Source organism: Gymnoscopelus braueri, assembly GCF_963280865.1.
Source record: "Gymnoscopelus braueri genome assembly, chromosome: 8".
Lineage (NCBI taxonomy): Eukaryota > Metazoa > Chordata > Actinopteri > Myctophiformes > Myctophidae > Gymnoscopelus > Gymnoscopelus braueri.
This window is the reverse complement of record NC_137609.1, coordinates 808,572-870,353: the sequence shown is the minus strand read 5'-3', so window position 1 is coordinate 870,353 and position 61,782 is coordinate 808,572. Positions and strand designations below refer to the sequence as shown.

The 61,782-nt window shown below is 44.7% G+C and overlaps 1 protein-coding gene across 1 annotated transcript; it reads left to right on the top strand.

The window, feature by feature from the left end:
* Nucleotides 1-1,424: 1,424 nt before the first annotated feature.
* On the top strand, nucleotides 1,425-32,808 carry LOC308090017 (serine/threonine-protein kinase PLK1-like; the record flags this gene model as incomplete). The annotated part of the gene is made up of 14 exons (XM_080435044.1): nucleotides 1,425-1,757; nucleotides 2,196-2,364; nucleotides 3,159-3,303; nucleotides 3,501-3,594; nucleotides 3,832-4,051; nucleotides 4,141-4,189; nucleotides 5,827-5,981; nucleotides 21,593-21,658; nucleotides 21,903-22,057; nucleotides 23,023-23,206; nucleotides 24,838-25,068; nucleotides 30,475-30,629; nucleotides 31,663-31,746; nucleotides 32,632-32,808. The coding sequence occupies 14 exons, from the start codon at nucleotides 1,425-1,427 to the stop codon at nucleotides 32,806-32,808; spliced, it is 2,217 nt and encodes a 738-aa protein (XP_080291170.1).
* Between the last annotated feature and the right edge of the window lie 28,974 nt (nucleotides 32,809-61,782).

Sequence of the window (61,782 nt, the reverse complement as noted above, 5' to 3'; positions counted from 1 at the left end):
CAGTTTCAGTCACAAACCAGAGCCCTGTCATGTTCAAGGCCTTAGTTTTCCTGATATTAGGAAAGTCATCTGCGATATACAGTATAGCTGTAAATAATGATCATCTGGCAGTGGTACAACTCTTAATATTTCCATAAAGTCTACCGGGGGGTTCACTGAGGAGGAAACCAGGGAGCAAAGTAAGCTAAAGATGACTGACAGCATCAGTATTTGGTGAGGCAGCCAGAGCAAAAAGACCTGTGTCCTTGATCAAAAGGATTTGCTATCCCTGTGCTTGTCGATTCTCCAACGATGCAACAAGGTTCATAATTTAAAGCATATTTTTGGTAGAGGTTTGGTTGTATTACCCTGTCATGATGTAACCTCTTTCACTGTGTAATGTAATTTTATGGGGAGAATATTTGGGGTTATAATTCTTTTAATGACAGAGCAACTATTCAAGATAGCTCACCAATATTTATATAATTATACTTTTACCCCACTACAATTATTTGATACTAAAATACTTTGTAGATTTTGATTTACAAAACCACTTCAGCCCTATATACATTTCGTCCATTTCAAAATAGCCGATCTACAAGCTCGCATCTCGCCGCATTGTGAGCTTGTAGATTTGCCATTTTCAAAAGATTTTATACATTTGAAAACTTGTGAAATGGGACATACTGCATAATGAGTACTTTTACTTCTGGTACATTTTGATACCATTACTTTTGTACTTTTACTCAAGTACATTTTTAATTCCGGACTTTTACTTGTACAGGAGTATTTCTACATTGCAGTATTGATACTTTTACTTAAGTAAAACATTTGAGTACTTTTTCCACCTCTGACTTTGTCAATGCATCTCCTCAGAAGTTCGTAGAAACAACCATGGGATTGTAGCAGGATGGGCGTTGGTTCCCACACTGAGTGCCCATGGCCCATCAATGGGCTGATTGGCACCAGTATTAAAGCTCCGCCCACTCATCAGTGGCTGATTGGCACCAGTATTAAAGCTCCGCCCACTCATCAGTGGCTGATTGGCACCAGTTTTAAAGCTCCGCCCACTCATTAGTGGGCTGATTGGCACCAGTATTAAAGCAGCGCACCTCCTGCCGGAGTTGCTTTAGCTGTCTGTCATGAGAAGAGAGAGAGGAGCAGCAGCAGTACAGACATTACTGGGCTTTTAATTGTTTGTTGATGTGAATATTTTACTTTTTTTTAAAAACTGTGGACTGCAATACTTTTATACATTTAAATTGTGTTATAATGTGTTATTTTAACCCGAGGATTACACACAGAGAGATAGAGGAGCACGACATAATCGCTTTGAGGCACCAGTTGTGGTTATTTACTGGATTTTTTTTTATTGAAAAACGTCATTAAACTAAGTTATTTTTCGTGGTTCTACTTAAAAACCCAATCCAACTTTTCCAACAACAATGTGTGCGGCCGTTGTGAAGCCCTCGGCCCCCCTGAAGGAGATCCCAGACGTGCTGGTGGACCCCCGCACCAAGAAGCGCTACCAGCGGGGCCGCTTCCTGGGGAAGGGGGGCTTCGCCAAGTGCTTCGAGATCACGGACATGGAGACCAAGCAGGTGTTTGCGGGTAAGATCGTGGCCAAGTCCAGGATCCTGAAGCAGCGCCAGAGGGAGAAGATGACCTCGGAGATCGCCATCCACAAGAGCCTGGACAACCCGCACATCGTGGGCTTCCACGGCTCCTTCGATGATGACGACTTTGTGTTTGTGGTCTTGGAGCTTTGCAGACAGAGGGTATGTATGTTTTGTATAGCCGTTGTGTTATAGCTTTGGATCAAGACTATCAATCATAGCTGTGTTTTTATTGAGTCTGACTTTTATCTAGCCCCATTTGGAACCTCTCCCGCCGCTATATAGCTCCGAGATGAGGTCCCACATAGCTATGGTGCCTGTTAGCGCTCAAGAAAATCTGACCGACGGGTTGAAACAAGCGTTTAAATAGTTTTTTTAGTCAGCCTGAGGCCAATGTTTTCCCAATGCAATCTTACGGGAGCAGTACTGCAGTACTTGACCGCTAAAAGTTAAAACATCTGAGAGCAGGGAAGAATACCTTTACTTTTTGGATACGATGTGCGGAAAGGGTAAGAATCATGCATAGTGGAAAATATTTGCCGAGCTATGTGAAACCTCATGAGGGTTATAAGAATAATGTCAACATTGTCTTGTCTACAGTCTCTGCTGGAACTACACAAGCGCCGAAAGGCAGTGACAGAACCGGAAGCACGTTACTTCATGATGCAGCTGCTGAACGGCTGCCGGTATCTCCACGACAACAGAGTCATCCATAGAGATCTAAAACTGGGAAACATCTTCCTCAGCGACGATATGATGGTCAAAATAGGTAAGTTAATTGCATGCTGTGACACATCCAGGGCCACACATGGATTGTTCACTAATGACACAACACGATATACTGCTCTCCCATATTTTATTTAAAGAACAATGTATCGCCCATGCATGGGCTTCATCGGGTTGGCGATTAAGCCCTTACGTGGACGAAACGTTCTTGTTGGTTAAACAAAATATGGGAAAGCAGTAGGCTATATCGTGTGCAGACATTCCCTTATTTTCACTTGAATATTTGGTCCAGCACACTGTTCAAAGAACTGTGGGGATAGCCTATCTTTTTGAGGTTTGGATATTTGTACAACAAATCCTGCGCTGTGATTGGCCAAAAATGTACCCCGCCTAACCCTGCACCGTGATTGGCCAATCACAGTCTATTCAGGACTGTGATTGGCCAGTGTCACATGACACATGTGCATAGCCCTATATAGGAAACCATAACTTTAAAAAAAACATAAATTTGTTTTTTTAAAGTTATGGTTTCTTCCATCATAAAGAGTGTTTCAATAAATGTATTTATTTTTTGTACATGATTGGTTGACTCCATTCAGTATTGTGATTAGCTAGCAAGACACCGCCCACTTCACACAGGGTGTGATTTTTTTTCTTTTCGTGATGACACAACCACACACTGTAGCAAAATCACAAATAACACATGCATAACAAGCCTGTTTGTCCTCTAACGGACCACGGCACGCCCCAACTCGCAAAAGGAATGGTTTCCAATACTTCTAATAAAGTTACTTATTTGAATGAAAGCTAACATGAATCTTCATCTCTCTCCACAAGGGGACTTTGGCCTGGCAACTAAGATCACGTACGATGGTGAGAGGAAGATGACGCTGTGTGGAACATCCAACTACATCGCCCCTGAAGTGCTTTTGAAGAAGGGCCACAGCTTCGAGGTGGACGTCTGGGCACTCGGATGCATCCTGTACGTTGTCAACGTGTAGTTTTTTTTTCTTTGTAGAACATTGTAGATCACAAGCACATAATATGGAACCTCTCAGGGAACGGTAATGAAAGAAGACTAGAGAAGATGGATAAATATATAAGAAATCATAGAAAAAAGGTTGAATTAAAACAAATTGTACAATTATTGACCCCTCGTTCCTCCTGTCTTCTTACCAGATACACTCTGTTGGTGGGTAAGGCTCCATTTCAGACGTCCTCTAAGGAGGCGACCTACAACCGGATCAAGAAGAGCATCTATACCATCCCCTGGGTAAGTTGGCACACCACAGTAGAGAGAGACGGGGAGTGACGCGAAGCCAAGGTCATGGGGCTCGGGAATCGAACCAGCGTATTAAAGCACAATTAAACTTTCCAAACACCAACTTTGCCAATGTCGTTTTAACATCTACATCCCATTTAACATACTGCCTTTCCTCCCTTTTCCCCAGAATTGTGTGTGTGTGATCACCTTTGCTCTGTCCTCACCTGTAAACCCTCTCGTCTGCAGAACGTCAACCCATTAGCAGGCTCGCTCATCAAGCGGATGCTGCGCGCTGATCCCTCCCAGAGGCCCACCGTTGCACAGCTGCAGACAGACGAGTACTTCACGCAGGGCTATGTCCCCACGCACCTGCCCACCACGTGCCTCACTTTGCCCCCGCGTTTCTACATCGCCCATTCCACAGCGGCGGAGATGAGACGGCCGCTCACCGCGCTCAACAACAAAGGTTTTTTTCTTATTTTTACTCAATGATAGAAACTGTATTCAAGTGCTAGAGAAAGGTTGGTCCTGACCACTGTTTTCTTATTTTTCCAGGAGGTTCAGAAAAGGTGGAGGTGAAAGATGACCCTGCACCAGAGAGACAGCGAGATCCCAAAACGGCGTTGGCGGCCGCCGCGCCTCCGCCGCGCATCTGGCACGACCGCCGCGCATCTGGCACGAGCGCCGAGCCTCAGCCACGAGCGCCGAGCCTCTGCCTCTCCGCCACAGACCGTCAGTTCTCCGCCGCACCCGCCGCGGCGGAGACGCCACCGTCACGGCGGAACGACTGCCACTGACAGCCACTGACCGCCACGGACCCGCCACAACCCGTCACTGAGCGCCACTGACAGCTATGACTGCCACTGACCGCCGCCCGCCACAAGCTCCGCCTCCCCCCACGAGCGCCGCCTCCCGCCACGAGCGCCGCCTCCCGCCACGAACGCCAAGCCTGCCGCCACGAACCGTCACTGACCGCCACTGACAGCCACTTTCCGCCCCGACCCGCCACTCTCAGTGGCGGTCCGCCACTGACAGCCACTCCTCCGCCATGACCGTGGCATATTTTGCGCATTGAGACAGAGGAGCAGTTGAGATTTCATTCGGCCAGATCTTTCTCAATTTTACTTCAATTCTTATAATTTTAATGTTTATATGATCTGTCAAGTTTATATTTTCCGGTCTATCAGTCATGAAATGATTATATATTTTTTAAAATGTATTATAATGTAAAACGATATCAAGCCGGAGTTTTCCACGTGGTCTGCTCTCCCCCCCCCCCCCCCCCACCCCCCTCTACACCGATAACTCTTTTCCAAAAATAGCCGATCTCTAAGCTCACACTCCGCGCATATAGTGAATAAGATGGTTATTATTATTCATATTATTATTATAATGACAAACAGTGAATGTCTGACGGACAGAAAGCCTTCTCGAATGATGCCTCGTTGAAATTATATCAAAACGAAATCAAAGTGAGTGTGCTCCAACGGCCTGGGTCTGTCTGTCTATATCTGTCAAGCTCCTTGCCAAAAATAGCCTACAAGCTCACAACGCCTCGCTGCGAGTGAGCTTGTAGATCGGCTATTTTTGGTGTGAGTGAGTGTGCTCTAACGGCCTGGGTCTGTCTGTCTGTCTGCCCCCCGCAGCTTGACAGGTCAGTGACACACACGCACGCGCACGCACGCACGCACGCACGCACGCACGCACGCACGCACGCACGCACGCACGCACGCACGCACGCACGCACGCACGCACACACACACACACACACACACACACACACACACACACACACACACACACACACACACACACACACACACACACACACACACACACACACACACACACACACACACACACACACACACACACACACACATCATCATCGGCGGTCACTCGTAGTCGAGTATGACTGTCCTCCCTCTTGGTCCTTGTGGGTCTTCAGGTGGGCATAGAGGCCGATTCTGGACCCGATTATTCTTGTGCAGTGTGGACAGGGGAATGTAGTGGTGGTGGGTTTGGGTTGGAGCTGTTTGGTGGTTGCTCTCTCCTTCCTGAGTCTGCGCTTGTCTTGTGCAGCATGGCGGAGGTCATTATTATATAGTGCAGCACCCTCACGGACAAGGTTTCTCCAGGACGCCCTGTCTGTTGCCATGTCTTCCCAAGCTTTTAGGTCTATGTGGCACTTCTTTAGATTTGTTTTTAAGTTATCTTTTTACCTCTTCTTTTGGCCTCCAGGGGCCCGTTTCCCTTTAACAAGCTGGGAATAGAGGACTTGTTTTGGGAGGCGAGAGTCAGGCATGCGGATAACATGGCCAGTCCATCTGAGCTGGTTTTGGGCAATGGTGGCAGTGATGGTGGGAATGTCAGCCTCCTCCAGGACGCTGGTGTTGGTGCGCCGATCCTCCCAGCTAATCCTGAGGATTTTTCGGAGGCATCTCTGATGGTATGCCTCAAGTGCCTTTAGGTGCCTGCTGTATGTGGTCCAGGCTTCTGATCCATACAGGAGAGTGGGGAGCACCACAGCTTTATAGACCAAGATTTTGGTCTTTGCTTGGAGGTCGCGGTTCTCAAAGACTCTCTTCCTTAGCCTTGAGAAAGCCCCACTGGCACAGCTGAGGCGGTGGTGTATTTCATCGTCAATGACAGCTTTTGATGAGAGGAGGCTGCCAAGGTATGGGAAGTGGTCCACATTTTCCAGTCTGATGTTGTCAATGGAGATGTTTTGGGGTAGAACAGGCGTACTGCTGTTTGGTGGTGGTTGGTGGAGGATTTGGGTCTTTTTTTATGTTGATGGCTAGACCAAGCTGTTTGTATGCTTTCGCAAAGGCTGATAGGATACCCTGTAGGTCCTCTTCCGAGAGGGCTACAAGGGCGTTGTCGTCCGCATACTGTAGCTCCATGATCGATATGGTGGTGGTTAGACCTTTAGCCCTGAAACGGTTGATGTTGAGGACACACACACACACACACACACAAATTAAATATGACCGCGTTAATGTAGGAGCAAAGAAAGTCTGACTATATTGTGGTTAATTTAATATACATGTTGATTAATAATCATCTTATTCATCTAAACACTGACAAGATGCAGCAAGGTGGATCGGCGAAAATAACATGGGAGACAGTTATTCGACCTGAAATCCCAACAAATGATGACACTGATGAAGAGGGCACAGAAGAATGAAGATCTCCATTTATGTTAAAATGTCCATTAAAGCCGGACTTTGATACAATTTCGGTAATTTTTTTTTGAGCAAAAACACATCTCAGACATTTGTCTTTTTTTTTTTAAATGGAAATAAATATCATTTAATAACTTCAAAATTAACTTTATTACAGCTTAATTTTTGCATTCGAAAAACATGGCTCTGAAGTCAACAAAATAAAAGAATAAAAATTCGAAGAAAAAAAAGGTTCTGCTAATAACTTTCATTGGCATCAATCCAATCTACAATGTCACAATGCGTCGCTTGTGTTAGCTTGTAGATCTGGTTATTTCAAAAGATTTGTATGAAATTTGGACATTTTAAAACATTTTTATTACATAGGTCTACAGCTGCTTTACTGGACCGGCCATAATACACGGACTGTGGGGCTCCTTTCTTTAATATCTAATTTCATTGATTGATATGATCATAACGCATAACGTTACAGCTTTGATTATGTGGATTGACTGCCCTTATCAAAGCATCAAGTAATAAAATGTGCATACCCAAGTGCCGCAGTATTTTATTTATTTTGGCTAATCTATTTGAGAACGGGGTAGCCTAATCATGAACGAGTTTAGCCCTGAAACATCAATGTCATATCATGACAGTCATGGATGAACTTCAACCTGTTGTTTGCAATGTCTCCCTTTTTAGACCGTAAATCACATAAACGTTCATATTTCAAATAAATAAAGTGCTGACCTCATGGCCACGGATGTTACATTTATGGACGTTTACTCATTAATGCCAGTATCTTCTGTATTGTTCAATAAAAAACATTTGAATCGGATTGGTGGACATTTCTTCCGTATTTTCTCTATGTGCTTTCAAATACGTGACCCCATTGGTTGAGAGGTGTATTGCACTCATATACATTATGAGACAATGGCCACCGATCGGATTAAAGTATTTTTATTGAACAATACGGACGAGACAAGTACTTTGGAGGGCCCGAACATAATTTTAACATCCCTGGCCATGGGGTAAGCAATTCATATTTGGAATTTGAACGTGTAGGCAGATGAGTCGAACCTATAAAGTCTGTTCACACCAAAGTACGATAAATATAACTGCATAACAATAATCGTCCACACTGATGAACATCCCCCCCACCCCCCCAGAACAGTCATTTTATCTGACGGTCTGAGGTTGGCAGGTATAGCTTATAGAGAGACAGCAGTATCCGAAATCGACCTGATAGCCTATGCCAACAGCAGCTGTCTTTTTTTTAAGTTTCCTTTATTCCTTTTTTATTTTCTGAAACCGCTGTCTTTGTTATAAGTTTCCTTTTTTCTTTTCTGAAACCGCTCCATAGGTGGCGCTAAGGAGGAGCTTGGGGGTCCCTAAGAAGACCCCCAAGAATGTTAGCCTACAGTGAGCTATATAGGTACAGTACACGTTGTGTATTATTATGTTACAACATGCACGTATACGTGCGTAATTACCCCAGGAGGCATGTATAAGAGAGAGGCCTATATTTCTATTTTTCAAACAGATCAGAATGAATAAATCAACATTTTGTGTCAGTTGGAACCTAGTCAAATGTACTGGGTTCATTTATTGAAATCAACTGTGTGAAATAAACAGTGCATTTACAGGTGGTCGCGGCTTGTTTTCATAGACCTCGTTGCCACTAGCAGTGTTGCTTAATCTCTCTTGCAACGCTGCTCGCCCAGAACGGACGCTGAGCAGCTCGTCTGCAGGTGTGTAAAGTAACTAAGTACATTTACTCAAGTACTTTACTGAAATGTTGTCTTATACATTACGCTGTGTCACGGTGATTTGAACCGACGGCAGGCGTATATAGTAGCCGAGGCGAGAGTCTTCAGACTTTAAAAAAAAGAGGGGAAAAAAGAGGATTGTAATAGAAGGGTCGGCTTTTAATTGCTTATTTCAAGGCGCTCCCAGTCATTAATAGAGGGCCGGTTTTTAATTGAATAGAGGTCACTATTAGAGGATTTACTCACAACGCCTCGCAGCATGAGTTGTGAGGTTGTAGATCGGCTATTTTTGGCAAAGAGCTATCAGTGTAGAGGGAAAAAAGACCAGGAGACCTGGTTCTGCCAGACCCAGACTTCACATGACGTGTCAGCCTGTGTCTATGCCCATGAATGGCCGGGCTTCGCACGACGTGTGTCCCTTCTATGCCCATGTATGGACAGACTTTTTTGGGGGACAGAATTTATTTGGGCTGGGGCCGGAGGACAAAGTGACCATGCCCATGTATGGACGAAACAGGTACAAAGCCTCATGCAAGCCCGACCCCTTCGGTCTGGCAAAAAGAGCAGACCACGTAAACGAGAGAGAGAGAGAGAGAGAGAGAGAGAGAGAGAGAGAGAGAGAGAGAGAGAGAGGAGAGAGAGGGAGAGAGAGAGAGAGAGAGAGAGAGAGAGAGAGAGAGAGAGAGAGAGAGAGAGAGAGAGAGAGAGAGAGAGAGAGAGAGAGAGAGAGAGAGAGAGAGGGATGGATAATATAATTTATTATTCTTTAATTATTATTTATTCACCTTGGAGGGGACAAATTGAGAAAGATCTGGCCGAATGAAATCTCAACTGCTCCTCTGTCTCAATGCGCAAAATATGCCACGGTCATGGCGGAGGAGTGGCTGTCAGTGGCGGACCGCCACTGAGAGTGGCGGGTCGGGGCGGAAAGTGGCGGTCAGTGGCGGAAAGTGGCTGTTAGTGGCGGTCAGTGACGGTTCGTGGCGGCAGGCTTGGCGTTCGTGGCGGGAGGCGGCGCTCGTGGCGGGAGGCGGCGCTCGTGGCGGGCGGCGGAAAGTGGCGGGCCGTGGCGGAAAGTGGCTGTCAGTGGCGGTCAGTGACGGTTCGTGGCGGCAGGCTTGGCGTTCGTGGCGGGAGGCGGCGTTCGTGGCGGGAGGCGGCGCTCGTGGCGGGAGGCGGCGGTCGTGGCGGGAGGCGCGGCGGCAGCCACCGCCGTTTTGGGATTTCGCCCCTCCTGCTGCACCAAGGTGAAACATCACTGTTCTTTAATACAGCATACATTTATGCTTCACTAGCCAAGAGAAGAAAGATAACAAAAAGAAAGACCGAAACAAAAATGACTTGACTAGTAAGATAATTCACGTTTCCGCATCTGCCAACATACTTAACAGACTTACCCCCAGAAAGTAATGATCTAAATGGGATATATTTCCTACATGAGGGCGTTAATGGGTTTAAGTACAATTTTATTGACTATAACTCCCACAGCAATTGCTTTCAAGCATAATGTGCTAAATCAGATTGGGATGGTGCTGCAGTAGAGTGTGGTCTCTCAGTATATGCCAATGTGGTGTTTGTTCTTTATAAGTTATGAATATTGAGTGGTAAACATGACTTTTCAGCATAGATGGGAGGGTTTCGCTTTTAATCTAGTTTGTCCTGTGGAAACAAAAATGGCAATTGCAGATCTGCAAGCTCAAAACGCGGTGCTTTGCGCTGCGTTTCGAGCTTGTGGATCTGCAACTCTTGATGCTTTTATGTATCGCTGTAGTATGATGAAGTAGGGCATTAATTTATGACCCACAAATTAAAATCTGGAGATGCGATTTCCACCTGACGGCAACGATATGTTGAGGGGTTTCTCCACTGGTTCTTTGACAGTGTCCAGTACAGATTGATTAAGTCAGTTCTGTATTCTCAGGAACATTGCGGGCAGGGATGTACCAGAGGGACCAGACTGCAACCTGACTGACATGTTGCAGCAAATCACAGCTTTTCTGGCAACAAAGCCGTCCGAGAGGCCCCCTTTACTCTTCTTGAGTATATATATATATATTTTTTTTTTTACAATACTTGCCATTTCTACTCCACTAGAATGGCAGAGGAAAATATTGGAACTTTTTATTCCACTACAATTATTTAAAAACTTGACTTAGGGCACGGTCACGCCGCACTTTTATTTTACCTATGGGCCGGAATCTGCCAATGCTTTGTCAATGCATTGAGTATGGGGTGGAATCTGCCAATGCTTTGTCAATGCAAATGCATTGACAAAGCATTGGCAGATTCCGCCCCATAGGTAAAATAAAAGTGCTGCGTGACCGTGCCCTTAGGGTGCAGACACACCGAACTTTCATTCTGCCTATGTGGCAGACTCTAACGATGCTTTTCAGCTGGAACGGAGTTTTGCATTAGATGCAGAAGACTGATGGTCCATTGTGGAACCTTGGGCCGTCAACCTTTACTTTATAGAGTGCAGTCAGAAGACAGGCCTTGATAGCCACAGTGTTGATATACTGAATGTAATAGATAAGAACTTGAGAATTCTCCAGGCGCTCAACCGAACGCTTGTTTGCATGCAGACTTAGATGTGGAGCGATTTGCCTTCGTGATATATCAGGTCGTATTGTTTTAATATCATTAATTTGCTGTTCTTTTATTCACATAGTATAGAGGGAATCTCCCTTGTTTGTCAATAAAGATGCCTTGCGCATGTAAAAAGTAATTTCTGTGTATGTCGTCTATAAACTGGACTTTAGGGTTTATTGAACCAAGAGTGACAGGTCTGCCACGGCACATCAGCTGGTGACCCCGACCGTGACCCTGTCCAGTCCAGACGACCGTTGGATCCATAGGATTCAAACAACAATTCGCCCATACACTATGTGCTACAATTCCTAGGGGCCCCAGGAAGGGTACACACGGTGCTATATGTGAATTGTATTATACCAAATTTAGGTCAATTATTAAAGACAATGTGTAAATATGATTGCATACATGTGAAGTCACCACTGAACAGCAGATTGAATGACCTTTGTGTTTAATACTTAGGCTCTGTACTTCCTATACCCCATGATGTCCTGTTAGCGTGGCTGGGTGGACCGAGTTGATCCTCCCAGCAACTGTCTCTGTATATGTTTATGAGACCACCGGAGACACCCCGACGTTTTTTTACACGGATGTTTAACTATCAGTCTTTATTTATATATATATTCATGTCAAGGCCTCTAGAATAACCCACGATTCAACTTGGGTGTTCGAGCAATGCATGGCTATATATATAAATATATGGATTTATTTTTGTTGTACCTCGAAATACCACTTTTTCACGCTTTGGTTTTCGGTGCGGGTGAATTTATCTAATATTAGTTTTACACTAGATGTAGGGGGTTTGTCTGTGTGCCTGCATGAATATATCCGTACAATTGTCATAATGTACTAATAGTTTACTGGGACACAACACTGTTTCTCTGTATTCTGTGGTCCAATAGTTTACTGAGACACTACACTGTTTCTCTGTATTCTGTGGTCCAATAGTTTACTGAGACACTACATTGTTTCTCTGTATTCTGTGGTCCAATAGTTTACTGAGACACTACACTGTTTCTCTGTATTCTGTGGTCCAATAGTTTACTGAGACACTACACTGTCTCTCTGTATCCTATGTTCCTCTGTGATCTTATAGTGTACTGAGACACTACACTAAGTGGGCTTTACACGGCTCTCTAAACCGCAAATCACAACGGGTTCATGGGAGAAGATAGCGTGTAGCCTAAGTTGTGTTCGTTATATGTCGTTATATGTCGTTACATGTAAGCTGAGACTGCGGCTTAGGGAAGACCCCAAAAATTACTACAGGTTATATGTTGTAAGCTGAGACTGCGGCTTAGGGAAGACCCCAAAAATTACTACAGGTTATATGTTGTAAGCTGAGACTGCGGCTTAGGGAAGACCCCAAAAATTACTACAGGTTATATGTTGTAAGCTGAGACTGCGGCTTAGGGAAGACCCCAAAAATTACTACAGGTTATATGTTGTAAGCTGAGACTGCGGCTTAGGGAAGACCCCAAAAATACTACAGGTTATATGTTGTAAGCTGAGACTGTGGCTTAGGGAAGACCCTAAAAAAAAATAAACTACAGGTTATATGTAAGTTTAGGACGTGAAGGACCCTAAATGGGGGTCAAAAATTAATATAAAAAATAATACAATTTTAGCTCCAGCATCCGAGCGAGGTGACGTGATCCCCAACTGGTTTTTACACTGAACGCCTGACAAGTGGTGACTGACCGTGTGACTGCTGCAGCTGTATGTGTGTCCCACTTTGGGGTAAGTGTTAGAGGTGAATGCATTAGGAATTGTGAGCGTATGAATGACAGGCGCACCCATTTTATACATTAGGGTCGTGGTTCAACATATTTCATATGTGCCCCTCGATCGTTGCCGTTCCTGGGTCCATATATGTAATTGGGTTGAACACAAATCATATCGTTCTGCTTGGGGTGGCCGTGTAGAGTACTACTGATTCTGGTTACTGTGGTGCATTCACAAGTGCATGGCTGCGTACCATTTTGAGTCTGACTCAGTGGGGCACAGTGATTTACTTCTGAGTGAACGGCGTGTAGGCCAAGGACTGAGACACTAGGGGAATATTTTCCAGGGGGAGGAGAAAGAGAAAGAAACTCAGATATACCCCACATTCACGTAAGGTGCATCCAAGACACCTACTACTGTTCTTTTTTGCTGAATTAAAATATTTGAGTTATATTGAAGCCTATACCCCTGAGCAGTTATCCAACGTCAGGTTGACTAGTACTTTAGTACTAGAGAATTACAAAAGGCTGTTGAGCCATGCATTGAGGGAGAGAAATTGCTTATTCTTTAATTCTGTTAAAATAGACAGTTGAAAGAATGGGGGGGAAGGAAGGCGCTGTGACCTTCACCCATTACCAGATGCCTGTAGCAGTGGCACACACACACTGATAAGATTCCCACAACACTGTCAGTGGAAAAGGAAAACAATTTTTTTTTCATGAGAATGCTCCCAGCTAAAATGTAGTCATGGACAGTGGAAGTAAATCTGGTTGAAATTAGTGACCCAACATAAGTGTGTAGATCAACTAAATTCTCTGTAGAATAATAAAATAAATGCAGAAATAATGTACTGTGACCAAGCCCGCTTATATCCTTAATACTTCTACAAGCTTGTAGATCTGCTATTGTTGTTGCAGTTATGAACAGTCTGAAATGTGCGATAACTATTTAGTAATCCCAGAAATTAAGGACACTGATAACTAGGGAAGGCCACCCTTAGATTAGATGATTGGAGTCAGTTATAAAAAATAAAATAAAAAAGCGAGGTCAGAAGAGAGTAGAAATATGACGTTCAAATAAATTAGTTTCTTCAGATAATTCTGCAGAAATATAGAGAAAACAGTAGCTTGCATACAATAATATTCAAATTAATCTGTATGTTTAGGTATGGGGCAACTAAATTGTGTAATTATATTTTCACTCAAATCAATTATGGTGTACAAAAGGTCAGTGTATGAGTGAGTGACATAACTAATTATAACTTTAATATTAATAATCATAATAATAATAATAATAACAATAATACGTTTAAGGATGTAAGTGGGCAGAAAGCCCAAACGCTTGTAGTGTGAACTCTTAATTCCTTGTTTCATTAGCACGGCCAAGCTGCATAACATATACTGTAGTGGAGAGTGACATTTTGGAGTGCAGTGATCATAAAACATTAGTTGTTATAGACCAAACATGGCTTGCACGCGCACATGAAGGCCAAGAGCAGAACAGAGGCCTTACTGACATCACATGCACCATAGCGAGATTTGCCACACAGACTGCAGTATCAAAATACATTCAAGTGCCACAGACACAGTGCCTGTAGGTAATCCATACATTAAGTGACATATTCCCAAAATGGACCTTCACAGAAGTTAGAGATGTATTGATTCCACATTCGACGCTAACTTACAGCATGAGTAGCAGAGGTTCACTTCCAGCTGTGACCTGATGGGACATGGAACTGTACTGTGTGCGCTACAAGTGAAACACCACAACATAAACCATCGTTCTGGACATGACGTAGAGGGCCAGCAATAGATACAAGCTGTGACGTGGTTGAGACTCACTTCTGATGACACCTACGGGGTACAAACACCAAGCCTTGGGGAAGCTTGGGTTACTCAGACTTTGAATGTTTCAGAGACTTTACACTAGTTCACTACTATGCTATGGTCACGGACACATGACCTCTCGTCTCTTCAGCCAATGGAATTACGCAGCCGGGGTTGACCTCTTGCCCACTCTCTGTTGTTGTAGCCTCGACATGTGCAAATACATACATTTCTATCGATCTGGAGAGGACACAACACGATTTACGTTTGTAGATACAATAGCGAGGGAGACACACACACCAGAGCTATTAGTGCTTGGTCGTATCGTTATCTAAAACATAATTCGTTCTGTTATGAACTTACACAACAATATGACTAAAACAATTACAGGAGGGCTAACTTTAATAATGTAATAAGTGAGAAAAACAACCCTGTTGAGGGAGGTCCAATGGACTTAATTGACAAGTGACAAACTCTTGGAATTATTGCTAAATAGAATGCCACATTCAAACTATATTTTTTTCAAAGTAATCTAAGTATGCAAGGCCTGTTGTTTTTCAGTTTTTCTAAAGCTGAAACTATGAAGGCACATGTAACGACTAATTAAGTTATAAGTGTGAACATATTATATTTGTTCAAAACCAAAGACAAGACTTAAGTGAAAAATTAAGGGAGGACATTAAGATGATTTTAGTGGCGAGCAGCTCTAATTTTTTCCATATCGACACTGTGCAGTAGATGTCCTTTCTTATCAAGATGTTTACAGTTCAGCTGTTTCACCCAATTCAGTGGCTGTGTCAACAAGACAGGCACAGATGAACGAGACTGAAGTGCACAAGGGAACCTCAGAGTTGTGATAATAATTAAGTATAAGTGATTGAAATGAGAATTATTGCCTGGTTATAGCTAAAATAGGGCTTAAATAGAGTTAAGTGTTTTATGTTTTTATGTTACGTGAATAATAACATTATTTAAGCGAAGAGGTTTGCATTCCAACATTAGAAGTGATAGATTTTTTTGGAGCGATAAATTGATCACACTGTGGCAGGGTGGACAGGGTGAACCATAGCAAGATAAGTTTATAGCAGAAACACTAGATATCATACCTACTGGGGACATTTAGGCCCTTACAAGATACCAAAATATCTTATAAGTGTATCTAAATTTGTTACGTGAATTGAAAGGTAGTTGATTTCTGTTGCAGTTGAGTTAAGTGGTGTTGTCAAGAGACTCACGAGCACGTTGGGTGATGCCTAGCAGAACATTTATGACCACGGGGGTAGCTGCACAGTCCATGGCCTCAGAAGGGTGCACACTTCGGGGCTGTGCGCGTGTTGGCTCCTTTTGTGCTCTGGCTTGATTTGATTCACATACAGCGAAGTGAGGTGTTTGTGTGTGCTGCTGAGGTTAGGGGGTAGGCTCCCCAATCCCTTGGCAGCAACAGGCGGCAGCGGGGTCGCAAGGCTCCCAGAGCACGTTAAAGACCACATATAGTGCTGGGGAGAGACTGAAGGGCCCCCGTGTTCTGTCAAGGATGAATCAACATCCTAGCTGTGTTTTCCGTCTAGTCGGTGTGCCGACTGCCGCTCTCTCCTAGGGTTGGCAGCACATGGTGCGTGGATGACAGTCCACACCTAACCGGACGGGAGTGCGTGACTCACCGGTTACAGGCAAGGCGGGTGAAAACGGTTAATATTCTGGTTCCCGTAGCCAAGCGGGGCCAGGACAAGACCGTCGGTTTCCTGCCTGGGGCGCCAACCACGCCTACGGGTAAGGGATCGCTATCGACTGGGTCACCCGCCGGTCGGATCGCAAAAAGCATTAATTCCATGGCGTGCTCCCCGACAGGAGGCGGGTGTGGTCGCTGCGTTCGGCTCAATGTACAGTCAGGCCATCACAAGCTGAAAGCGACCGCCGGAGTGCTACAGTTACTAAGCGAGTGATGCTCCTGTGATCGGTGGGCTTTGAAAAGAAGACGCCGGGAAGCAGGAGACTTGAACTCTCTATCCAGGGTGACCTGGGTGTAGACCTCAAGTGGAAAGGGGTCTAGCCTGGGACTGCGCCCCGGTGGGGAGGTTCGAAAGACTTAAGTGCAAAATATCTCCCCCTTATGGTAATGGTCAGTGCGTTTGGTGTACATTATGAGAACATGCCGGGTTTTGGGTGCAGAGTGGATGTGAAGTGATTTCATACATTGCTGACATTTGCTTTACAGTTTATTGCCAGTTGCGGTGGACTGACTGAAACCTACACTATCTTCAAAAGAATGCATACTTTACATCATCGATTTTGGTGCTAGATGTATCCAATTACCTTGCTCATCATTGACCTAACGTTTATTTCAATTTCTGTTGCAGTTGAGTTAAGTGGTGTTGTCAAGAGACTCACGAGCACGTTGGGTGATGCCTAGCAGAACATTTATGACCACGGGGGTAGCTGCACAGTCCATGGCCTCAGAAGGGTGCACACTTCGGGGCTGTGCGCGTGTTGGCTCCTTTTGTGCTCTGGCTTGATTTGATTCACATACAGCGAAGTGAGGTGTTTGTGTGTGCTGCTGAGGTTAGGGGGTAGGCTCCCCAATCCCTTGGCAGCAACAGGCGGCAGCGGGGTCGCAAGGCTCCCAGAGCACGTTAAAGACCACATATAGTGCTGGGGAGAGACTGAAGGGCCCCCGTGTTCTGTCAAGGATGAATCAACATCCTAGCTGTGTTTTCCGTCTAGTCGGTGTGCCGACTGCCGCTCTCTCCTAGGGTTGGCAGCACATGGTGCGTGGATGACAGTCCACACCTAACCGGACGGGAGTGCGTGACTCACCGGTTACAGGCAAGGCGGGTGAAAACGGTTAATATTCTGGTTCCCGTAGCCAAGCGGGGCCAGGACAAGACCGTCGGTTTCCTGCCTGGGGCGCCAACCACGCCTACGGGTAAGGGATCGCTATCGACTGGGTCACCCGCCGGTCGGATCGCAAAAAGCATTAATTCCATGGCGTGCTCCCCGACAGGAGGCGGGTGTGGTCGCTGCGTTCGGCTCAATGTACAGTCAGGCCATCACAAGCTGAAAGCGACCGCCGGAGTGCTACAGTTACTAAGCGAGTGATGCTCCTGTGATCGGTGGGCTTTGAAAAGAAGACGCCGGGAAGCAGGAGACTTGAACTCTCTATCCAGGGTGACCTGGGTGTAGACCTCAAGTGGAAAGGGGTCTAGCCTGGGACTGCGCCCCGGTGGGGAGGTTCGAAAGACTTAAGTGCAAAATATCTCCCCCTTATGGTAATGGTCAGTGCGTTTGGTGTACATTATGAGAACATGCCGGGTTTTGGGTGCAGAGTGGATGTGAAGTGATTTCATACATTGCTGACATTTGCTTTACAGTTTATTGCCAGTTGCGGTGGACTGACTGAAACCTACACTATCTTCAAAAGAATGCATACTTTACATCATCGATTTTGGTGCTAGATGTATCCAATTACCTTGCTCATCATTGACCTAACGTTTATTTCAATTACCATGTGACCACTGATTGACCAAGGTGTGATTAAGGTTGTGTATGCTGTCGTTAACCTTCCATTTCTCTAAAACAGGTCGACTGCTTGCAGGAGAGACGTATGCAATTTTGCTGAGGTTAGGGGGTAGGCTCCCCAATCCTTGGCAAAAACAGGCGGCAGCGGGGTCGCAAGGCTCCCAGAGCACGTTAAAGACGTATCTATAGTGCTGGGGAGAGACTGAAGGGCCCCCGTGTTCTGTCAAGGATGAATCAACATCCTAGCTGTGTCTCCGTCTAGTCGGTGTGCCGACTGCCGCTCTCTCCTAGGGTTGGCAGCACATGGTGCGTGGATGACAGTCCACACCTAACCGGACGGGAGCGCGTGACTCACCGGTTACAGGCAAGGCGGGTGAAAACGGTTAATATTCTGGTTCCCGTAGCCAAGCGGGGCCAGGACAAGACCGTCGGTTTCCTGCCTGGGGCGCCAACCACGCCTACGGGTAAGGGATCGCTATCGACTGGGTCACCCGCCGGTCGGATCGCAAAAAGCATTAATTCCATGGCGTGCTCCCTGACAGGAGGCGGGTGTGGTCGCTGCGTTCGGCTCAATGTACAGTCAGGCCATCACAAGCTGAAAGCGACCGCCGGAGTGCTACAGTTACTAAGCGAGTGATGCTCCTGTGATCGGTGGGCTTTGAAAAGAAGACGCCGGGAAGCAGGAGACTTGAACTCTCTATCCAGGGTGACCTGGGTGTAGACCTCAAGTGGAAAGGGGTCTAGCCTGGGACTGCGCCCCGGTGGGGAGGTTCGAAAGACTTAAGTGGTCGTTAACCTTCCATTTCTCTGAAACAGGTCATGGGTTGCAGAAGAGAATTGTACAATTTTGTACAGCCCGAGGATAATGTCAATTGACCTGTGCATAAAGCACAGGAAAGTTGTTTTGTTGTGTTTCCAATTACATTTTGTGTATGGTATGTGTTGTTGTGTATGTCAAAAAGGGTAAAGGAGGGTGGCACCCTGGCCTCTGCACATTCCTATGCTGTGTGCCCTGCCGGGTGTCAGGTCAAGGAGGGAAATAATATGATAGCATATGTATAGTATAATAGTGATTGATATTGAGTTACATAGTATAATGTTAAGTGACTAAAGTTACATGTCGAAGTGTTGTAATGTTGCCGTTCATTTTTGTTAAATGAATGTGCTTAGACTTATGGCAGAGTGACCATTACAGAGACATTTCAGTGATTGCATACAGAGAGCAAAGACTCACCATCAAACCCCCACCCAATATTTTTTTTAATGATAAAGGAGGGACACTACACATTTAATCTGAATAGTACCAATATCACTCTCAGCCAGACAGGAACATACCATGCATCACAGTGGATGAGGTTAGGGGGTAGGCTCCCCAATCCTTGTCCCCAACAGGCGGCAGCGGGGTCGCAAGGCTCCCAGAGCACGTTAAAGACGTAATATAGTGCTGGGGAGAGACTGAAGGGCCCCCGTGTTCTGTCAAGGATGAATCAACATCCTAGCTGTGTTTTCCGTCTAGTCGGTGTGCCGACTGCCGCTCTCTCCTAGGGTTGGCAGCACATGGTGCGTGGATGACAGTCCACACCTAACCGGACGGGAGTGCGTGACTCACCGGTTACAGGCAAGGCGGGTGAAAACGGTTAATATTCTGGTTCCCGTAGCCAAGCGGGGCCAGGACAAGACCGTCGGTTTCCTGCCTGGGGCGCCAACCACGCCTACGGGTAAGGGATCGCTATCGACTGGGTCACCCGCCGGTCGGATCGCAAAAAGCATTAATTCCATGGCGTGCTCCCCGACAGGAGGCGGGTGTGGTCGCTGCGTTCGGCTCAATGTACAGTCAGGCCATCACAAGCTGAAAGCGACCGCCGGAGTGCTACAGTTACTAAGCGAGTGATGCTCCTGTGATCGGTGGGCTTTGAAAAGAAGACGCCGGGAAGCAGGAGACTTGAACTCTCTATCCAGGGTGACCTGGGTGTAGACCTCAAGTGGAAAGGGGTCTAGCCTGGGACTGCGCCCCGGTGGGGAGGTTCGAAAGACTTAAGTGTAATCAGATGGAGTATTCTTTAGTGACAGATGTAGTATTGAGAGACCAAACAGAGAGATGTTTACACAGCCCTACATCTATGCTGCCCAAGGCCACTGAACGACCCCAGAATACATAATAATTTTGATTTTGATTTTGATTTTGATAGTAATGTTGGGGGACGTAATCTGATCGTAGCGATCTCCCTGGCAGCTTTAGGCACATTAAAATAGGCTGTCTTGCCCTTCGCAAATGGCAAGTGATAAGAGAGCAGTGACAGAGTGATCCCAATACACACCACAGAAACATTATATTGCCACCTGGGCCCCCATGCTGAACTTGACGAAGAACACCCCTGCACGATATCTACGCCCCGACTTTCGACCTCAAGGAGGGTACGGATCTGACTGGCGCTTGGGGGTTGGGGCCCCTGTGTATAATACGGGGGGCTCCGGTCTCAGGCCCCAGGAGGGTACGGACCCGGGGGGCTCGGGAGTGGGACCTCCGTCTCTTAGCTCATTCAGTGCCAAGTACATTTGGTAATGGCACTGGATGGGTTGGGGGGGGGGGGCCTAGTCTTGGGCTCTGTCGGAACCTCCTCCTCCGGGCTCGGAAAAGTGACCACCTCAACCAGAGGAATTGGAGAAGAAACCAAAAATGCACACATATTACAAGATTTAATTTTTTTTTATAAAAAAATAATAATAATACACATGTTAGAATAGTTGCTTGTAAAGGAAAACTCAGTGGGTTTGAAATCTAATGACAAATGATGTGATTGTCCCCAATAAGAGCTCATGTCCAGATGGTAGGTTTGGGACTGCCCCAGCCTAGTTCAGAGTTTCCCCTTCAAAGAAAAGGGTTTTCCTCGGCTCACATGACTCAAAAAGAAAAAAATGGGACCTGATTTTTTTTTAAAACATGCAATATGTTATGCTAGTGGATAATTTCTATAAAGTACTGTCTAGATTTTAATCTTGTGTTGTTGTGGGTACTAAATTCGTACCCAAGGAGGGCTTGATGGTCCATTGTGGAACCTTGGGCCGTCAACCTTTACTTTATAGAGTGCAGTCAGAAGACAGGCCTTGATAGCCACAGCGTTGATATACTGAATGTAATAGATAAGAACTTGAGAATTCTCCAGGCGCTCAACCGAACGCTTGTTTGCATGCAGACTTAGATGTGGAGCGATTTGCCTTCGTGATATATCAGGTCGTATTGTTTTAATATCATTAATTTGCTGTTCTTTTATTCACATAGTATAGAGGGAATCTCCCTTGTTTGTCAATAAAGATGCCTTGCGCATGTAAAAAGTAATTTCTGTGTATGTCGTCTATAAACTGGACTTTAGGGTTTATTGAACCAAGAGTGACATGTCTGCCACGGCACATCAAGACCCCGCGTGTATACCCATCTTCTGGATCAGCAATTGGATCGACTACTCTGATAAATACAGGCTAGGTAAGGCACGCTTCTGCATTTTTGGGAAAATATTTTCTAAATGTTTTATATATTCTGCTTTCACATAATGTATATCAGTTAAAACCTTTTGCAACAGAGAATTTGTATGTGTTTTGCAGGGGTAGAATAACTAGTCGCAGTACTGCAATAATGTGCCGTTTCTAATGTAGAATTGCCTTCTGCCATTTCTTCCTTGCTTGGTGTGTTGTAAAGATTGTGTATTTTAAAAGATGTTTTTTTCCAGGCTACATGCTGTGTGACGACAGCGTGGGTGTGTGCTTCAACGACTACACACGGTTGATGATGCACGCCGATGGGGAGCGCCTGCAATATATTGATGAAACCAATGCAGAGAGCTACATCAGTGTACGCTCGTACCCTGCCACGCTCACCAAGAAGGTCAGTAGTGACCCAACACTATTTTTGAAACATTTAAGATGCTACTAACTCTGCTATTGGTGGGCATGGAGCCAAAAACGGGGAGCCAGATGTCATTAAGGCAGTGGTGGAAAGTAACTAAGTACATGTACTTAAGTACTGTACTTGCACAATTTTGAGTAACTTTTTACTTTATTAGAGTATTTCCAATTTGCAATACCTTTTCTTCTACTCCACTGCATCTCAAAGGCAAATATTGTACTTACTCCACTATTATTTGAAAACTATAGTTACTAGTTACTTTGCAGATATAAATTACTATATTATAAAACCTACATTAACCACTTAAGCCCTATTTTATACATGGGCTATTTGAAAATAGCCTATCTACAGGCTCACAACATGTCGTGGCGCAGATACTGGATATTAGCGCCTGTGGCCATATTATGATCTGGCTTGAAAGTACACTAGGCTCAAAACTCGTCTACTGGCAGTTGGAAAGGAGTTCAATTCGTTCACTTACTCGCCCAGTATGGTATAGAGTCATTTCCTCCATGCTTGGAGCAACTTTTATACCTGAGATCTCATGTTAACCCGATGCTGATCTCTTAAAGTAGTCATATTTGGTCAATATAAATGGTGCATTTATATGGCACTTTTATCCAAAGCACTTTACATAGATTGTGCATTACATTCATACACCAATCGCGGAGGAAACCATGCAAGGCACCAATCTGCTCATCGGGAGCAATTAGGGGTTCAGCGTCTTGCTCAAGGACACTTCGACACTAACTCTGGGGGAGCCTGGGATCGAACTGTGAACCTTGCGGTTCCCATCCGGCCACTCTACCCCTGAGCCACTGCCGCCCCTTAGTCGTAGCATTACAGCTTGCTCTGTGGAGGTCTTTACACTTTTCTGTCTCCTATATTATGTTTGTTAATCCTTATCACTTATCACTTTATTTAGTTTATCGCCTCTCTTGCAGGTAACGTTGCTCAAGTACTTCCGTAGCTACATGAGCGAGCACCTTCGCAAGGCCGGTGCCCACATGGCAGGTAGAGACGGTGACGAGCTGGCACGCCTGCCCTACCTCTCCCACTGGTTCAGGACCGAGAGTGCCATCGTGCTGCACCTGTCGAACGGCACAGTGCAGATTAACTTCCAGGTTGGTAAACGTCACAGCATCCAAAGAGTAATGTCAGACCAACAACCTAAACTTCACTTCATCCAAAGAGTAATGTCAGACCAACAACATAAACTTCACTTCATCCAAAGAGTAATGTCAGACCAACAACATATAAACGTCACTGCATCCAAAGAGTAATGTCAGACCAAATGAAGCATAGCGTTAGTTCTCGCAGGACACGGAAGTCTTGCACGCCAAAGCTGTAACTAGCTGTCAGTCAGCTGACGTGAACATCAGCTTTCTATTCCCCATTCACAGCACTGCTGGTCATTACGTCACACACTCATTATCCAATCACAGCTCACGCATTAGCAAAGAGTTTCCTTTAAATATGGTTCGAATTCTCTAGGTCTTTCTTGGTTGCTGAACCAATGCATTCTGCTAGCTCCTCCTCCACCCCAGCCTCCACCTTTTGATTAGAGTCTGGCATAGGCTCAAATACTTGTGATTATCATGTATATCTGCTAATTCAAACTAATATGTCAATGTAGCCTACTGCTTATTGTTGACATTGTATCCCTTTTTTTTTTTGCTTAAGCATTCCCTGAATATATGCTTAGCAGGCTGCTTCGACAAAATTCAGTGAATATTCTGCCAAGAGCGGAGCTTTAACGCCAAGCTTAACTGTATTCCATTTGTGGCAATAAATGGAATACAGTTTGGGGCGGTGGGGCCGCATGTGGCTTAATGCGGCCCGCAGGCTCACTTAATGCGGCCCGCAGGCTAATATCGGAATACTGATATATTATTGATTTCAGCTGTTACAATTCCAAACATGCAAACATGACCCGCTTTAATTACTTCAGTCTATATTAGTAGCTTAATGACTAGTATTAAAATTGTATTTTCTTTGTCCAATGTATTTGTATTTTAGTTCATAAAGTTAACATAAGTATAACTATATGAATTTGAAATTAAATAAAAATGTTACTTTTCAGGATTCCAATTCAGTAATAGCAAAATTGTCAAAAATAGCCGATCTACAAGCTCAAAATGTGTCGAACTGCAACACGTTTTGAGCTTGTAGATCGGCTATTTTTGTGTGACATTGACTGGCCCGGCAGCATAGGCGATTTTTAGGGGGGGCATGGGGGGCACTTGCCCCCCCCCCCCCCCCCCCCTGGTGGCGACGATTTTTTCAATTTTATTTTTATAGATTGTTTTGGCCAATATATGGCAAGTATATGCAGAATATATGCTGCATGTATACCATACAGGTTCATATATGTGGATATATAGGAAATATGTCCACATATATGGATATAATGTACATGTATATTATAGAGAGTAGAGACATGTATGCAGGCGGCCAATTTCGTATATGTCACATATATGATAAACATACATGTTGCATAATATAAAAACATATATGTTCATATATTTCCCCCCCCCCCTGGTGGCAGAGGCAAAGATCTTCTATGCCCGACAGTCTATAATGCAATGTGGCCTTCTGGAGTGAGTGTGGAAATATAGTGGCCTTCGCCATCATCAAAGTTGCCCACCCCTGAGATTGTTTAGGAGACACAGCGCCAGTGTGGGGGTTTCCTTTCCACGCTGTGTCACGCATTGCATTTGGCGTAATACATTAAATGACATTGTTTTCATCTCCTCCAGGACCATGCAAGCTGATCCTCTGCCCCCTGATGGCTGCGGTGACGCATGTCGACGAGTGGCAAGTCTTCCGCACCTACAAGCTGTCCTTACTGGAGGAGTTTGGCTGCAGCAGGGAGCTGGCCACCAGGATGCGCTACGCCAAGCAGATGGTGGTCAAGCTGCTGAGCTCCAAGGGCTCTGCAGCCCTTGGAGATGAGGAGCCAAATGAGGAGCCAAATGAGAAGCCAATTTGTGTTATTTTGTAAAATGTAAAAAGTTCCATGTTTAATTTTAAATGTATTTAAAATGTTGTATTTTTTAATTAAAGAGAATTCTACTCAATATAAATAACTGGTTTGTTTAGGCATGTTTACAATACTCAAGGAAGTTATGTTGGCCGTTCATGTAACTTTTGTAATATATTTTGCTGGCTAGATCTGGTGAAGAAAATGATAGCTGTTTTTAATTTGGACTTAAAAACGGCTATGGTTGGGGATTGTCTAAGTAAGCTGAAATATTGTTCCAGGTTTGTGGTGCATAGTATTGAAATGCTGCTTCACCAGCATTGAACATGGCTACTGCAGGGCACTCGACCCCCTTCTTTTACACTTAGAATGCAAAAGAAATGTAGATGATGTTAATCTAGTAATCATACTAGTTCAAGGTTTCTGTATTGTTACATCTTGTATGGGTGTACTGTATAGGAGTAAAGTTATTTAGCATGTTTTAGAACATGCTACACACCATCACATATCAGTAACAACACCAATAGCAGCAAAATATACTATATTTACCAGTGGTGGAAACAAAGTACATTTACTTAAGTACTGTACTTAAGTAAGATTTTGAGGTATTTGTACTTTACTTGAGTAGCCTATTTCCAATTTCCAATACTTTGACTTCTACTCCACTACATCTCAGAGGCAAATATTGTACTTTTACTCCATTACAATTATTTGAAAACTTTAGTTACTTTGTAGAGTTTCATTATCATTACAAAACATACATGAACCCCTTCAGCCCTATATACATTTCGGCCATTTGAAAATAGCCGATCTACAAGCTCACAATGCGTTTGTGAGCTTGTAGATCTGCTATTTTCAAATGATTTCATGTCACTGTTTGGGACAGTTCTAGACAGCTGGAGAAGACACTCAGTCAAGAGATCGAGAACAAGCTGTGTGATGCTGAGATGAGGAGGATCCAGCAATATGAGGTGGATGTAACTCCGTACAGCACACTGGAGACTCATCCTGTCTGAGGATGGAAAACAAGTGAGTGTTGGAAATGTACGGAAGAATCTACCAGACAACAAAAGAGAGATTCTGTACATGTGCCTGTGTGTCTTTAGGAAAACAAAGCTTCTCAGGAAGGTTTTACGATGAGGTTCAGGTTAAAGGGAAGACTGAGTGGGATCTAGGAGTGGTCAGAGAGTCCATCAACAGGAAGGGAAACATCTGTCTGAGTCCCAACGATGGTTACTGGACTATAGTGTTGAGGAATGGAAATAAGTACAAGGCCTCTGCTGAACCATATGCTGCTGTCCTCCCTGTAAAACTGGAGCTCCAGAAAGTGGGAGTGTTTGTGGATTATGAGGAGGGTCTGGTCTCCTTTTATGATGTGGAGACCAGAGTGCATCTCTACTCTTTCACTGGCTGCACCTTCACTGAGAGACTCTATCCATACTTCAATCCATGTATCAACCGTAATGGTACAAACTCTGCTCCTCTGGACATCTCTCCTGTCAATCACACTGATTGACAGGATTAATCCTTTTATTTCCAAAATGTGTAAATTACACATTATAATGTGTATAATTACACAGTATAATTGTAACTCTTAACAAAACGTCTTTATCTGCAGCAGTTAGGGCTTCAGTGCCTTGCTCAAAGACGCTTCATTCAGTTCAAAACACTGGCGACGACCTGCAAGGCAGTCAAGGTCACGTCACCTCCTTGACCTTTTTGATTGATTGAATATTTTATTAGACAGAAATGTAAAAACAGCACGAGTACAGTCAAACACTTTGTCTAAAAGGATTTAACACCAAAGAAAGTCCTTGCGGTCTTGTTTCCATTGGGGTCCTAGGTATTCAATTTATCAACATATAAAATACTATATTGAATACTTAAGTATATTTAAAAGCAATTACTTTTGTACTCTTACTTGAGTAACATTTTGACTGAGCTACTTTTACTTGTAGTGGAGTAAATTTGACCAGGAGTATCTGTACTTTTTACTCAAGTACTGGGGTCGAGTACTTCGTCCACCACTGCAAGTTGGTGTAGACATTAAATGCCCATATATCGGGATTGTACTGTACAAAAAACAAGTTTTACTCTTTACATGCACAAGATTGTGACAATAAATACAGCCTTTCCTTGAACCTGTAGCCTCCTGGAAAAATAATCTCATTCTGAACCATATTTTAAAATCAAACTGCAGCATCTGGCTCCTCCTACAGGAGCAGGTAGCCATTACAGATCCTGTACTCCACCTGTAAAGTAACTATTAAGTAAATTCATTCAAGTACTGTACTTAAGTACAATTTGAGTTTTTTTTTCTTCTTTACTCCAGTAAAGTAACAAATACTTTACTTTTAATACTTTTATTTCTACTCCACTACATCTCAGAGACAAATATTGTACTTTTACTTCACTACAATTATTTGAAAACTTTAGCTACTAATTACTTTGTAGATTCCAATTATTATTACAAAACATATAACCATTATAACCATTTTCCTCTTTTGTATATATATATATATTTTTTTTCTCTCGTCATACCAGTAACCTGAAAGCTGATTGTATGACATTCTGTATAGTAGTGTGTATATCTGCCTGCCTCTTATATTTCATCATGATTTGTGTGCATGGGGTGCTCATCTTAAAAAAGCTTAGTGCTTAATGAGGGTTTCCAGTTTAGTAGACCTTGTATTGTGAATTTGTACTTCCATGTACTGTTATGTACTGTCATGTACTATTCTCATGTCTTTCTAAATAAACTACATCAATCAATCAATCAATCAATCAATCAAACCACTTCAGCTCTATATATATTTCGGCCATTTGAAAATAGCAGATCTACAAGCTCACAATGCATCACGATGGATGCATTGTGAGCTTGTAGATCTGCTATTTTCAAAAGATTTTTTATACATTGATTTTGAACTTGTGAAATGGGACATTACGTACAATGAGTACTTTTACTTTTGTACTTTAAGTACATTTTGATACCAATACTTTTGTACTTTTACTCAAGTAATTTTTTAATACAGGACTTTTACTCTTAACAGAGTATTGAAACTTTGCAGTATTGAAACTTTTACTTAAGTAAAACATGTGAGTACTTTTCCCACCACTGGACAGTATCAGGGTTAGTTCAGGACTCCAGGTTGACATGTTGACATAAATTCCATCACCAGAACAGAAGCTCTGTGTCCTGTTCACCATCACTATGCATCACAGGTACGTTGTGAATGATAGATCAAATAAATCAGCTCTCATGAAAACTACTTGAAGTACGTGAAGTAGAGGTCGATTTAACACAAAACATGTTAATAGCCTAAATGTCAACATTTAATAGTCCATGATTGATGAGGAAGCAAGTCTCCGTGATTCCAACACGTGTAGCCCTGTCTGTCTGTCTGTCTCCTGTAAAGTCAATAAATTAAGGAATTATAGTGATATTGTCAACAAAATTCGATCTAATGGTGCTTAAATGTGTTCAACTACAGCAATAGGCGACCATAAGTAGGCCTATCAGATAGGCCTACTTATGGTTGCTGAACCAGCCTACCACCATACGGGCAAGGGTGAGACATGAAAAAACATATTTCTACGCATTTGTTTTGAAATTGCAGTAATGATGATGTATATGTTGATGATTGATTAGCCCCCAGGCCCAAGGATGAAATCCCTACACTGTATACGGCGTATAGCGGGACACGGTAGAACACACCACTGACTATAGCCCTGAAACATGTCATATCATGACAGGCATGGATGAACTAAGACCTGGTGTTTTCACTTTACCCATTTACGGCCCGTACATCTACATAAACGTTCATATTTCAAATATAAAGTTCTTATCTCATGACCATGGATGTTACAATACTGTACGGGCCCTCAGACGTACCTGTATCTTCTGTATTGTTCAATAAAGAGCATTTTAATCTGATCGGTGGCCATTTTGAGCGAATTTTCTTATGGTTCCAACTCTGAGACCCTATCGGTTGGGAGGTGTACTGCACTCTGATACATTATAACTCTATGAGAAAATGGCCACCGATCGGATTAAAATGCTTCTTATTGAACAATATGGAAGATACGGGTACTTAGGTGGGCCCGAGTAGAATTGTAACACCCGTGGCCACGAGGTAAGCACTTTATATCTGAAATATGAACGTTTATGTAGATGCACGGGTTCGAAATGGAGGAAGTGCAAACACCAGGTTGAAGTTAATCCATGACGTTCGTGACAGACGACCGTCATGTGAACCATGGCTAGGTACAGTATAATGTGTATTAAGGGATGGTAGGCCTACTGTAGGTACAGTATAATGTGTAATGTATGTAAGAGTTGTACCAGGTGTTCTCTCAGGTTTTTACCGTAACCTACCTTAGGGGGTTCATTGAATCTAACATTAAGTTGGTCAGATTTAAAGCAGCACTAGGCTATGTAACTTTTAATGAATAATTAATTAATTGTGTCCAATCTGTATGGTAGAATATGTTAATTCAATATAACTTATACATTTTGATATATATTAACTCATTTTGCTGGAGACCCCTGGGGGTCTCCGGCCGGACCCCACTTTGAGAACCTCTGCTTTACAGATAATGGTATGAGTGAGTTCTTATTCCTGTATATATTCACAGGGAGGCTGCCAATCTGCATGCCGTGTTGCGACAAATCACTGCTGAGAGAGAGCAAACACTTTGAACATTAGGGTTGTTGGGATCATTTGGAACCGTTTTTTTTTATCGCACTGTCAGAGCTGGTTATGTAGACTTCACGTCTGCTATACAATTACAATACTAGTGGTTCTCAAACGTTTTAATTTCAAGGACAACCATACAGTAACTCACATGAGAGTGTACACAATGGAACCAAAATGGATCCATAAGGGTCCATTTGTACACTCTCAGAGTTACAGACCTGTAAGGGTCCATTTGGAAACCCTTAAGTCGAATCGAACTGTTAAGAGGGAATCATTAAATAACCAGAATCGTTACAATCCTAAAGGATACCAACCCTATTTGCCATGTCCCCTCAGATGTCTGGGTTTCAGAAGAGCATCATGTCTCATCTGATCACTGAACCCATTATTGAATTGTCAGAACATTGTGAATGTTATGACAGTAATTATAATTGTGTGTGTGTGTGTGTGTGTGTGTGTGTGTGTGTGTGTGTGTGTGTGTGTGTGTGTGTGTGTGTGTGCGCGTGTGCGTGTGCGTGTGCGTGTGCGTGCGTGCGCACTTTCAGAAGAGGCAGAGGATCCTGCTTGTATCCCCAAATTCTGGATCTGCAAATGGGTGGGCTACTCTTCTAGATTCGGGCTAGGTAAGACAGGTCCTGTGCCCAGTTTGTTCCCCAATGTTGATTCATTTCACCAGTGGTGGAAAAAGTACTCAGATGTTTTGATGTTTGTTCCAGGCTACCAGCTGTGTGACAACAGCGTGGGTGTGCTCTTCAACGACTACACCCGTTTGATGATGTACGCGGACGGAGACAGCCTGCAGTACATTGACAACAAGGGCGCCAAGTTCTTCGTCACTGTACGCTCATACCCCGACGTGCTCACCAAGAAGGTCAGTGGTTATCTCTGTCCTCCTCAACACTAGCCCATTTAAAATATTACTATAGCATAAATATTACTGGCAGGAAACCAAACGTGTGTAGCCATGACACTTGCTCTTCTTCCTGTCCTGTGTTTCATTCTTACTGGCTGCTGTTAATGCTGTGACACCTGAATCTCTACAATCACAAGTTTCGGACAAGAATTTTCCTTTTGGCTGCTTATCAATTAATCGATAATAAGGTATAATATAGAGTTCTGGTTCACAGGTTATTTGAACATCACCATGGAACATCGGCAAGAATGTTTGACAATTGAGTTCCGTTTAAGCCATTTATTTCCGTTGCACACATGAGCATATTGTTATTGGGCAAGGAGGTGATGAGGCTTCTCGGTTATGATTTTTTTACTATGAAAACAGAAACACATAATTATTATATAAACAATGAACAATTAGGACAATGTTGAGTAGCACTCTAAAGGAGGAGTGGCCTACCACTAATACAGCAGAGCACTAAACACATTGCACAATATTCTCCAAGTTAACTTACTGCATTTCCTTGATTACTGCTAAGCACATTATGTGCACTGCACATTACACACAATCCCCTCTTAAGTTTTCAAGGCAAGCAGGTGAACTAACATTAATTACATTTATCACAAGGCAATATAATGCAACATAAGATTCACAAATTGGCCACAGAACTCACTTCAATGATGCATAACCCAGGCCTGCTGAGACTCCAGACCAGGACAGAGGAGTTGTTGCTGCTGCTGCTGACAAACAATAACTGGAGGGACAGGCACTCAAGCAGTATTTATAGCAGGCCTCTAATGAGGAGTGAGTTAGGACAGGTGTGGTTAGGGTTTGAGAGTGAGTGAGAACAGGTGAGGTGGGTGGAGCCAATCCATGGGAATAGGCCAGGGGAGGGTTGCTGTCTAGTGTGACTCTTTTCTACATAAGGTTATCAAGAATTAATTGATAATTTGCATCCCTATTATGATCATCTTCATCTCTTTATCTCTTCTTGTTTGCTGTCTTTCAGCACTACCTCGCCCACTGGTTCAGGAGCAAGAGAGCCATCGCGCTGTACCTCTCTAACGGTGCGGTCCAGATTAACTTCTTCCGGGTTGGTAAACGTCGCTATATTATCCATAGGGCAAGGTTTCCCAAACGGTTCGGGCCGCGACCCCCCCAAAATAATCATATTTGAACTGGGGACCCGCCACCTTGACAAGCACTTGTAGGCAACAATTGTAGGCATTACATTTAGTTTGACTCGGTTCCACAGATAAATATTGTGAAAATAGCCGAACTATAAGCTCACAATTGTGAGCTTGTAGATCGTCTATTTTCACAATGTTTGCCTCTTTTGTAATATTTGACAATTTGGCCAATTTGGTATTAAATTCATTAAATTGTAACTTTAGAAATGTGCAGATATCCTGTATACACTTATACTGTATACACTGGTAGAAGACAGGGTTAAACAACTAAGAATGGGATTGGCTTTCAAAATAGTCAATGCGACTCTGCCCTCAATACCCGCATATCTGACTAAATACCTCCAAAACATTTGCGACAGCCACAATACTATAGGGAGCGTAAACAACGATCTGGTACCACCCACCCACAAACATGGGTAAATTCTCCTTCTACAGAACTGCCACCCAAGTGTGGAACGCCCTGAGCCCATCCAAAATTTAGATCACTGGCTTCCTTTAAAACAGCCCTGAAAATTCACCTTTCAGGAGGCCAAATGGAAACATCTATCCTTTTAGACAAAGTGTTTGACTGTACTCGTGATGTTTTTACATTTCTGTCTAAATATTCAATCAATCAATACTGTATGTTGGTTTGTTTACTGTTGAGTGAGACATGTTGCGTGAGAAAACAATGTTGCACATTAAGCTAATCCTCTGGGGAGTCCCCAAAATCATTTGGGGACCCCCCTTGGTAACCACTGCCCTAGTGGACACAAACACCGATCCTTTCATTACTACGTCTCTTCCAGGACCACACCAAGCTGATCTTCTGCCCACTGACGGCCTCTGTGACCTACATAGATGACGGGCAGGTCTTCCGCACGTACAGGCTCCCCCAGCTGGAGGAGTGTGGCTGCAGCAGGTGGCTGGTCAGACGAATACGCTATGCCAAGCACCTGGTCAAGAAACTGCTGAGACACCGCTGAGCTGGCTACAAGCTTTCCACTCTACCTATGAAAAAATATATTGTCTTGCTTCCAAGGCCTGTTTTGTAAAGATGTTTTAATCACTTTCAAATAAAAGAGTTTGAACAATGTAAATAACGGGTTGTTTGTTTGGGCACATTTCTCAAGTAAGTAGAATCAGAATCAGTTTTATTGTCACATCACAGGTTTACAAAGTAAAAAAGTGGGTGAAATTCATTTTAGTGCAGCTTAATAAAAAACAACACCACAGCAGCCGTAAACAGTGGACTGGCACGAACGATGACATGATACAAGGCGGCAACTTCGTTGCCTCTCAATGAAACATGAACAACAAACATAACCATATACCACCATGGCGCTAAACGATCCCTCTTAGGAATAGTTTTGGACGGGGAGCGGGGGTGGGATAGAATGGGGTACACAGGCAAAAAAAACACTGCTCGCACGCTCTGTGGAGAAGATGCCCACCCCCCCCTCCCCCCTCCCCAGAACCGTACCCATACCAAGAACCCACCCCCCCTCCACCAGCCCCCCTCATGGACACCTGGTGTTATGACTTTGGTTCGGAAGCCATTCAAGGACGTCTCACGCAGCCCTCAATTCGCTGCTATCGCACAACAACAACATGCGATAAGCTCTGCCATCAGCTAGAGACTGCTCTGAATTGGGTGAAGCCCAAGGACATGTCACAGAGTTCCACATACACACACACACACACACACACACACACACACACACACACACATGTCTGCACTACATGCCTTCGCACCCCCCCCCCCCCCCCCCCCCTGCTCCTATCACCGTCCTGCTCCCCTCCCCACTCCACCCTGGTGTTTTTTGCTCCTCGGACGCTCTGCCCCCTTTTGGGAGCAGAGCCCATGACGTCTGCCTCGCACAGCCTGCACACAGGACAGAAGAAGAGACGGCAGCAGTCGATTCTTGTTCTTATCGTTGAACCATCGTTTCCATAATGGTAAAAAAAGAAGGAGGAGGAAATAAGTTGTGAGGTTATTTAAAAAATAAAAAAATAATCTTTTGTCCTGAAAATACTGGTTTAAATTAACCAAATGCAATTGTCCCTGTAAACTAACGTTACATCAATAATCGTCAACTTTAATAAATGTAATGAATAAGAATAATCTCACATACATTTATTCCATGACAACACGATGGAAAGCAGTAGCAGTTAAAGCTTCATAGAAAAAAGACTGGACACTTACTTATACCAGTGGTTCTCAACCCCCCCCCCCCCCAAAAAAAAAAATCATGTGGGGACCACCCTGGGGGTCCTGACTACACAGGTTGAGAATCACTGACTTATACAATTAGGATTTTACTGTTTGACATTACGGTACTTCATTTTTACGGGTAGCCTACACCAGAACCTGACAATTTGGAATCGGTTCCTCCGTACATGTATGGGTGGACGAAAACACATGTGTGTCTTGTTGTGGCACGCACACGTGTGCACACAGAGTTTAAAGGAATCTAATAAACAGGGTTGATGAGGTCACAGTGACCTTGACCTTTGACCACCTATACTTACTAATCACCTCTTCCTTCAAGTTCAAGTGGGCGTTTGTGACCATGAAATGTCATGAAATTCCGGACAGACAAAACTACAACGCCTTCGTCTCTGTAACTCTGTGTTAAATCAACGCTCATGATTTTTGCAGTGTATGAACTTCATTCCCAGAGAATAAAATACCTCACCTTATTTAAAAAGTAACCACAAAAAAAAAAAAAATGTTACCGTTTGATTGCAATAAAAACATATACTTTACACCCATTTTGTCTGTGCGCACACACACACACACACACACACACACACACACACACACACACACACACACACACACACACACACACACACACACGCACGCACACACACACACACACACACACACACACACACACACACACACACACACACACACACACACACACACACACACAGGCTGTAAAGCCATTAACAGGAGCCGTAGGGAGTGTGTGTGTTGTGTGGGGAGAGAGCAATGGGGTTATAAACACAGAGACGGTTTCAATTAGAGCTCCATATCACCAGAACAGATGTGAGTGTGTGTGTGTGACACATTAATGTAAGTACCGTTTCATTATCCGCTATAGACCCAGACCGGATCAGCAACCTGCAAAGACGGAGCGCAGTGATTGGTCAGAATGCCGCGAAGGGACGGTTTGTTTTGAACGGGGGAGGAAGGGGAGGGGGGAATGGACAGGAGGGTGCCGATTTTATTGGTAGCAAATGGACAGGTGACGGGAGCGTTTTGATTGGAAACAAATCCACCGGGGGAAGAGATTTCAATATTAGTAGCAATTTTTTTGTTTTTGTCTCATTCCTAAGACAATAATTTGATGACCGGCGGACCGGTAAGAAGCGGTTCCGGTAGGAGACACATAGGAGATTCTTTGTGTCTCCTACCGGAACCGCTGCCGCTCATCAAATTATTGTCTTATAGGAATGAGACAAGTGTAGAGGTGTAGAGTTGTCTTATAAGAATGAGACAAGTGCAGAGGTGTAGAGTGGTAAAAAAGAGGGAATGTATTGATCTCATTCGCTGTAGGAAGGGTGGGCGTGTCTACTAGTGACTCCAGCATTTGGTGAGAAAAACGAGGAGAGAAAAACAAAGTCTGGGATACGATCTGTCTAATCTTCATCATTTTTAGATGACAGACATACGGTCTGTCTGATCTTCTTCATTTACATGACAGACATACAGTCTGTCTGATCTTCTTCATTTAGATGACAGACATACGGTCTGTCTGATCTTCTTCATTTAGATGACAGACATACGGTCTGTCTGATCTTCTTCATTTACATGACAGACATACAGTCTGTCTGATCTTCTTCATTTAGATGACAGACATACGGTCTGTCTGATCTTCTTCATTTAGATGACAGACATACAGTCTGTCTGATCTTCTTCATTTAGATGACAGACATACGGTCTGTCTGATCTTCTTCATTTAGATGACAGACATACGGTCTGTCTGATCTTCTTCATTTAGATGACAGACAGGAAAACATGTAATAAATATAACACTCACTTTACATCAGATTATTTAGAGCCTGATCTGTGTCTCATTCAGGTAAAAACATAATGATACATTTACCTGTTGAGTTTTCTATAGCTCAATGTGGTCTAATGACTTGTAAAAGACACGTCCAGGTGAGTAACATGCAAGCTGTGTCAAGATAGCTGCATTATTTAACAATATTATGAAGTTCAGTTTAACCACTTAGCCCTATGTCTGTCTGTCTGTCTGTCTGTCTGTCTGTCTGTCTGTCTGTCTGTCTGTCTGTCTGTCATTAGTCTGACATTAGTTAGCTTTACAAGGAGGTATAACTGCAGATCTACTGCACCGAGAAAGGTGACACCAAATCTTCCATCTTGTCTCTGGTAATGACAAGAATCCTGACTTTGGAAATATTTGAACTTTTCAGTAATATCTAACTATTGTACTCAATCCAGTAAACCTCACCCATGATAAATACATTGTGAAGAAAATAATCAATAGGTTGGCATGATCTATGAACTGGTGTTATTTTATTTTGTAGTGACATTATTGTTTCCTGATTGCTGTGTTTAATTTACAGCTGTGTTCCTATTAGATCCTTTATTATGACACAGGGAGCATTGCTGACTGTAAAGCTTCTGAAAATTGCTCCACAAAGAAACAAAGAAAGATTATTGTTATGTTTCAGTGACACATGGTCAACATTGTGTTGGCATGAAATTGACCTTTTTTTCACTTCTTTTTTTTAGCTGCCGAGCAGCCAACCTGTCAGCCGTGTAAAGAGACTGCTGAGGTGCCAACCTGTCAGCCGTGTAAAGAGACTGCTGAGGTGCCAACCTGTCAGCCGTGTAAAGAGACTGCCAGTTTTTTGCCCAACGGTCCGCTCACAATCGTGTCTCTGGTTCTCAACTTCCTTCTGATCACAGCTCTAACAGGTCTGTACAACTTTCACATGGTCAGTGTTTTAAAGGTCACAGGTCATGAGTAGGGTTCAGATTTCTTACCAACAATAATGATTTGAGTCTGTTTCACTCAAATCAATGTGCTGCAATCCAGGAATTATTCTAATGAAGACAACATTATTTTAACTAATAGTATGTTGATACAATTCATATAAAACAGATGGTTCCACTGCTCGCGTCTGATTGGTTCAATGCCATTGTAAACACTTGCAGTGTTACTGCAACATCGGACGGTTTACAATGTTCACTGTAATGTGCGAACTATTTAAACCCAGGTCTACGGCGGGGGAGAACATTTCTAACACTCCTCCAAGATGGAATTCTGTTTTCCTGGGGAGATATTGCGCTTATGAGCTTCAGATAGGTTTGGGTACCGAAATTCGGTTCCAAGTAGGAACCGATCGAATAAGAAATGGCAGGTACCGAGTACCCATACAAAATATAATATGTAATTTCAGTTCTGCATATCGGTTCCTAGACGTTCAAACAAAGGCGTTTAGAAGTCCTACACAAACAGCACAATCCGATCAAAAATCACAAATTCAGTAAAACACTGTTTTAGGGAGAAGTTTACATCAGTTGCGTTTCTCTCTATAGAGCTGCTGCTTCTCTCTGAGCCCAGCCACATTCCTCCCCACCCCCCTCCCTCCCCTTACAGACCACACGCAAACTTGTAGCCAAGCTATGCTGTTGTCATCTTGAAAACTAGAATCCACATGTCAGAGGGTGTAACAGTAGTAGGATAACCAGCGCTAGTTAAGAGCCTGCGCAGGGCAAAATAAAGAACACCAGCTGTAAACGCTTCTCCTTTACTGTGTGTGTGTGTGTGTGTGTGTGTGTGTGTGTGTGTGTGTGTGTGTGTGTGTGTGTGTGTGTGTGTGTGTGTGTGTGTGTGTGTGTGTGTGTCTTCCTGAAATGAAACCTGAAAGTGACTTCTCCAAAAGGAAGGAATGGCAGGCCTAATATCATGAATGCATTTTGTCTGTGTGCAATAACGCAACTGCAGACATTATATTGCCTTTTGTTAGAGTATTCAATATTTGTTTTAATTTCTTGAATTCATATTTATTTAATTTGCAATAATTCAACTGTATGGCAGGGTAATGTTTTGAGGCATATTGTATTTTATTACTACACAATAGTAAATAAATACTTCTACACAATAAATAAATATGTTTTAAATCTCAATATGGACCCATTAGTTATGATACGTTTTGCCATTATCATGTAGCTCTACAACAGAGGCACAGCAATGGTACACAATAATATATAAAAATATAAAAAAATCAGCCATTCGGTATTAGGCTTTCGGCCAAGTGTTTCCTATATTCGGTATCGGCCAATAATTTTCCATTCGTTGATCCTTATTAAATAAACATTTGACCTCTTATTTTTTTTTACAATTTTGGAACCGAAATATTGAACCGGAACCGATAAGCAGAACCGGAACCGGACTCGTAAAAATCCTAACGATACCCATCCCTAATCAACAGTCATATTATTATGATTATTAATATGTGTGTGTTTTGTGTTTGAAGGTTTTTATTCAGTCAGATGTCACAACAGACCCAGTCACCCTGTGTCACCTGGAAACCCCTCCCCCACTGTGTCACCTGGAAACGCCTCCCCCACTGACGTTAGTACATACACATGTTATTAACACTCATACACATGTCATTCATGTGTTATTAACATTATATGAACATACACATGTTTTATATTATATATTATACTTTATATTAATGTGTTATTAATGTTGTTCTCAGGCAGACTATGAGAACTGTCCTCCAGACTCCACCTACCAGACTCTCAATCCACACACCATGGATGACAACACAACCTACTCTACTGTTACACCTACACACACAGAATACATACACACACACACACACACACACACACACACACACACACACACACACACACACACACACACACACACACACACACACACACACACACACACACACCACACACACACACACGCACACACACACACACATGATTTTCAGAAATTAACAAAATAAAAAAATCCAAATATTTAGGCGTACAGAAATAAAAATCAAACATTTTCCAGAGTTTTAAATGTTGTTTTTGGCCACTTACCATTCCCTGCAATTGCATTAAGTTAAAATTCTGGTATTTTTGTATGCTTATTTTTGCTTCCTCTGAACATTTTTTACAGATTAATCTGATTTCAGATCGCTAATCGACGTCAGTGTAACTCTGGTCGCAATTGTTAGCGGTTATGACTATATTACCTCAGCCCTAGCTATGTTTAGCCTGACACTCAGCCTGAATGTTCATTTGGTTTCACTCCGTTATTCAGTCTGAAAGGCCTCTCAGTGCAGCCATTTTCTGAGATGGGGGCGTCGCCAAAGTGGGACTCTTTGGCGATTGGTTCATACTGGATCATCCCCATCGCCCCCATTGGTCCGGTTAGATTTTCAACCGAGAAAACCCCGCCTTCGACATCGTCACCAGACCCCTGAGTGCGTGGCTAGTGATTCGGAGTCTGGAGCCAGGCTACCCTATGGTCTCTCAGCCCTATTATGTTCCCTCAGCATCATAGATGGTCCTTCTATCTATAATGTGCTGTTGTTCACCTGTTAGGGTCCCCTGAAGGAAGGGCGATGCCCCCCTGAACCCCCCTTTGTCCACAGAGGGCAGTGGTGGACAAAGTAGCCTATGTAGTCAAGTAAATACTCAAGTACTCAAAAGCATAAATTACAAAGTACATTTTCTTTTTAATATCAATGCATTGCTGTATTGACATTTTGAACTATTTCCAAATAAAAGTTCGAAAAATAGCAGATCTACAACCTCTGGCCCCACTCCTTCTGTTTACATTATTATCATGCATTGTTGCCAGACCCAAGGGGTCGGGGCTTACATGAGGCTTTGTACCTGTAAATAATATGAAGATACATTAAAGTACTTTTTATTTTTTATTAAGTGTTGATGCCCATATTGATATATATTTGGCCGCGGACCCCCATATGAAAATGTTTTGTGCCAGGGGCCGCCAGCCGCTGGCAAGATTTATGTTAAGACAATTCTAAATGATTAAAACATTTCCGGAACATTTTCAAGATTAAAAAATAAAGAATACAAAATTGCAGATGTACACGCTGGCAGCGCGGCACAAACCACTTTCGCTGGGGACCCCCTGGAATCACCCCAAGAACTCCTGGGGGTCCTGGACCCCACTTTGAGAACCACTGGTATAAAGTGTGTGAGACAGGAGAGGAGGTGTTTGGTAGGATGTGCTGACAGAGGACACTGAGATGTTGTCTGCTCGCTTGATGCTCTTTAATATACTTCTAAGATATGCATATTCACTTTCTGCATGAACAGTATGATTATTTTACACTACAGTCATTGTGACAATTCTTTTTCTGTCTCTGTAGTTAGTTATCCACATCCATATCCATTTTAATTGTCTTTGTAGTTAGTTATCCACATCCATATCCATTTATTTGTCTTTGTACAGTAGTTAGTTATCCACATCCATATCCATTTGGAGTTCCAATTAAGGGTCGCCCTGTAGAAAGTACAACTGGCGTGGAAACTTCCCCAACTTCCTTGACACTAATTTCTTTCTTTCACTCTATGGAGTGGACAAAACTGATGAAAAAAAAGATAAATAGAGAGAAGTATGACCAAGTTAGAGAAGTGCATGGTCATTGTTATCATCAACGTCATGTTGAAATATATTGTTCAGTAGATCATATCTCACAATCACACTAAACAATTATTGTTATTTGGCTCGTAATCAAGGGACCCTCTTTTGGTGCTCAAACCTTTTCGTTTCAAGAACCCCCCCTCTTTTCAGATGGAGCCCCATCTGAAAAGACCAGGGACCCCCATAGGATGTGTCTTGCTAAAGACGTTTTAAAAAAATATTCCAAACATGGCCCATTTTTTCAAGATTTTTCAAAAATAGCAGATCTACAAGCTCACAACACGTCGCAATGTGACACGTTGTGAGCTTGTAGACCGGCTATTTAAAAAAAATGTAACGGATGTAAATAGGATTAAAGTGGTTAAACCGATTGTGAGGCTATATTAACTCATTTAGCTGGGGACCCCCTGGAACCCCCTCAAGGACCCATGGGGGTCCCCGGACCACACTTGAACCACTGAGTTAGACCAGATCCGGCCTCTGGACTATCTCAATCTGGCCCACAACACCCTCAAAGGAAAACAAAACGATGCCTCAAATAAATAAAAATTGTAAAAGGCAGCAGATTTTTAGGAAAGTGTATTGAACTCCATTCCAAATATTCGCAACTTAATTCATATTACAGTTTCAGTTCATACCTGCATTCTACTGATGCAGGTAACTGTTTGTACTCAAATGATCAATATAAAATGTGTATTATTGTGAAGTCTTGAAGTGGTGCATATCACACAGCTGGCAAGATATAAATCAGTAGGTTCATTTAATAGTTGATGAAACTATATCAACTATATCATCAGTGTTGGAATAGTTACTACAACATAGTAATATGTTACTTATTACATATTACTTGTTTAAAAAGTAATGTAGTTACTTTACTTATTACTCCCTGCCAAAAGTAACTAGTTACTTATTACTTAGTTACTTTTGTTTTCTCGCCCCCAGTAATTGCATCCTTTCTCCCCAAAAGTCTGACTTTGCATTTTCAACATTAGCAGTTGTTTTTTTTCTCTTTTCTGCAGCCTACATTGTAAAATCCTCATTGTTGATTTAACTCTGAAAAGTGTTCTGTACACATGACGGGTCCATTTGGTTGTATTTGTACACTCATTTCAATTATATTAACACTAAGACTTTTACTGTGTATGAATTCATAACTTACAGACTAAATGAAAACCATTTGACTATGAATTGAATACTAAGGACCTCAATGGAAACAAGACCGCAAGGACTTTTTTGGAAGTATTTTAAATGTATTTCATGTATTTTTTGCCAAAAAAAATATTCAAATTCAAACACCTGGGCTCAAACGGATAATGACTCATCATGAGACACAATCTTTGAACAACTTCTGTTGTTTATTAAACAAAATGTATTCTAATAAAATACAAAAATAAAAAGGCTCCCATAGCAGCACATATCATCGTGGCAGAATGTAGGAGCAAATGCAAGTAAAAAAAAATCAATCATTCTGTATGACTGCTGAAAATAAAGTGCTTCATTTCTTTGTAAACAAAAGTAATTCTAATAGAATAAAAAGGCTCCCATAGCAACACATATCATCGTGGTTCGTGGTGGGTGTAGGAAATGTAAACTTCAACAAAACAATCATTCTTCTGACTGACTGATATATAGTGCATCATTCAGGACACAAAACAAAACAATATGCTGGTGGACGCACTTACAGCCAGCCTCTCAAAAACCTTTTATCTGACAGCAACCAATTAAACAAAAAACCTCTTCATAAAGTGCTTAATTTCTTTGTAAACAAATGTATTCTAATAAAATAAAAAGGCTCCCATATCAACACATATCATCGTGGATGTAGAAGAAAATGTAGGTAATGTAAACTTCAAAACAATCATTCTGTCTGACTGATATTTAGTGCATCATTCAGGACACAAAACAAAATATCAGGGGAAAAAAACAAAAGTGTGTTCCACTTCCTAGCAGCCTATGTACTAGTCTAGGCCTACAGTTAAGTGGGCATTGGGCAGCAATGGGCAATATGCTGCTGGTGACTTGCCTAATAGCCTATTGCTCACATCTGAAATGGCGATTATATCTCATGAGGAGAAGCCTCTCAAACCTTTTATCTGACAATCTATTCCTTCTTGGAGTCAGCACCAAACTTCCTAAACTGAATAGCAACGTTTCCGTATCCGCTCTAGACCGGATCAGCAAGCAGCCTGCATAGCAACTGGATCCCAACCAGTCTACCATTATATCAATTGACCAAAAACAACACAGGATCAAATAAACACACTCAAACCCAGAGTACCACCAAGGCTCGTGAAAAAAAGTAATAAGTTACTTTTTGAAAAAAAGTAAAGGTAATAATATTACTCAAAACGTGAAAGTAATTAGTTACGTTACTAGTTACTGGGAAAAAGTAATAATATTACTTTAAGTTACATATTACTTTAGTTACTTTCCAACACTGTATATCATACTCTTAATATAATTCAGCACTATGCGTTTCAAGTTACAGCCCTTTGCTAAATTTGTAGAAGTCAGTACGGCCTTCTGGGAGAAAACAAATGAGTTAGACCCACACCACAAACATGTCAACAGGATGTTATAGAGCTGTACTCTTTATATGCTGACGGTCAGATGGTTTTGTGGTTACTGAGAAACACACTCATTAGAGGCTTGACTGACGTCAAACACCTTTTAAAGAGGAATATGTTTAATCCACCGTCATATTTCTAATGTATTTAGACAGTAACACAGCTGAGAGAGAGACAGTGTAGGAGAGACAGACAGTAGCACAGCTGAGAGAGAGACAGTGTAGGAGAGACAGACAGTAGCACAGCTGAGAGACAGACAGTGTAGGAGAGACAGACAGTAGGTTAGCTGAGAGAGAGACAGTGTAGGACATACAGACAGTAGGACAGCTGAGAGAGAGAGAGACAGTGAAGTAGAGACAGACAGTAGTACAGCTGAGAGACAGACAGTGAAGTAGAGACAGACAGTAGGACAGCTGAGCTGAGAGAAAGACAGTAGGAGAGACAGCTTAGAGACAGACAGTGTAGGGCAGACAGACAGACAGACAGACAGACAGACAGACAGACAGACAGACAGAGAGACAGACAGACAGACAAAATGAATTATGATTATGATTATGATTATGATGATTATTTGTATTATTATTATTATTATTATTATTACACTTATCGCGTTTTGTGTCCACGAGCCATAGTCCCTATGCCCTGTGGACACGGCCAATTTCTGGGTTCCACTGTACAGTCTGTGGGGGCGTGAAAATTCACCGGGGGGACTCTAAATGTCTTCTGGGCCCCCCTCTGCGTGTGGATACCACTTGTTCGCCCATCAGTCCCACGGATGATTTTTGTTTCCTTTTTTTGTATTTAGGGTCCTTTTCTGCAGTTCAAGCATAATTCCACAGGGTGGCAGGCTATTTTCCAAAACTATTGGAAGTGGACATGTGTACACAGCCAGCATTAACTATTACCAATGGACACAAACTCATGTAAAACTATTGCCCGTGGACACAGTGGTTAATCTCAAGTGCAAAGGGGCTACAGGGCTGACAAGAGCCTAGTACAGCCTAATAGAGCCTATTCTAGTCTAGTAAGGCCTAGAACATTCTAGTCTAGCCTATTCCAGCTGGACCCAGCCCTGTATAGCCTAGTACAGTCATCTAACTACCCACATACCCTATAGGCTATTCTCCCACTGGGCTGGACTTGGGTGTGCTGGAATGTGCTGGGCTCTGGTGGGCTGTTAGGTTGTACGGGGCAGTACTGCACTATAGCCTAGAAATGTTCATGTAAAACTATTGCCGGTGGACAAAAACTCATGTAAAACTATTGCCCGTGGACACAGTGGTTAATCTCAAGTGCAAAGGGGCTACAGGGCTGACAAGAGCCTAGTACAGCCTAATAGAGCCTATTAGAGTCTAGTAAGGCATAGAACACCCTAGTTTAGCCTATTCCAGCCGGACCTGTATAGCCCTGTATAGCCTAGTACAGTCATCTAACTACCCACAAACCTTATAGGCTATTCTCCCACTGGGCTGGACTTGGGTGTTGTGAAATGTGCTGGGCTGTGCTGGTTTCCGGTGGAATGTAATGGGCTCTGGTGGGCTGTGCTGGGCTCTGTTAGGTTGTACGGGGCAGTACTGCACTATAGCCTAGAAATGTTCATGTAAAACTATTGCCGGTGGACACAAACTCATGTAAAACTATTGCCCGTGGACACATTGGTTAATCTCAAGTGCAAAGGGGCTACAGCGCTGACAAGAGCCTAGGACAGCCTAATAGAGCCTATTAGACTCTAGTATGGCATAGAAAATTCTATTCTAGCCTATTCCAGCTCGACCCAGCCCTTTATAGCCTAGTACAGTCATACAACTACCCCCATACCCTAGGCTATTCTCCCACTGGGCTGGACTTGGGTGTGCTGGGCTGTGCTGGGCTGTGCTGGGCTCTGGTGGGCTACAATGGGCTCTGGTGGGCTGTGCTGGGCTCTCTTAGGCTGTACGGGGCAGTACTGCACTATAGCCTAGACATGTTCATGTAAAACTATTGGCGGTGGACACAAACTCATGTAAAACTATTGCCCGTGGACACAGTGGTTAATCTCAAGTGCAAAGGGGCTACAGGGCTGACAAGAGCCTATTAGAGCCTAATATAGCCTATTAGAGTCTAGTAAGGCCTAGAACATTCTTGTCTAGCCTATTCCAGCTGGACCCATCCCTGTATAGCCTATTAATGTCATTTAACTACCCCCATACCCTAGGCTATTCTCCCACTGGGCTGGACTTTTGTGTGCTGGAATGTGCCGGACTGCTGGGCTCTGGTGGGCTATAATGGGCTCTGGTGGGCTGTGCTGGGCTCTGTTAGGTTGTACGGGGCAGTACTGCACTATAGCCTAGAAATGTTCATGTAAAACTATTGCCGGTGGACACAAACTCATGTAAAACTATTGCCCATGGACACAGTGGTTAATCTCAAGTGCAAAGGGGCTACAGCGCTGACAAGAGCCTAGGACAGCCTAATAGAGCCTATTAGACTCTAGTATGGCATAAAACATTCTAGTGTAGCCTATTCCAGCTGGACCCAGCCCTTTAAAGCCTAATACAGTCATATAACTACCCCCTTACCCTAGGCTATTCTCCCACTGGGCAGGACTTGGGTGTGCTGGAATGTGCTGGGCTGTGCTGGGCTCTGGTGGGCTGTGCTGGGCTCTGTTAGGCTCTACGAGGCAGTACTGCACTATAGCCTAGACATGTTCATGTAAAACTATTGGCCGTGGACACAAACTCATGTAAAACTATTGCCCGTGGACACATTGGTTAATCTCAAGTGCAAAGGGGCTACAGGGCTGACAAGAGCCTAGTACAGCCTAATAGAGCCTGTTAAGCTGCTTTTCCATCACAGCTTAAGCACGACACTGTCCAGTACAGTCCAGAACCGCACCGCACCGCTTCAAAATGTCTTGCGTTTCCATTGCACAAAAGTCCCCACTCGCAAAATCCCCACCCTCCCCTCCCCTCCCGAAGGAAATCAACGCCCCTTTCTTTAACACACCAACTTAGCCTCAGGCTACAGGGTTAGCCTAAATGCTAGCGTGCTCCCTCAGAGCTAGTTTGGCTCTTAAGTTATTATTTGGCCATGTTCACCCTGACTTTAATCTTCGCTATTGTTGGGAAGACCTGTGTGGTGTCTAAACACGTTGCCATCACTTATATAAAAAACATTATTAGCGTGTATCGTCGCACATTCATTGTTGCCAGGTTTAGCAGAAAAAAATAAGCAATCAGGTCTATGAAAACAATCCCAAAAGAAGCGACTATCTACGGCTATTTGAAAATAGCAGATCTACAAACTCACAACGCGTAGAGATGCGACGCATTGTGAGTGTGTGCATCTGCTATTTAAAAAAATATATACATATATAATATTGACAAATACATATTAATTTGGGGGTCCTTGACATGAAAATGTTTAAGAACCACTGGTTTCAACAACACATGGAAACAAGCCCCAAATAATCAACTACATTTTAGAAACAAGCAGTGGTGGAAAAAGTACTCAAATGTTTTACTTAAGTAAAAGTATCAATACTGCAATGTAGAAGCACTCTACAAGTGAAAGTCTGGAATTACTTGAGTAAAAGTACAAAAACTATTGGTATCAAAATGTACTTAAGGTACCAAAAGTAAGTACTAAAATGTTTGAAATTAGCAGATCTACAATGATGCGATGCGTTGTGAGCTTGTAGAACGGCTATTTTCAAATAGCCTAGGTATAAAATAGGGCTTAAGTGGTTAATGTATGTTTTATAATGTAATCATTTATATCTGAAAAGTAACTAGTAACAAGTAACTAATACGTTTTCAGATAATTGTAGTGGAGTAAAAGTACTACCAATATTTACAAGCAACTTTACAGAAAAATAAGCCCAATGTCGCTTATAATAAGTGGACTTGGCAACACTGCTACCGTAGTGTTTACATTTTACAGAGGCCTGAGTGGACAGACACAGCTGTGAGCCGACCAATCAGTAGCAGCAGCGTTATACGTCACAGCTTTAGCCCCGCTTAGCCCAGCTCAGACCTACCCAAGACTGGGTACTTTTTAGGCACCAGTTTAGTACCACTTACACACCACTCTACCCACTTCATTGTAGTGGAAACCGTTGCTGTGGTGGGCGGTGTGGGGTGGGGCTAGGTAAGTCCATGTATATGGAAAGCCGCCTTAGAGTCTAGTAAGGCATAGAACACCCTAGTAAGGCATAGAACACCCTAGTTTAGCCTATTCCAGCCGGACCCAGCCCTGTATAGCCTAGTACAGTCATCTAACTACCCCCATACCCTATGCTATTCTCCCACTGGGCTGGACTTGGGTGTGATGGAATGTCCTGGGCTGTGCTGGGCTCTGGTGGGCTGTAAATGGCTCTGGTGGGCTGTGCTGGGCTCTGTTAGGTTGTACGGGGCAATACTGCACTATAGCCTAGACAGTTTCATGTAAAACTATTGCCGGTGGACACAAACTCATGTAAAACTATTGCCCGTGGACACATTGGTTAATCTCAAGTGCAAAGGGGCTACAGGGCTGACAAGAGCCTAGTACAGCCTAATAGAGCCTGTTAGAGTCTAGTAAGGCATAGAACACCCTAGTTTAGCCTATTCCAGCCAGACCCAGCCCTGTATAGCCTAGTACAGTCATCTAACTACCCCCATACCCTATGCTATTCTCCCACTGGGCTGAACTTGGGTGTGCTGGAATTTGCTGGGCTGTGCTGGGCTCTGGTGGGCTGTAATGGGCTCTGGTGGGCTGTGATGGGCTCTGTTAGGTTGTACGGGGCAGTACTGCACTATAGCTTAGACATTTTCATGTAAAACTATTGCCGGTGGACACAAACTCATGTAAAACTATTGCCCGTGGACATATTGGTTAATCTCAAGTGCAAAGGGGCTACAGCGCTGACAAGAGCCTAGTACAGCCTAATGGAGCCTATTAGAGTCTAGTAAGGCATAGAACACCCTAGTTTAGCCTATTCCAGCCGGACCCAGCCCTGTATAGCCTAGTACAGTCATCTAACTAACCACATACCCTATAGGCTATTCTCCCACTGGGCTGGACTTGGGTGTGCTGGAATGTCCTGGGCTGTGCTGGGCTCTGGTGGGCTGTAATGGGCTCTGGTGGGCTGTGCTGGGCTCTGTTAGGTTGTACGGGGCAATACTGCGCTATAGCCTAGAAATGTTCATGTAAAACTATTGTCGGTGGACACAAACTCATGTAAAACTATTGCCCGTGGACACATTGGTTAATCTCAAGTGCAAAGGGACTACAGGGCTGACAAGAGCCTAGTACAGCCTAATAGATCCTGTTAGAGTGTAGTAAGGCATAGAACACCCTAGTTTAGCCTATTCCAGCCGGACCCAGCCCTGTATAGCCTAGTACAGTCATCTAACTACCCCCATACCCTATGCTATTCTCCCACTGGGCTGAACTTGGGTGTGCTGGAATGTGCTGGGCTGTGCTGGGCTCTGGTGGGCTGTAATGGGCTCTGGTGGGCTGTGCTGGGCTCTGTTAGGTTGTACGGTGCAGTACTGCACTATAGCTTAGACATTTTCATGTAAAACTATTGCCGGTGGACACAAACTCATGTAAAACTATTGCCCGTGGACACATTGGTTAATCTCAAGTGCAAAGGGACTACAGGGCTGACAAGAGCCTAGTACAGCCTAATGGGGCCTATTAGAGTCTAGTAAGGCATAGAACACCCTAGTTTAGCCTATTCCAGCCGGACCCAGCCCTGTATAGCCTAGTAGAGTCATCTAACTACCAAAATACCCTATAGGCTATTCTCCCACTGGGCTGGACTTGGGTGTGCTGGAATGTGCTGGGCTGTGCTGGGCTCTGGTGGGCTACAATGGGCTCTGGTGGGCTGTGCTGGGCTCTGTTAGGTTGTACGGGGCAATACTGCACTATAGCCTAGAAATGTTCATGTAAAAATATTGCCGGTGGACACAAACTCATGTAAAACTATTGCCCGTGGACACATTGGTTAATCTCAAGTGCAAAGGGGCCACAGGGCTGACAAGAGCCTAGTACAGCCTAATAGAGCCTGTTAGAGTCTAGTAAGGCATAGAACACCCTAGTTTAGCCTATTCCAGCTGGACCCAGCCCTGTATAGCCTAGTACAGTCATCTAACTACCCCCATACCCTATGCTATTCTCCCACTGGGCTGAACTTGGGTGTGCTGGAATGTGCTGGGCTGTGCTGGAGTCTCTGGTGGGCTGTAATGGGCTCTGGTGGGCTGTGCTGGGCTTTGTTAGGTTGTACGGGGCAGTACTGCACTATAGCCTAGACATTTTTATGTAAAACTATTGCCGGTGGACACAAACTCATGTAAAACTATTGCCCGTGGACATATTGGTTAATCTCAAGTGCAAAGGGGCTACAGGGCTGACAAGAGCCTAGTACAGCCTAATGGAGCCTATTAGAGTCTAGTAAGGCATAGAACACCCTAGTTTAGCCTATTCCAGCCGGACCCAGCCCTGTATAGCCTAGTACAGTCATCTAACTACCCAAATACCCTATAGGCTATTCTCCCACTGGGCTGGACTTGGGTGTGCTGGAATGTGCTGGGCTGTGCTGGGCTCTGGTGGGCTACAATGGGCTCTGGTGGGCTGTGCTGGGCTCTGTTAGGTTGTACGGGGCAATACTGCACTATAGCCTAGAAATGTTCATGTAAAACTATTGCCGGTGGACACAAACTCATGTAAAACTATTGCCCGTGGACACATTGGTTAATCTCAAGTGCAAAGGGGCTACAGGGCTGACAAGAGCCTAGTACAGCCTAATAGAGCCTGTTAGAGTCTAGTAAGGCATAGAACACCTAGTTTAGCCTATTCCAGCCGGACCCAGCCCTGTATAGCCTAGTACAGTCATATAACTACCCCCATACCCTCTGCTATTCTCCCACTGGGCTGGACTTGGGTGTGCTGGAATGTGCTGGGCTGTGCTGGGCTCTGGTGGGCTACAATGGGCTCTGGTGGGCTGTGCTGGGCTCTGTTAGGTTGTACGGGGCAATACTGCACTATAGCCTAGAAATTTTCATGTAAAACTATTGCCGGTGGACACAAACTCATGTAAAACTATTTCCCGTGGACACATTGGTTAATCTCAAGTGCAAAGGGGCTACAGGGCTAAAAAGAGCCTAGTACAGCCTAATAGAGCCTGTTAGAGTCTAGTAAGACATAGAACACCCTAGTTTAGCCTATTCCAGCCGGACCCAGCCCTGTATAGCCTAGTACAGTCATCTAACTACCCCCATACCCTATGCTATTCTCCCACTGGGCTGAACTTGGGTGTGCTGGAATGTGCTGGGCTGTGCTGGGCTCTGGTGGGCTTTAATGGGCTCTGGTGGGCTGTGCTGGGCTCTGTTAGGTTGTACGGGGCAGTACTGCACTATAGCTTAGACATTTTCATGTAAAACTATTGCCGGTGGACACAAACTCATGTAAAACTATTGCCCGTGGACACATTGGTTAATCTCAAGTGCAAAGGGACTACAGGGCTGACAAGAGCCTAGTACAGCCTAATGGAGCCTATTAGAGTCTAGTAAGGCATAGAACACCCTAGTTTAGCCTATTCCAGCCGGACCCAGCCCTGTATAGCCTAGTAGAGTCATCTAACTACCAAAATACCCTATAGGCTATTCTCCCACTGGGCTGGACTTGGGTGTAATGGAATGTGCTGGGCTGTGCTGGGCTCTGGTGGGCTGTGCTGGGCTCTGTTAGGTTGTACGGGGCAATACTGCACTATAGCCTAGAAATGTTCATGTAAAAATATTGCCGGTGGACACAAACTCATGTAAAACTATTGCCCGTGGACACATTGGTTAATCTCAAGTGCAAAGGGGCCACAGGGCTAACAAGAGCCTAGTACAGCCTAATAGAGCCTGTTAGAGTCTAGTAAGGCATAGAACACCCTAGTTTAGCCTATTCCAGCCGGACCCAGCCCTGTATAGCCTAGTACAGTCATCTAACTACCCCCATACCCTATGCTATTCTCCCACTGGGCTGAACTTGGGTGTGCTGGAATGTGCTGGGCTGTGCTGGAGTCTCTGGTAGGCTGTAATGGGCTCTGGTGGGCTGTGCTGGGCTTTGTTAGGTTGTACGGGGCAGTACTGCACTATAGCTTAGACATTTTTATGTAAAACTATTGCCGGTGGACACAAACTCATGTAAAACTATTGCCCGTGGACACATTGGTTAATCTCAAGTGCAAAGGGGCTACAGGGCTGACAAGAGCCTAGTACAGCCTAATGGAGCCTATTAGAGTCTAGTAAGGCATAGAACACCCTAGTTTAGCCTATTCCAGCCGGACCCAGCCCTGTATAGCCTAGTACAGTCATCTAACTACCCAAATACCCTATAGGCTATTCTCCAACTGGGCTGGACTTGGGTGTGCTGGAATGTGCTGGGCTGTGCTGGGCTCTGGTGGGCTACAATGGGCTCTGGTGGGCTGTGCTGGGCTCTGTTAGGTTGTACGGGGCAATACTGCACTATAGCCTAGAAATGTTCATGTAAAACTATTGCCGGTGGACACAAACTCATGTAAAACTATTGCCCGTGGACACATTGGTTAATCTCAAGTGCAAAGGGGCTACAGGGCTGACAAGAGCCTAGTACAGCCTAATAGAGCCTGTTAGAGTCTAGTAAGGCATAGAACACCTAGTTTAGCCTATTCCAGCCGGACCCAGCCCTGTATAGCCTAGTACAGTCATATAACTACCCCCATACCCTATGCTATTCTCCCACTGGGCTGGACTTGGGTGTGCTGGAATGTCCTGGGCTGTGCTGGGCTCTGGTGGGCTGTAATGGGCTCTGGTGGGCTGTGCTGGGCTCTGCTAGGTTGTACGGGGCAGTACTGCACTATAGCTTAGACATTTTCATGTAAAACTATTGCCGGTGGACACAAACTCATGTAAAACTATTGCCCGTGGACACATTGGTTAATCTCAAGTGCAAAGGGACTACAGGGCTGACAAGAGCCTAGTACAGCCTAATGGAGCCTATTAGAGTCTAGTAAGGCATAGAACACCCTAGTTTAGCCTATTCCAGCCGGACCCAGCCCTGTATAGCCTAGTAGAGTCATCTAACTACCAAAATACCCTATAGGCTATTCTCCCACTGGGCTGGACTTGGGTGTAATGGAATGTGCTGGGCTGTGCTGGGCTCTGGTGGGCTGTGCTGGGCTCTGTTAGGTTGTACGGGGCAATACTGCACTATAGCCTAGAAATGTTCATGTAAAAATATTGCCGGTGGACACAAACTCATGTAAAACTATTGCCCGTGGACACATTGGTTAATCTCAAGTGCGAAGGGGCCACAGGGCTAACAAGAGCCTAGTACAGCCTAATAGAGCCTGTTAGAGTCTAGTAAGGCATAGAACACCCTAGTTTAGCCTATTCCAGCCGGACCCAGCCCTGTATAGCCTAGTACAGTCATCTAACTACCCCCATACCCTATGCTATTCTCCCACTGGGCTGAACTTGGGTGTGCTGGAATGTGCTGGGCTGTGCTGGAGTCTCTGGTAGGCTGTAATGGGCTCTGGTGGGCTGTGCTGGGCTTTGTTAGGTTGTACGGGGCAGTACTGCACTATAGCCTAGACATTTTTATGTAAAACTATTGCCGGTGGACACAAACTCATGTAAAACTATTGCCCGTGGACACATTGGTTAATCTCAAGTGCAAAGGGGCTACAGGGCTGACAAGAGCCTAGTACAGCCTAATGGAGCCTATTAGAGTCTAGTAAGGCATAGAACACCCTAGTTTAGCCTATTCCAGCCGGACCCAGCCCTGTATAGCCTAGTACAGTCATCTAACTAACCACATACCCTATAGGCTATTCTCCCACTGGGCTGGACTTGGGTGTGCTGGAATGTCCTGGGCTGTGCTGGGCTCTGGTGGGCTGTAATGGGCTCTGGTGGGCTGTGCTGGGCTCTGTTAGGTTGTACGGGGCAATACTGCGCTATAGCCTAGAAATGTTCATGTAAAACTATTGTCGGTGGACACAAACTCATGTAAAACTATTGCCCGTGGACACATTGGTTAATCTCAAGTGCAAAGGGACTACAGGGCTGACAAGAGCCTAGTACAGCCTAATAGATCCTGTTAGAGTGTAGTAAGGCATAGAACACCCTAGTTTAGCCTATTCCAGCCGGACCCAGCCCTGTATAGCCTAGTACAGTCATCTAACTACCCCCATACCCTATGCTATTCTCCCACTGGGCTGAACTTGGGTGTGCTGGAATGTGCTGGGCTGTGCTGGGCTCTGGTGGGCTGTAATGGGCTCTGGTGGGCTGTGCTGGGCTCTGTTAGGTTGTACGGTGCAGTACTGCACTATAGCTTAGACATTTTCATGTAAAACTATTGCCGGTGGACACAAACTCATGTAAAACTATTGCCCGTGGACACATTGGTTAATCTCAAGTGCAAAGGGACTACAGGGCTGACAAGAGCCTAGTACAGCCTAATGGGGCCTATTAGAGTCTAGTAAGGCATAGAACACCCTAGTTTAGCCTATTCCAGCCGGACCCAGCCCTGTATAGCCTAGTAGAGTCATCTAACTACCAAAATACCCTATAGGCTATTCTCCCACTGGGCTGGACTTGGGTGTGCTGGAATGTGCTGGGCTGTGCTGGGCTCTGGTGGGCTACAATGGGCTCTGGTGGGCTGTGCTGGGCTCTGTTAGGTTGTACGGGGCAATACTGCATTATAGCCTAGAAATGTTCATGTAAAAATATTGCCGGTGGACACAAACTCATGTAAAACTATTGCCCGTGGACACATTGGTTAATCTCAAGTGCAAAGGGGCCACAGGGCTGACAAGAGCCTAGTACAGCCTAATAGAGCCTGTTAGAGTCTAGTAAGGCATAGAACACCCTAGTTTAGCCTATTCCAGCTGGACCCAGCCCTGTATAGCCTAGTACAGTCATCTAACTACCCCCATACCCTATGCTATTCCCCCACTGGGCTGAACTTGGGTGTGCTGGAATGTGCTGGGCTGTGCTGGAGTCTCTGGTGGGCTGTAATGGGCTCTGGTGGGCTGTGCTGGGCTTTGTTAGGTTGTACGGGGCAGTACTGCACTATAGCCTAGACATTTTTATGTAAAACTATTGCCGGTGGACACAAACTCATGTAAAACTATTGCCCGTGGACATATTGGTTAATCTCAAGTGCAAAGGGGCTACAGGGCTGACAAGAGCCTAGTACAGCCTAATGGAGCCTATTAGAGTCTAGTAAGGCATAGAACACCCTAGTTTAGCCTATTCCAGCCGGACCCAGCCCTGTATAGCCTAGTACAGTCATCTAACTACCCAAATACCCTATAGGCTATTCTCCCACTGGGCTGGACTTGGGTGTGCTGGAATGTGCTGGGCTGTGCTGGGCTCTGGTGGGCTACAATGGGCTCTGGTGGGCTGTGCTGGGCTCTGTTAGGTTGTACGGGGCAATACTGCACTATAGCCTAGAAATGTTCATGTAAAACTATTGCCGGTGGACACAAACTCATGTAAAACTATTGCCCGTGGACACATTGGTTAATCTCAAGTGCAAAGGGGCTACAGGGCTGACAAGAGCCTAGTACAGCCTAATAGAGCCTGTTAGAGTCTAGTAAGGCATAGAACACCTAGTTTAGCCTATTCCAGCCGGACCCAGCCCTGTATAGCCTAGTACAGTCATATAACTACCCCCATACCCTCTGCTATTCTCCCACTGGGCTGGACTTGGGTGTGCTGGAATGTGCTGGGCTGTGCTGGGCTCTGGTGGGCTACAATGGGCTCTGGTGGGCTGTGCTGGGCTCTGTTAGGTTGTACGGGGCAATACTGCACTATAGCCTAGAAATTTTCATGTAAAACTATTGCCGGTGGACACAAACTCATGTAAAACTATTTCCCGTGGACACATTGGTTAATCTCAAGTGCAAAGGGGCTACAGGGCTAAAAAGAGCCTAGTACAGCCTAATAGAGCCTGTTAGAGTCTAGTAAGACATAGAACACCCTAGTTTAGCCTATTCCAGCCGGACCCAGCCCTGTATAGCCTAGTACAGTCATCTAACTACCCCCATACCCTATGCTATTCTCCCACTGGGCTGAACTTGGGTGTGCTGGAATGTGCTGGGCTGTGCTGGGCTCTGGTGGGCTTTAATGGGCTCTGGTGGGCTGTGCTGGGCTCTGTTAGGTTGTACGGGGCAGTACTGCACTATAGCTTAGACATTTTCATGTAAAACTATTGCCGGTGGACACAAACTCATGTAAAACTATTGCCCGTGGACACATTGGTTAATCTCAAGTGCAAAGGGACTACAGGGCTGACAAGAGCCTAGTACAGCCTAATGGAGCCTATTAGAGTCTAGTAAGGCATAGAACACCCTAGTTTAGCCTATTCCAGCCGGACCCAGCCCTGTATAGCCTAGTAGAGTCATCTAACTACCAAAATACCCTATAGGCTATTCTCCCACTGGGCTGGACTTGGGTGTAATGGAATGTGCTGGGCTGTGCTGGGCTCTGGTGGGCTGTGCTGGGCTCTGTTAGGTTGTACGGGGCAATACTGCACTATAGCCTAGAAATGTTCATGTAAAAATATTGCCGGTGGACACAAACTCATGTAAAACTATTGCCCGTGGACACATTGGTTAATCTCAAGTGCAAAGGGGCCACAGGGCTAACAAGAGCCTAGTACAGCCTAATAGAGCCTGTTAGAGTCTAGTAAGGCATAGAACACCCTAGTTTAGCCTATTCCAGCCGGACCCAGCCCTGTATAGCCTAGTACAGTCATCTAACTACCCCCATACCCTATGCTATTCTCCCACTGGGCTGAACTTGGGTGTGCTGGAATGTGCTGGGCTGTGCTGGAGTCTCTGGTAGGCTGTAATGGGCTCTGGTGGGCTGTGCTGGGCTTTGTTAGGTTGTACGGGGCAGTACTGCACTATAGCTTAGACATTTTTATGTAAAACTATTGCCGGTGGACACAAACTCATGTAAAACTATTGCCCGTGGACACATTGGTTAATCTCAAGTGCAAAGGGGCTACAGGGCTGACAAGAGCCTAGTACAGCCTAATGGAGCCTATTAGAGTCTAGTAAGGCATAGAACACCCTAGTTTAGCCTATTCCAGCCGGACCCAGCCCTGTATAGCCTAGTACAGTCATCTAACTACCCAAATACCCTATAGGCTATTCTCCAACTGGGCTGGACTTGGGTGTGCTGGAATGTGCTGGGCTGTGCTGGGCTCTGGTGGGCTACAATGGGCTCTGGTGGGCTGTGCTGGGCTCTGTTAGGTTGTACGGGGCAATACTGCACTATAGCCTAGAAATGTTCATGTAAAACTATTGCCGGTGGACACAAACTCATGTAAAACTATTGCCCGTGGACACATTGGTTAATCTCAAGTGCAAAGGGGCTACAGGGCTGACAAGAGCCTAGTACAGCCTAATAGAGCCTGTTAGAGTCTAGTAAGGCATAGAACACCTAGTTTAGCCTATTCCAGCCGGACCCAGCCCTGTATAGCCTAGTACAGTCATATAACTACCCCCATACCCTATGCTATTCTCCCACTGGGCTGGACTTGGGTGTGCTGGAATGTCCTGGGCTGTGCTGGGCTCTGGTGGGCTGTAATGGGCTCTGGTGGGCTGTGCTGGGCTCTGTTAGGTTGTACGGGGCAGTACTGCACTATAGCTTAGACATTTTCATGTAAAACTATTGCCGGTGGACACAAACTCATGTAAAACTATTGCCCGTGGACACATTGGTTAATCTCAAGTGCAAAGGGACTACAGGGCTGACAAGAGCCTAGTACAGCCTAATGGAGCCTATTAGAGTCTAGTAAGGCATAGAACACCCTAGTTTAGCCTATTCCAGCCGGACCCAGCCCTGTATAGCCTAGTAGAGTCATCTAACTACCAAAATACCCTATAGGCTATTCTCCCACTGGGCTGGACTTGGGTGTAATGGAATGTGCTGGGCTGTGCTGGGCTCTGGTGGGCTGTGCTGGGCTCTGTTAGGTTGTACGGGGCAATACTGCACTATAGCCTAGAAATGTTCATGTAAAAATATTGCCGGTGGACACAAACTCATGTAAAACTATTGCCCGTGGACACATTGGTTAATCTCAAGTGCGAAGGGGCCACAGGGCTAACAAGAGCCTAGTACAGCCTAATAGAGCCTGTTAGAGTCTAGTAAGGCATAGAACACCCTAGTTTAGCCTATTCCAGCCGGACCCAGCCCTGTATAGCCTAGTACAGTCATCTAACTACCCCCATACCCTATGCTATTCTCCCACTGGGCTGAACTTGGGTGTGCTGGAATGTGCTGGGCTGTGCTGGAGTCTCTGGTAGGCTGTAATGGGCTCTGGTGGGCTGTGCTGGGCTTTGTTAGGTTGTACGGGGCAGTACTGCACTATAGCCTAGACATTTTTATGTAAAACTATTGCCGGTGGACACAAACTCATGTAAAACTATTGCCCGTGGACACATTGGTTAATCTCAAGTGCAAAGGGGCTACAGGGCTGACAAGAGCCTAGTACAGCCTAATGGAGCCTATTAGAGTCTAGTAAGGCATAGAACACCCTAGTTTAGCCTATTCCAGCCGGACCCAGCCCTGTATAGCCTAGTACAGTCATCTAACTACCCAAATACCCTATAGGCTATTCTCCAACTGGGCTGGACTTGGGTGTGCTGGAATGTGCTGGGCTGTGCTGGGCTCTGGTGGGCTACAATGGGCTCTGGTGGGCTGTGCTGGGCTCTGTTAGGTTGTACGGGGCAATACTGCACTATAGCCTAGAAATGTTCATGTAAAACTATTGCCGGTGGACACAAACTCATGTAAAACTATTGCCCGTGGACACATTGGTTAATCTCAAGTGCAAAGGGGCTACAGGGCTGACAAGAGCCTAGTACAGCCTAATAGAGCCTGTTAGAGTCTAGTAAGGCATAGAACACCTAGTTTAGCCTATTCCAGCCGGACCCAGCCCTGTATAGCCTAGTACAGTCATATAACTACCCCCATACCCTATGCTATTCTCCCACTGGGCTGGACTTGGGTGTGCTGGAATGTCCTGGGCTGTGCTGGGCTCTGGTGGGCTGTAATGGGCTCTGGTGGGCTGTGCTGGGCTCTGTTAGGTTGTACGGGGCAGTACTGCACTATAGCTTAGACATTTTCATGTAAAACTATTGCCGGTGGACACAAACTCATGTAAAACTATTGCCCGTGGACACATTGGTTAATCTCAAGTGCAAAGGGACTACAGGGCTGACAAGAGCCTAGTACAGCCTAATGGAGCCTATTAGACTCTAGTAAGGCATAGAACACCCTAGTTTAGCCTATTCCAGCCGGACCCAGCCCTGTATAGCCTAGTAGAGTCATCTAACTACCAAAATACCCTATAGGCTATTCTCCCACTGGGCTGGACTTGGGTGTAATGGAATGTGCTGGGCTGTGCTGGGCTCTGGTGGGCTGTGCTGGGCTCTGTTAGGTTGTACGGGGCAATACTGCACTATAGCCTAGAAATGTTCATGTAAAAATATTGCCGGTGGACACAAACTCATGTAAAACTATTGCCCGTGGACACATTGGTTAATCTCAAGTGCAAAGGGGCCACAGGGCTAACAAGAGCCTAGTACAGCCTAATAGAGCCTGTTAGAGTCTAGTAAGGCATAGAACACCCTAGTTTAGCCTATTCCAGCCGGACCCAGCCCTGTATAGCCTAGTACAGTCATCTAACTACCCCCATACCCTATGCTATTCTCCCACTGGGCTGAACTTGGGTGTGCTGGAATGTGCTGGGCTGTGCTGGAGTCTCTGGTAGGCTGTAATGGGCTCTGGTGGGCTGTGCTGGGCTTTGTTAGGTTGTACGGGGCAGTACTGCACTATAGCTTAGACATTTTTATGTAAAACTATTGCCGGTGGACACAAACTCATGTAAAACTATTGCCCGTGGACACATTGGTTAATCTCAAGTGCAAAGGGGCTACAGGGCTGACAAGAGCCTAGTACAGCCTAATGGAGCCTATTAGAGTCTAGTAAGGCATAGAACACCCTAGTTTAGCCTATTCCAGCCGGACCCAGCCCTGTATAGCCTAGTACAGTCATCTAACTACCCAAATACCCTATAGGCTATTCTCCAACTGGGCTGGACTTGGGTGTGCTGGAATGTGCTGGGCTGTGCTGGGCTCTGGTGGGCTACAATGGGCTCTGGTGGGCTGTGCTGGGCTCTGTTAGGTTGTACGGGGCAATACTGCACTATAGCCTAGAAATGTTCATGTAAAACTATTGCCGGTGGACACAAACTCATGTAAAACTATTGCCCGTGGACACATTGGTTAATCTCAAGTGCAAAGGGGCTACAGGGCTGACAAGAGCCTAGTACAGCCTAATAGAGCCTGTTAGAGTCTAGTAAGGCATAGAACACCTAGTTTAGCCTATTCCAGCCGGACCCAGCCCTGTATAGCCTAGTACAGTCATATAACTACCCCCATACCCTATGCTATTCTCCCACTGGGCTGGACTTGGGTGTGCTGGAATGTGCTGGGCTGTGCTGGGCTCTGGTGGGCTACAATGGGCTCTGGTGGGCTGTGCTGGGCTCTGTTAGGTTGTACGGGTGAACACATTCCATGCCAGAGTTTAATCTCATAATGTACTCACCAGTGCCAGCGTTTTATTGTTGTTTTTTTGTTTTTTTCATGTCACCACAGACCTCGCTAAATAAGTTAAAAGTGCGCGTTCATTTGGTTCTAAACACACGGCGGATCCGTGAGAAACGGCCAGCGAAAATAGTTTCCAAATCCGTGCCGCCATCTTGAAGATACAGCCGATCAACCATAAACAGTGATCAGCGAGGAGAAAAACAACAACCGAGAAAATCGAGTTTTAAACAGGATCCCAGACAGGAAGCGGATACGATCGAAAAAACCGGAACCCGAATAATTCTGTTTCCGACCGGAAACCGGAAACGGAAATGGATAAAAAAAATTCGGAAAGTGCACCTGGGGCAAAATCAATGGGAATCGGCGGTTCGCGTAGATCTACGCGACTGGCACGCTGCGGCTTTAAATAGGTTCGCGTAGATCTACGCGATTGGCATTCAATGTGTTAATACTGCACTATAGCCTAGAAATTTTCATGTAAAACTATTGCCGGTGGACACAAACTCATGTAAAACTATTGCCCGTGGACACATTGGTTAATCTCAAGTGCAAAGGGGCTACAGGGCTGACAAGAGCCTAGTACAGCCTAATAGAGCCTGTTAGAGTCTAGTAAGGCATAGAACACCTAGTTTAGCCTATTCCAGCCGGACCCAGCCCTGTATAGCCTAGTACAGTCATATAACTACCCCCATACCCTATGCTATTCTCCCACTGGGCTGGACTTGGGTGTGCTGGAATGTCCTGGGCTGTGCTGGGCTCTGGTGGGCTGTAATGGGCTCTGGTGGGCTGTGCTGGGCTCTGTTAGGTTGTACGGGGCAATACTGCGCTATAGCCTAGAAATGTTCATGTAAAACTATTGCCGGTGGACACAAACTCATGTAAAACTATTGCCCGTGGACACATTGGTTAATCTCAAGTGCAAAGGGGCTACAGGGCTGACAAGAGCCTAGTACAGCCTAATAGAGCCTGTTAGAGTCTAGTAAGGCATAGAACACCCTAGTTCAGCCTATTCCAGCCGGACCCAGCCCTGTATAGCCTAGTACAGTCATCTAACTACCCCCATACCCTATGCTATTCTCCCACTGGGCTGAACTTGGGTGTGCTGGAATGTGCTGGGCTGTGCTGGGCTCTGGTGGGCTGTAATGGGCTCTGGTGGGCTGTGCTGGGTTCTGTTAGGTTGTACGGGGCAGTACTGCACTATAGCTTAGACATTTTCATGTAAAACTATTGCCGGTGGACACAAACTCATGTAAAACTATTGCCCGTGGACACAGTGGTTAATCTCAAGTGCAAAGGGGCTACAGCGCTGACATGAGCCTAGGACAGCCTAATAGAGCCTATTAGACTCTAGTATGGCATAGAACATTCTATTCTAGCCTATTCCAGCTGGACCCAGCCTTTTATAGCCTAGTACAGTCGTATAACTACCCCCATAACCTAGGCTATTCTCCCACTGGGCTGGTCTTGGGTGTGCTGGAATGTGCTGGGCTGTGCTGGGCTCTGGTGGACTATAATGGGCTCTGGTGGGCTGTGCTGGGCTCTGTTAGGCTGTACGAGGCAGTACTGCACTATAGCCTAGACATGTTCATGTAAAACTATTGGCCGTGGACACAAACTCATGTAAAACTATTGCCTGTGTACACAGTGGTTAATCTCAAATGCAAAGGGGCTAAAGGGCTGACAAGAGCCTAGTACAGCCTAACAGAGCCTATTAGAGTCTAGTAAGGCATAGAACACCCTAGTTTAGCCTATTCCAGCCGGACCCAGCCCTGTATAGCCTAGTACAGTCATCTAACTACCCAAATACCCTATAGGCTATTCTCCAACTGGGCTGGACTTGGGTGTGCTGGAATGTGCTGGGCTGTGCTGGGCTCTGGTGGGCTACAATGGGCTCTGGTGGGCTGTGCTGGGCTCTGTTAGGTTGTACGGGGCAATACTGCACTATAGCCTAGAAATGTTCATGTAAAACTATTGCCGGTGGACACAAACTCATGTAAAACTATTGCCCGTGGACACATTGGTTAATCTCAAGTGCAAAGGGGCTACAGGGCTGACAAGAGCCTAGTACAGCCTAATAGAGCCTGTTAGAGTCTAGTAAGGCATAGA